The sequence below is a fragment of the Neovison vison genome, chromosome 11 (genome assembly GCF_020171115.1).
Source record: "Neovison vison isolate M4711 chromosome 11, ASM_NN_V1, whole genome shotgun sequence".
NCBI lineage: Eukaryota > Metazoa > Chordata > Mammalia > Carnivora > Mustelidae > Neogale > Neogale vison.
In genome coordinates this window covers 186,219,888-186,291,589 of record NC_058101.1, presented here as the reverse complement: position 1 = coordinate 186,291,589, position 71,702 = coordinate 186,219,888, and the positions used below count along the sequence as shown (strand labels likewise).

At 40.6% G+C, this 71,702-nt stretch overlaps 2 protein-coding genes across 7 annotated transcripts; one reads left to right on the top strand and one right to left on the bottom strand.

Annotated features, from left to right (window-relative positions):
• Nucleotides 1-12,198: 12,198 nt before the first annotated feature.
• Nucleotides 12,199-18,628, bottom strand: TRIML1 (tripartite motif family like 1). The gene is made up of 6 exons (XM_044268227.1): nucleotides 18,203-18,628; nucleotides 17,864-17,959; nucleotides 16,734-16,964; nucleotides 15,254-15,276; nucleotides 14,965-15,062; nucleotides 12,199-12,749 (listed from the first exon to the last, which is right to left on the bottom strand). Exons 1-6 carry the CDS (start codon nucleotides 18,626-18,628, stop codon nucleotides 12,199-12,201), a joined length of 1,425 nt encoding a protein of 474 aa, XP_044124162.1.
• A 19,852-nt stretch (nucleotides 18,629-38,480) lies between these two features.
• TRIML2 (tripartite motif family like 2) lies at nucleotides 38,481-55,530 on the top strand. Of its 6 annotated transcripts, none has more exons than XM_044225443.1 (8): nucleotides 38,481-38,500; nucleotides 43,685-43,918; nucleotides 44,390-44,485; nucleotides 46,270-46,461; nucleotides 47,985-48,125; nucleotides 50,383-50,405; nucleotides 50,590-50,690; nucleotides 54,845-55,530. In XM_044225443.1, exons 2-8 carry the CDS (start codon nucleotides 43,730-43,732, stop codon nucleotides 55,432-55,434), a joined length of 1,332 nt encoding a protein of 443 aa, XP_044081378.1. In that variant the 5' UTR covers nucleotides 38,481-38,500; nucleotides 43,685-43,729; the 3' UTR covers nucleotides 55,435-55,530. The 6 variants fall into 6 exon arrangements, with proteins under 6 accessions (XP_044081378.1, XP_044081380.1, XP_044081377.1 ...); XM_044225445.1 differs by lacking the exon at nucleotides 38,481-38,500 and adding an exon at nucleotides 38,996-39,015; XM_044225442.1 differs by lacking the exon at nucleotides 38,481-38,500 and adding an exon at nucleotides 43,153-43,335.
• The last annotated feature ends 16,172 nt before the right edge of the window (nucleotides 55,531-71,702 follow it).

The following is a 71,702-nucleotide window of genomic DNA, read 5'->3' as shown; positions in this document are numbered from 1 at the left end:
TTGTTTTTTTTTTTCCTAAGATTTTATTTATTTATTTGACAGACACAGATCACAAGTAGGCAGAGAGGCAGGCAGAGAGAGAGGAGGAAGCAGGCCCCCTGCTGAGCAGAGAGCCCGATGTGGGGCTCGATCCCAGGACCCTGAGATCATGACCTGAGCTGAAGACAGAAGCTTTAACCCACCGAGCCACCCAGATGCCCCGGTCTGCTGTTTCTTTAAGCTAAATGCAGAATTTCTTGTAAAGCTCAATACTTGACCCTGTGTTCTTGATCCTCAGTCCTTACTAGAATTAAGTGATGCTATCTTACAATTTCAGGCGTAAATTATGTATATGCCAGGAGTTATTATGTATATGACAATCACTAGAAAAATCTTTCCTCAAGCCTTAGCAAAACTGATTTTTATCCCTAAAAAGTCAAAGGATTCACTCTTCTTTTCTCATATTAATGTATCACATGCTCCTCTGAACTGCAGTGCTCAGCTACACAAACTGGTTCCTTGGGGAACCTGCATGACTTAGTCGGTTAGGCATCTGCCTTCAGCTCAGGCCCTGGGATTAAGTCCCAGATAGGGCTCCCTTCTCAGTGGGGAGTCTGCTTCTTCCTCTGCCCCTCATCACCACCCCCCCCACACACTCAAGCTTTCTCACTTTTCTCAAATAAATACATAAAATCTTTTAAAAAAAAAAAAAAGAAAAGAAAAAAAAACTGGCTCCTTCACCTAGCTAATTTCTACTGAGGAATAACATAACACAATGTTAAAAAATGGGCTCTGGAGTTCGTAGACCTGGTTAGATATCTAGTTCCTCCACTTGACAGATGAGTGGCATTGGCAAATTCTTTAACCTCTTAAAGGCGGTGGAAATACTATGTGTGATTGTTGGCGTATAATAGGTGTTTAACAAATGTAAGGAATTATTTTCATCTGAGTAGGATACATTAGCCAAGAGCTATCTTATTAGAGATAAAATATATATGCACAGAAAATATCTCCAGCAGTTCTTTTTGTCTGACCTCATAAATACACTAAATCAGTTTCAAAACAATGGCTCAGGGTAGCTGAGTGGGCTTATTGATCTAAGCACGATGCTGTGATGATTAACCATGGTTATAGGAAACCAGAGTACAGTCCCCAGAAAGCCAAGCTTTCAGGAAAAGGATAAGAATCTGAACCCAAACACAGAACCAAGATATTCTCCATAAAGTGAAAGGTAAAGATGAGAAGTATATAAAATGGAATCTGATTCCAGGAGCACAGTGTTAAAGTGTTCCTAAGCAGATCTCGTATCCTCCACAGCTTGCTCTTTTTATCTTATTTATTTCTTTATTTACTGGGTGGACAGGAAAGCAAGGTTTATTGAGCCAAGTCAGAGTACAAGGATCCCAAGGAAGGAGGGTATCCCAGGGGGTTGCCCCGGCTTGCTCTTTCTAAAGACTTACACTTAACCTCTTCCCCGTAGGAGATAATGAGAAAAAACCAAATCAGATTATTTGTCCACCTCCTGAAGAGTTAATAAGTATAGTTTTGTACATTTAGTATATGAAGGGTTTTTTGTTTTTTGTTTTTGGTTTTGGTTTTTTGTTTTTTTCCACAACTAAGATAATGGTTAAAAATTGCAGACTTGGAACTAGCCCACCTGAGAAAAAGGAAGGCAAATTTCATGAATGGCCTTGTAATGGATTTGTATTTTAAAAGAGATTCCGGAGATTTTCAAGAGCAGCAAAGAGAGGTAGCAAGAATTTGGAAATAGAGGGACAATTGAGAAAAGGTTGCCCTATGATGATAAATGAATTGAGGGAAGTAAAAAATACATTTAAGGAAAAATAATTCCCAGTGAAGAATTTGTAGACAAGAAGCCTAGAAGCCAAGTCAGTTTTGGAAGGTTTTAGAGGCCACAAAACCAGAAAAGGTGCTCTTTGGAGTTACTTTTGTTAAAAGCCAATATCCTAAGCTTTAGTTCCTGAGGGCAACAATTTAGTCTTGGCTGCTAAATTTCCTAGAGAAAGCAACCTTACTTTGATGGTCTTGGCGGGTCTCAAGATTTCTATCTGCTGTATCAACATGTCCAAAACTGATTTTATCTTTTCCCCTTAACCCTTTTGTGTTAATTTGGGTACTCCAAGAAACAGACACCAAAGGGAATTAAATGCACCAGGATATTATGAAGGCAAATGCTGATGAGGTCAATAGTGTGCAGATAATTGTCCAACCAATAGGTCTCTATAGGGAGAAGACCTGCTGTAATGTTTGTATATTACTTGTTGTAATTACTCCCACTGTGGCCTATTTCAGGCTATCAACATGGTGTCCCTGAGCCCCAAGTTAAGAAGAGATACACACAATCCTCTTGAGCTGGTCCCAGCCCAGTGGAATCCAGTATACCCTTTTATAAGTGAAACAGGCGCTAAGGCTGCACCCCAAAGTGAAGGAGAGAGGGAAAGAATGTTAGATGGGAATTTGGATGACTGCTTAGGCCAGCCAAAGTTTGGCCATCGGAGCAAATTCTGTCTGTCCCAGGAATGAGTCTGTGTTAGTATCCCTTCTGCTCTGGGTCAAGAGAAGCCTGCAGGAAGCAGGGTTCATGCTCAGATGCTCTGATGGATTTCAAAACTCAGCAGCTGGGCCCTTTGTCAATGATACTCCCGTAATTAGAGGTCTTCCACATGCATTCTCACGGCCGCTGTAACTTTCAGACTTCTTCTCCCACTGAAATGTGTTTCCTATTTGAATGCTCTTACCTCATAAAGGCTAACCAAGGAGCAATGAATTTGATAAAAGTTGACTAAAAACATGCCTGGGTGGCTCAGTGGGTTAAGCCACTGCTTTTGGCTCAGGTCATGATCTCAGGGTCCTGGGGTCGAGTCCCACATCGGACTCTCTGCTCAGCGGGGAGCCTGCTTCCTCCTCTCTCTCTCTGCCTGCCTCTCTGCCTACTTGTGGTCTCTCTCTGTCAAATAAATAAATAAAAATCTTAAAAAAAAAAAAAAAAAAAGAAATGTCTCAGTGGCAGAAAGCCACTCGATGGCACATCAATACAGCCTGGGCCAACCAGATCGGGTTTTAGATGACTCTAGTCTAAAAGGCATTTGAGCTCCAGAGCTCCTCCTGTGCTCAGCCAAGGCAGTCTGTCGCTGGGCTTCTATCTCAGCTGGACTTCTCCCTCTCCATATTCCTGCTTCCTTCCCCTCCACTGAGAAGTCCTTGGTCAAACTCAAAGAAGCAGAGAGGAGGATGCCGGTTGCAGCAGCTTGGAGAAAGACAAATGGGGAGTTGCTAATCAGCAAGTATAAATCTTCAGTTATACAGGATGGTTAAATTCTAGAAGTCTGCTATCCAACATCATGCCTATGTGTAACAACCCTATGTCGCACACTTAAAAGTCTATAAGGCATAGATCTCATGTTGTGTTCTTACCATAGTAAAAATAAAAGGAAAAGAGAAAAGAAAGGGAAGAACAGGGAAAAAGGGCTATTTCACAGGATACTTTCTGAAAACCTGTAGTTTAACCACTCGGAAAATATAAATCAGGTTTCAAGGAAGGAATGAAGAAAGGAAGGAATGAGGGAAGGAAGAAGGAAGATTCTTGAACTCCAGAGCATTCCCTAAGCAAATGAAGAATGTGCATGCTAAACTCCTAGTCGGCACCTGCTCCTGCGGATGGGGACCTGACCTGCGATAAGAAGCAGCCACTTTTTAAAAAAAAATACTTTATTTATTTATTTGACAGAGATCACAAGTAGGCAGAGAGGCAGGCAGAGAGAGAGAGAGAGGATGAAGCAGGTCCCCGCGGAGCAGAGAGCCCAATGCGGGCTCAATCTCAGGACCCTGAGATCATGACCTGAGCCGAAGGCAGCGGCTCAACCCACTGAGCCACCCAGGCGCCCAAGAGGCAGCCACTTTTTTAAAGTTTTTACCAAAGTACAATTTACATACAGAAATTAGACTTATAAATTTCCAGCTCAATATATTTTCACAAACTTAACACAAGATGTAATCAGATAAGCAGAGACCATTTCCAGCACCTCAAAAGAGACAACACATTTCACAGTAACGCTTTAAAATGTCTAATAAAATTTTAACTGAGTGTAACAGTTTTTAGATGGATGCAAAGAGAGAAGACAAAAAGGGGCAATCTTACATTATTTCCTAAGATAGTACCCAGAGCTCAAACAAGGGAAAAAGAGATTTAGACTTTAAATGCAAAGCTTAGAGTATTGTATGTAGTATAATATTGTCCTCAATATTTATATGGCTTAAAACTGAGCTGTGAGTGATGCTCATTCATAGAAAAGGGTTAGTTATAAAATAAATAGGATGTATGTAAAAGCAGCATGAGTCCCTCCCGGTGAGCCTCAGGAGGGTCTCTGACTTCTGCAGGGAAGCAGGTATGCGTTGGGGCAATGTCACCAGTGGCCATCTGGCCCCACTCTGTGCCTTCTGCAGCAATTCTTGCTCACCTCTTACCGCCCCAACTGCGGAAAGAGAGTCCAAGAAACCCCTGAGGAGATTCTCTTCTCAAAGCAGATTTACAGAGCCCGTTCTTTGTTTCCCAGAAACTGGAGAGTTGGAAGACGAGAATTGAGGGAAGGGAGAGCGGCAACATGAAGGGGAGGGTACGGTTTGAAATGGAGCAGAGAAGAGAGTCTGAAGAGAAACAAAGCTCCCTCCAGGACTCTCTCTTTACCACACCCCCCTCACCACACATCACACACACATAGTACACACACTACATTCCATACACACCACATACCACAGACACACACATAGCACACTACACACCCACCACACACACACCATACCACATGCCACGGACACATATCACACAACACATATACCACAGAACACACATAACACGTATCCCACACCATATACACCACATTCCACATACCACACACACCCACACACACACCTAACATGCCACATACAACATAACACACACACACACACACACACACACCCGCACGTAACACACCCTGTTCACATTCCTCAACCAGGGGGCAATCTGCCTCTCCTGAGCACCCTGAACATTTGTTTCCTGTCCGGATGGTGAGCAGACAACTCCAACATTCTGTGAAGAGAGGCTCTCCCTCACCAAAATGAAATCAGACTGGTGGAGGAAGAATTTCCCTTTGAACCAAGAACTTGTAGATCCATCATCAGTGTTAAAAACACAACCCAGGGGGCGCCTGGGTGGCTCAGTGGGTGAAAGCCTCTGCCTTCGGCTTGGTCATGATCCAGGACCCTGGGATCAAGCCTGACATAGGGCTCTCTGCTCAGCGGAAAGCCTGCTTCCCTTCCTCTGTCTCTGCCTGCTTCTCTGCCTACTTATGATCTCTAGTTCTCAAATAAATAAATAAAATCTTTAAAAAAATACAAAATAAAAAAATAAAAATAAAAACACAACCCAGAAAGAAAATGCTAGCTCTGAGTATTGTGATTTACAATTCAGAAGAGTATACTATTTGAATCATGAACTGGAACAGTCAGTGAGTTAAATAAAAGGCAATATTTGAAATGCTCAGGAATTTTTAGGAAAACTTCCTAAGGGATAAGGAGGGAGAACTAAAATTAGGAATGCAAAAGGGGGATGCCTGGGGGGCGCAGTTGGTTAAAACGACTGCCTCCGGCTCAGGGCGTGATCCTGGAGTCCCGGGATCGAGTCCCACATCAGGCTCCCAGCTCCATGGGGAGTCTGCTTCGCTCTCTGACCTTCTCCTCGCTCATTCTCTCTCTCACTGTCTCTCTCTCTCAAATAAATTAAAAAAAAAAAAAAAAAAGGAATGCAAAAGGACCAGCAATATGCTTTGAGCTTCCATCAAGAGTAGAAACCAGGACTACAAGGGCAGGATTGTACGTAGGAGAAGAGGCACTATTCTGAACTTCGATATAGGGAATTCAAGGTCAGAACAGTAGGAAATAGAGCCACAGAAGGCAGTATTCAAAAATGCAAACAGATCTCAGCTAATATTGATGCCAAAGCTCAGAAAGGACCTATGAACAATTAACATCTATTTCATAGTTCTACTTTAAATTAGGCAGTGTTCTAAATGCAAGTGTTAAGGCATTTGCTGCAACAGGACTGTGAAGCAGGTAGGCCGTGGACCCCTTGTTGATGGCAAAGGCACTCCCCTCGCCCCAGGCTATACAGTTAGGGCGTGGGTGAACAGAGGAGGTCTGACTTCCTGCCTTTGCCCTTTGGCTTCGCATCCAGTCAACCCAGAGGCAGATACACCATGAAAATAGGTAAACTGTAGCTTCAGGCCTGTTGTAGTCTGACACCCTTTAACACCCTAGGCCTAATACTAGATTTTGTAACTTTGTATCATTTTACCTTAAAAATGACTCCCCTCATTTGTATGTGCTTCAGGCCTCAGCAGAAGTTGGTTCCTTCCTGCCAGCTATCAGTAAGAAAACTGTTAACAGGCCATCCCAGGTCAATGAGTCGTAAATCATGTTCCTGTTATTTATAGGGTCCTACTGTGGGGGAGGGGCAATACTTTCCAAACCTCTCCATGCTATGGCACATATCTAACATGTTTTTATAAAGCTTTGTATGTTCTTAACATGTTTTTTATGATTTTTTTAAACACATATAACATGTTTTAGAAGAAGGAAGATATTCGCAGCTGGTGGTGGCCATTCCAAGTCCCACCCGCAGACTGGCGGGCTCAGTGTCTCAGGACACCTCCAATCTCCTGGAGCGCCATTGAGCGAGGTGAAGCGAGTGAGGAAGGCTGCGTCCCGCTTCCCCAGTGAAGTGCTTTAAGGGCTGGCAGAGCTCTTGATTAGCAAAGTTCTTACCAGGTCTACAGAGACCAAAGAAAAGGGTGTGAGACTGCCAAGGAATGAAAATGAGATTACGACCATAAAGTAGTTTTTATTTTTACTTATTTCCTGGTTATTATATTAATTGACTTTTAATTCCACAGCTAATTAACATGTAGTGTGATCTTAGTTTCGGGTGTACAACATAGGGATGCCACACTTCCGTACAACACCCAGTGCTCATCATCACAAGTGCCCTCCTGAATCCCCATCACATATTTAAACCATCCCCACACCCACCTCCCCTCTGGGGACCATCAGTCTACTGTTTCTTGATTTGTCTCTCTTGTTTCCTCTTTGCTCGTTTGTTTCTTGAATTCCACAAATGAGTTTTCAAAGTCATATGTTGTTTGTCTTCCTCTGACTCACTTTGCTTAGCATTATATTGTCTAGCTCCATTCATGTCCTTGCAAATGGCAAGATTTCACTTTTTTATATGGGTGAACAATATTCCATTATATATATAGACCACTTCTTCTTTATCCACTCATTAACTGGTGGGCATTTGGGCTGCTTCCATAATTTGGCTGTTACAGAAAATACTGCTATAAACATAGGGGCGCATATATCCCTTTGAATTAGTGTTCTTACATCCTTTGGGTAAATCTCTAGCGGTGTGATTGCTGGATCATAGGCAGTCCTATTTTCATAATTTTAATATTTACTTTAAAATTAGGTAATATATGCTCACAAGTGTGAAGGTCAAAAGGATGTCCATAAAAGATAAGAAAACAATGCATAGAGGTTTTCTTTTCCTTCAATTGAATTTTACGTTAAAACTTTTCCCCCTAAAATAGGACACCTATTTGGAAACATTTCAACAATCTTTGTGCCGATGTTTTCTATATTCCACACAAGGTTTCTGTGGCTCTTCTGGACCCTTTCTAATAAATTGCAAAATGGAGTCTCTAAGGGGAAAGGGAAGGCAGGGAAAGGGGACTAAAAAAAATTCATCAGGCACCATGGATTAATTGCTTTTCTGTGTTTTCCCATAATCATCACAACACCTACCTATTTTCCACATTTTTGAGAAGAGAAAATGAAGGCTCAGAGAGTTAAAAGAATTTGTCAAAGTGGAAACAGTTACCTTTCAATGAAGTTTAGTGTTCCAGCTAAGGGCTATTTATTTCAAAGTGGCACTACTGCCCAATTCCTCCCAGGATGGGTTTTTTTTTTTTTAAATAAATGCAATGCTTCTGGCAAGACCATAGGGCAAGGGGAAACATGTTCTCTCACTTGTCTCAAAACTGTGTGTCTGCATCTTCAGTGTGGAAATGCCAGTGAGTAAAAGCTTTCAGACTACCTGCAGTGCCCATAAAACTATTGTAGAGGAATGTATAAGCTGGAAACATGCCCCCAAGATCCACAGGCAGCTTTCTTGCCTGCAGGAGACATATTGGTGAATAATTAGAGATACACGCAGAGGTTTATGTACGTGTGCATTCATCACAGTGTCATTTATAACAGCTACCAATGGAGAACAATCTAAATGTCCCACAGTAGGGGAATGATTCAATAAATTAGGGACACTCATATAATGAAATATTACTGACATTAAAAATCATATTTTCTGAGACAATTACATTTAATGCACAATCCTATATTATTCCCTGATACTGGAAGACTTAAAAAAAAGAAAGAAAGAAAGAAAGAAAACTAACCAGCTACAAAGAACATTAAAGGGCTAATTGGGAAATATTTAATATGGATAATTTACCAAGTAAATATCATTTGTTGAATGTTGAATGTAAAAATAAATGTAAATTAACAAAATGGGTTAATTCTTAGAAAATACATGCTTATATATTTGGGACAAAAAGTCATATTTTGAAGAGATACAAGAAGCTCAAAATATAAAATTAAGATAATTAATTTTCATGTTGCTTAAAATACATATGCATAGAAAATAATAGACACACATTGTAATGTAAGTATTTGTAATCTCTGTGTAGTGAGGCCATTTCCAAGTTTTAAAATTTTATTCTTTGTGCATCTTATCATTCTTGAATTTTCCTACTGGGGCCTACTATTAATCTGTTCCCACACCCTTAGGGTATATGCACAGGGAGAAATTTGAGAGTAGAGAAAGGTTGATTGGGCACATTGCTGACTTCTATCACTAAGAGGGCCTTGTAAAGTAATCCAAAGTAAGATGAGGTGTCAAAGTAAGTACTGGAAGCATAATAGGTCTAAGTTACATTATTGGGGCAAGGGGTAATTAGGGGAGGAGTGTAGATAAAGACCTCATTTGAAGAGTTAATAGAGTTTTATTAGTTAATTAGATTTGGGGGCAAAAGAGGTATATTTTATACTTACTGTTATTTTTTTTTAAATACTTTATTTATTTATTTGACAGACAGAGATCACAAACAGAGAGGAAGGCAGAGAGGGAGGGAGGAAAGCAGGCTCCCTGCTGAGCAGAGAGCCCGATATGGGGCTCGATCCCAGGATCCCGAGACCATGACCCGAGCCGAAGGCAGAGGCTTAACCCACTGAGCCACCCAGGTACTGTTATTTTTTAACTAGGCTCCATACACAGTGTGGCGCCCAACATGGGGATGATCTCATGACCCTGAGATCAAGACCTGAGCTGAGATCAAGAGTCAGTCCCTCGACTGACTGAGCCACATGGGTACCCCATAATATTTTATTTTTAAGTACTCTAGGATAAGCAAAGACATTTTTTTTTTTAATGAAAAAACCAAATTGCAGTCCTGTGTAGGGGACAACTCATGATGTCCTCTGCCCTCAGGAGTTGACATACCCCGTCTCCTCGAGTCAATAGGTAAAGAGGGAAATGGCCAGGATTCTGGATTCCATTTTGTAATGGGCACTACCAGAGGCTACTTGTGACTTGCTATCTCCTGGGGACATCTTCCCCGAAGGAAGGGATAGAAGACAGATTTGGGAGGCAGAGAAGGCGTTAATAGGACAGAAAAGGGATAGCTTAAGTAATAATGGTGGCAGGTCCCATGTGGGACACTATTCGTATTTGAGAAAATGTCTTTGTCAGATGCTCAAAGACAGGGGCAGAAAGAGGCGGCCCTGGAAAAATGCAAGGGGGTGAGTTTGCCCTCAAGGGGGTGCAACTCTCAGTTGTTCATTCCAGCTGCTCTTCCTCCCAACCCCACCACCACATCTGCTTGGCTTAGAGTTTATGTTGCGAAGCCTTGGGTGAAAAATTTCTTGCCACTTTTTCATGGTGGCTTATGCAAACTCAGCAGGGTAAAAATATTATAGATTCAGGGGCACCTGGGTGGTGCAGTGGGTTAAAGCCTCTGCCTTCAGCCCAGGTCATGATCCCAGGATCCTGGGATCAAGCCCCACATCGGACTTTCTGCTCAGCAGGGAGCCTGCTTCCTCCTCTCTCTTGCTTGCCTCTCTGCCTACTTGTGATCTCTATCTGTCAAATAAATAAAATCTTAAAAAAGAAAAAGAGTATAGATTCAGTGGCAGGCCCATACAGACAGTACTCTCCATGGGATGACTTTGCCAGAGGAAAAAAAATAGGCTGGTTTCCTTGATAACATCAACCCCTTTAGGACAAAGGTGGGGGGGAAGAGCTATCACCTCAGTTACACCACACAATTCAATATATGTATGTTTAATTTAATTATAATGCACACTAAGTTACAATGTCTGAACTTCCTATTCATTTATTAAAATTTTTAAAAATTAATGTTTTGAGGTTTTTTTGTAATTGAGAAAGATACAGTCCAAATATATTTGGTGTTTGCTGTTCATGATTTGTTTCTTAGCTTTTTGAGGTGATAAATCAAGAGTAAAATTTAATAAAATAAGATTTTAAAAATGGGGGAACAGCTACAAGTTGTTCCAGGAAAGTGTGATTGGCTCCCCTCTACAGTTCTCCGATTCTAAATATATGTGATGTCGGGGAGGAAATGCAAACAATGAATACAGAGAACAAAAGAGGGCATGATTTGGGACCCGAAGTCTAGTTCAGATCTGCTCCCCTGCCTGTGAGGGCACAAGATGAACATGCATAAGTTTGAAAGAGAAAGCAGATCTAGATTAATGAGAAGAGTGAATACCAATCCTAAAATAAAGCTGGTTAGCTAGCCTCCCCCGCTTACTTACCTCCCTCCCTGCTATTTTCTATGCTCATTAACAGATTCAATTATCAATCTTCCCCAGCTTAGTCTCTCATCTAAAGAACAAAATCTGTGATAAACATTTTTCTTAATAATCTTGCAGTTTTGTGTGGGTTAAATCCCATCAGTTTTCTGGTCTGAGACTGAAAACATGAACAGTGAGTTCTGTGAGTTGGAAGAGGCAGTAAGGGCTACCCTCTGTGATGGGTGCCATTCTGCAAGGGAAGCATGAAGAAAAAGTTAAAACAAACAATCTAACAATCCTACAGAGAAAAAAACAAACAACAAAAAAATCTCTACAGGGACAGAGCCTTAAGAATGGGGCACATAAGGGCAGACCTCCAGCAGAAGGTTATCTGAGAGCAGCCAAAAGAAGATCTGCTCACAAAACTTCTTCACAAACCCTAGCATGTTGGAATGGAGAGTAGACTTGATTTCCCCTTCCAGTGATTAAAAGCCTTCTGCTCCTAGCAAGTAGCAAAAGCACAGAAAATAACCTTATAAAAAATTCAGTGAAGTCATTTGGCACCCACAGCCTTGATACATTTATTGAAAAGAGACTTCGCTCAGTGATCTTTGAACATATTCACAGAAGGTTCCAGCCCCTTATGGGTATGGAGACATGAATAATATGATATCCACGCCTATATTTGCAGCATTCTGAAGACATAAGCCTTCCTGAGTGCAGATATTCCAGGCCTCATGGGATGGGAAGAAAGGCAACTTTTTAGTGGAGGCTGGGTCATGAGACCCTCTCATCAACCCTGAAAAGAAGACCCTTGCTTCTGTTCCTCCCTCCCATCCCAGCCCCAGAGGAGTTAGGATTGCCCCAGCACTCAGAGCTCTGCACGTAGAACAAAGACACATTCAAATAGCAGAGTTCTTCTTTAGAGTCAAATAAATAAATACACTCATAAACATGACATATATTTATAAAACTGGCCTATGACAGTGGGGTCGGGGATAATGAGGGCGAGTTCTATCTCTACAATTTTAGTGACCAGCATATACGTGGGGCAGTCTAAATAATGAATCTGGTTAAAGACGGGATATGATCGGCCTTCTATGGTGTTGAAAGTTGGTTGTCCAATTTGGCTGTTGATTGTGGCTCAAGTAAATGGAAACTCTTTGGTGGGGTGGGGGGTGGGGCTTTCCTTTCAGATCACCTGATGCTAATAGTGCCGTTGCATTAATCATCTTAATTAATAATCATCTGTTGGTTTTAGACCTCATCCTTAGTGAAGGCTCCAGGGTATCTTCCTCAGACATAACTGTTCAGTGAGCAGATGGTAAGAGGGCCTGTGTTCGTCCCCTCATTTGGGAGGCAAGGGGAGAAGATGGGCCTGAGTGCCTCCTGGAAAGAGGCCGGAGGAAAGCTGTAGATAAGGGACTCATCTGTCACATTGTAGAATGCTATATGTCCAGACTCATAGTCTAAGAAAACACCAACCTTATGCACAGGCTCTCTGACATGTTGACCTTTTAAAGGTGATGAGACCCAAAGACTATAATCATCTCCAATTTTTAAGCCTATAAGTGAGAAGAGGTCCCCCGGTGGCTTTGGGAGATTGCCCTTTCTGCTCACTGAGTCCTTGCAGATGCCCACTTCCCACTCAGTCTTGTTGCCCACTTCCACCTCCCAGTAATGTCTCCCACAGGTGAAGATCTGAGCGCCCAGCACCGTTGCTGACTGGTCAAATCGTTCTGGATTGTCCGGTAAGTGCTGTCGGACTCCTCCATGCCTCACACTCTTCAGATCCTCAGACAGGACGAGATAGGCATTGGCTGTGGCTGGATCCAGAGTTATATCTGCTGCAAGAGGAGAAGAGAGTGAATGCTCCCTTCCATTCTTGAAAACGACTTCCTATACATATGGAATTTAAATTAAATTCTTTTTTTTTTAAGATTTTATTTATTTATTTGACAGAGAGAGATCACAAGTAGGCAGAGAGGCAGGCAGAGAGAGAGGAGGAAGCAGACTCCCTGCTGAGCAGAGAGCCCGATGCGGGGCTCGATCCCAGGACCCTGAGATCATGACCTGAGCCGAAGGCAGCGGCTTAACCCACTGAGCCACCCAGGCGCCCCTTAAATTAAATTCTTAGTTTCCAATCCTACTTTTAAAATATGTATGATTGAGGTGAGTGTGGCAAAAGAGTTTTGTTTTGCTCACAGCAGAATCTCTGAACCCTTCTCGCACGATTTCATGAACACCAAGGGTAAATTCCTCAAAAGACACAGATGTGGGGTACCTGGGTGTCTCAGTCGGTTAAGCCACTGCCTTCGGCTCAGGTCATGATCTCAGGGTCCTGGGATCAAGCCCTGCATCTGGCTCTCTGCTCGGTGGGGGGCCTGCTTCCCCCTCTCTCTCTGCCTGCTTCTCTGCCTACTTGTGATCTCTCTCTCTCTCTCTCTCTCTCTCTCTCTGTGTCAAATAAATAAATAAATAAATAAATAAATATCTTTAAAAAAAAAAAGACACAGATGTAAGTCGTGGGGATGGTGACGTTTAGCTTGTCTGAGAAGGAAGAGAGGGGTCTCTGATATAATGGAGTGGAAGTTGTTCTGTTCAGAGCACGGGTTTAAAACTCAGAGCTATTTATCCACACGGGGCACACTCTGTCATTTGTAGTCACTTGAGCCAAGGTTGGCTGTGGTTCTCCACCTGCGGTGGGGAGACATGGAGACAGGGGCACTTCTCCTCTGAACATCTGCTTACCTGCCAAGCATTTTCTGTACCGTATCTCACTTAATCATGCCATTTCCTCCCCCTCCCATCTTTATAAAAGTGGAAACTGAAGCTCACAGAGGTTAGGAAACTTGACCAAGATTACAAGATCACTGAGTGTTTGCACAGCAGTTTCCAGTCGGCAGGTTTCATTATGTCAGGCTTCAACGCAGGCTCCCCTGAGTTAGTGTGACCCTCCCCCGCCACGACCGGTCAGTAAGTACATCGTGAACCAGTGAGAGACTCCCCTCTCCTGTCTTCTGAGAGGAGGTCACAGAAGAGGCCTCCAACCATCACTGACCCCAAGACAAGACTAAGTGCCCCTACCACATAATTTCATACTCTTACTTATAGATCAAATCCTAATCATCACTCATTATTTGGGATGAACATCTGTCTCCTCAGTTCCACTGGAAGTTCTATAAAAGCAAAGGCAAGCTTGTTACTCATCACTGTGAGAAAACTTAGAACTGAAGAGCATCGTGTGGGGCATATAGTACACACTTATCAAATTTCTACCGATTCCAAAGTCCATCAGACCTTCCCCTGAAGGCCAGATTGTCTTACCTCTAAAGGTAAAAGTTGAAAACTAAGGCTAACCTTTCTTGGTCTTAGCCAGTCTAAATATCTAGAGCATTCTAAAAGAATAATTTGAGGGACACCTGGCTGGCATAGTCAGTTAAGCATCTGACTCTTGTTTTAGGCTCAGGTCATGATCTCAAGGGTCTTGAGATCAAGCCCCGAGTCTGACTCTGCACTGGGCCTAGAGGCAGCTTGAGATTCTCTCTCTTTCTCTGCCCCTCTCCACCTCACTTCTGTCTCTCTGTATCTCTCTCTCAAATAAATAAACCTTTAAAAAAATTTTTTTGTTAAATAAAAGGATTGTTTGAATGTGGCCTCATGAGAACTTTCAAGTTTAAGTAGCTTTTATGCTGACAAGAACAGAGGTAGAAATGCAGAAACCCCTGAGGTGTGTGTGTATAGGCAAGGGGAAGAAATGGACAAAACAGAACCATAAAAACAAACAAAGGAAGTGCCAGGGCTTCTTAGACAGAAAACAAAGGCAGATGAGACATCAATCGAGTGTGCTTCTGTCTGCTCCAGAACAGAGAGGGTCTGTGGCCCCAGCCCTTCCTGATGATTCCTGCTGACTCAGGGTGCCTTTGTGAGAGAGCCTGGCACGCAGATGGTGAACAGTCTATGTCAGAGGAAGCTGCCTTAAAGCTCGATTTTGCATTCCTTAGTACACCCTGAAGTTAACTCCGCAAATCCCTGGAGGTTTGGCAAATCAGACTGACTTACTGCTGAATTTTTTTAGCATCTCCCTCATTCCAGTGATGCGGCAGAGAGTCAGTTCCGTGGTGGTGGCCTCTGGACACTGAAGCAAGAGTGGCTCAGTCCTGCAAGAGGACAGAGACCATCACTCTCTGTCCCCTGCACGGACCGTGTGACCTGCTCCAACATGAGGGTCCCGCTCGTTTTGCCCCAACAGCTGGACACTGTCATCCCCCCTCTCCCAACCTGATCTGCACAGCAGTGCAGCCCTATAACTCATACCCACAGGTCCACTGGACATGGAATGCACACCTACCTTTCCAGGGTGCCTTTCACATCCTAAGGGAATAAAAGAAAGAGGGTTAGTATCTGTGCACTTCAATCTCTAGCAAAGCCAGAATCCAGAGTCAGAATCTAATCCTTGGTAATCTCACAGAAGCCACTTTCCATGGCTTTAGAACACCCTGAGTGGGCGAGCATGTGGTAGGAAAACATCCCCAGCTTCTTCCCGGGCTGGGGGGCAGGGGTCTCCTACGAACAGGGGATGGTTCTCACATGATCACATCACAAGACTACTTTGTCCTTTTTTTTCCTCATAGCATCACTTTGTCAAGAGAACCTGATGCTGACGTAGGAACCCGGGGGAGTCTCTGTTGCCTCAGAGAGTCAAAGATGGGCAAAAACAAGGGGCCCTCTGAGCGCTGAGGCAAAGCCTGTGTGCAGGTGGAGTGGGTTGCTGGAAAATCACCAGCAAGTCTAGGAAGGAGACAGCTGCAGCCAGGTCCCACAGCTCGTGTTTAAAGAGGCCCCGGAGAATAAAGCAGGAGTCCAGGAAGGCCACCAAGCAAAGATGAAGAATCCGGGCTCCATACCGAATACCTCATTTCGATCACCAATTAGCTATCTGACGGGCAAATTTCCTAACTGCCATGGGTCTGAATTATTGAAGGAGGGCCGCTATAAACCCACATCGTAGACAACAATCACCTGTAGTGCATATAACAATAATTAACTTCATCAGGTCTTTGTGACGAGGGAATTTAATGTGCCAGCAGCACCTAGGAAATGTTCATTAAACTTAAAATAATGGATGAAGCTGAAGTTGCAGACAAGCAAGCAGAGCAGAAATGGGACTCTTCATCAGGCTTGGTTTAGGTAGGTATTCCACTGTTTTGTTTTTGTTTTCTTTTCTCTTTCTCTTCAAGACTTTATTTACACTATAGAATATTAATTCTCTGGGTGCCTGGCTTGCTAAGTCATTAAGTGACTGCCTTCAGTTCAGGTCATGATCCTAGGGTCTAGGGCTCAAGCCCCACATCGGGCTCCCTGCTCAGCAGGAAGCCTGCTTCTCCCTCTCCCCCAGCTTGTGTTCCCTCTCTTGCTATCTCTCCCCTCTCTGTGTCAAATAAATAAATAAATCTTAAAAAAAAAAAAAATTAATTCTCAAGGAAAACTGTTTGGGGGCCAGAACTTAGTTTCCCGGGTAAATAAAGAAAACCTTATTTTACATGGCTTGAAAATTTATGGGTTACTACACACTGTTGTTGTTATTCCATTGATTTTTTTTCCCAACATTCTTACCTCAAAAGATTCTTTTTTTTTTTTTTTAAAGATTTTATTTATTTATTTGACAGAGAGAGATCACAAGTAGGCAGAGAGGCAGGCAGAGAGAGAGGAGGAAGCAGGCTCCCCACTGAGCAGAGAGCCCGATGTGGGGCTCGATCCCAGGACCCTGAGATCATGACCTGAGTCGAAGGCAGAGGCTTAACGCACTGAGCCACCCAGGTGCCCCTTACCTCAAAAGATTCTATAATGGAGTTCAGACATGTGGATTCTATCTGTTCAATCATTTTGCTCAGGCTTCTTGTTTGTTGGGTCAGCTTGATCTCGTTGTCCCTTAGTTTCTTCATGTTCTCTCTTTCCTCCTTTTCCAGTAACTGGAGCTGTAGCTGCTCCTCCTCCTTCAAAAACTGGTGCATTTTTGCATATTCTGACACAACAACCTGTTTACAGGCCTTTGTCTCTTCCTGCCGTCAACACACACACACACAGGAAATGATATAATAAAGTTAGCAGCAGAAATGCCTATGTAGATTTTCAATCCTTACAAAGTCCTAGAGTTCTGTGACAAGTTTTGAAGCCTGACACACAACATATATTAAGTATTAAGTAATTAAGTACCACATAAGTATTAAGTAATGGGGTAGATAACATGATATTTTGGTACAAAATACACCATAGTAAACAAAACCAAATCTTCTATTCCCAGAAGGCTGTCATTCTAGTGGATATTTACTAAATATCCAATGAAAGTAGACATTGGATCACATCCTAGAAATAGAGATGCACATCACAAACACTCCCATTTAAGAACTCAGTGTATTGGGAGAATCAGATACACATATTTTTTAAGTATTTAACTAAACAGTTAGGTCTTTGTTAAACACCTCAACTTCAAATCTGTGACAAAGTCAAGCATTTGTTCAGGTGTATTAATCCAAACTATTATTTGGCCTTTATTTCCCTTTGTCTTTTTTTTTTTTTTTTTTTAATTTGCACTCTCTTTTTTCCCAAAAGCGTTTGAGATATTCCTTTTCTACGGATTTTCGTCCTATGTTGTCTATAACTTATAATTTTAAGTAATTATAATCAGAGCCATAATAGAGGTAGACATCAAGTTGTATGGGTGGACCAAGAAGGAAAAAAATAAATAAATAAGCAGGCCTGGGGATGGGGGAATTGTTTGAACTGAGTATTGGGATTCCCAGGTGGACAAGCAGAAGCAGACAGCCCAAACTAAGGACACTGCATACTGTAGGACTGTGATTAGAAAATTGTGTCTTGTTCCCCTCGTATTTCACTAAGTACCCCTCCAGTCTCCCTCATAGAATCACCTACAAGACCCAAAAGTAAGACAGATACTGACCTTGCACAGTATTACTCTCTCCTTCTCATGGGTTAATACAACCTGTGTTTCCTTTCTCTTTTTATGCAAAAGATTTAGGATTTCCTGGAGTTTCTCCTGCAATAGAAACAAATTCTCTGTGGCAAATGAGCAGAGCACCAGCTTGTGAAGAAACCTCAAAGACCAGTGAACACAAGATGAGCGGGATCTAACACAAAGGGTGAGGCAGGATCCACACCAAGTTTGTGGTCTGGTGCCTGGAGACCAGCACACGTAATCGTCACCAATAGAGAATATTATGGGAATAAATGATGGAACAGGATTTGTATTCTGAGATGTATACTGAGCAGCCAATCTTACTTTGTGACGCTCTTCAGCCTCACTCAAGGGATGCGATCTGTTTATTCCATGACACTGAGTTGAGAAAATGTTTACACCCTGCCCATCCTCAGAGAACACCTTAGTGCCTGCCAGCATTCTCCCATTGATGTCTTGTTCACCCTCACTCTGCAGCACTTGGGATCGGAGCTGCTTGCCGATGCCAGCCAACCTCCCCAAACGCTCATTGGGCTGGAAGTGTGGGCTCTCCAAGGACCTCCAGCATTCAGGACAGGATAAAGGAGTGTTGTGTTCCTCCCAGCTCCTCAGGAGACACACTAGACAAAAACTGTGCCCACACTCAGTAGTCACGGGGCTGGTGAAATAGTCCAAGCAGATGAAACAGGTCAGTTCTTCCCTCAGATTCTCCATCAGATCTGCTGTAGACATTTTCTCCAATAAGGACATCAAGGCAAGGGCACGCCTCTATTCCAGCATTAGAAAAGTCCTCCCTGGCGTTCTACTGTTTTGAATAACAGGTGGGTGATCAGTTGTTACGCTGTTGATACAAGAAACTCTTACTCTCTTCTGTGCCTGATTTCACCAGTTGGCACATACTGCCCCAACACAAAGCCAATTATGACTTAATGTGGAACCCTTGTACACTGGGTTCATAATCAACCCCAAATTTTCAAGGAATATTTCACTGTGCAAGCTTTATGCTGGATACTGAGGGTACTTGCTTTGAACAAAGTTCTGCTTTCAAGAGTGGGCTACAGTGTGTGTTTAAATATATAGCACCAGGAAAACATCTAGGTACATTGATTTTAGGCTGGAAGGTTAGGTAATTTGGTGTAAGCCAGTACAGAGATTTAAGTTACGATGAACTCTAATAATATCTAAGTTGGAAATATGGTCCAAATCTTTTAGAAAACTCCACTAATAGAATCTAGTTGAGCAACTGAAGGCAGAAAATTGTAACATATATTCCTCCTCTCATTAGGCCCTTTTTATGTGCTTGACCAAAGCCTAAAATCTTTTTGCTCCTTAATCAGGTACTGTGTGCTTTTATTTAATTTTATTCAACCCAACAAAATGAGAATGAATCCATTGAAATATTCCCTGACTTTAAATGTACAGAGGATTACCAGAATTATATTTATTGCTCTGTCCTACAGACCATGATACTCACCTCTCCACCACCATAAGCAGCATGTAAAACATCATTCTTGTTGGGAGTTACTTCTGAGTCCACAACACTGTGGAGTCGATGGAAAAAAAAAAAAATTGTACTATAGTGTAAATATAATTTTGTTCACTTATTTTCACTCTTTGAAACTAGGCCTTCTTAAAGCCCCTATCAATTCTTACTGAAAAGAAATCCAATGCTCAGATATTTTTAGACCTAGGGGAAAAAATGTATAGTGTAGAGATTGTATACAATGACCACTGAGATTATGAGTGCCTTAACCTACACATTTGCATTGCCATATGGATCTGAGGCAATACTTGTCATGGCCTACCTCTGCTCACTCTCTGCCAGAAAGTGCAAAACTCAAAAGCTCTTCCTTGAAGTCTAGCCCATTTCACCGTCCCACTAAGTTCCTCATACTTTGTTTCTGTTCTTAGCCTGTCACACCCCAGCACCGACAACCACCCATGGGTCTCCATCACTCGTACTTTTTTGTTGATTTCTTTTTGACTTTCATGGGTCCCACTGATTCTTCTTTCCCTCTTATCTCCAACAGGATGTTGGGTGTTTTCATATCTTGAACTTTTGTAAAAAGATGTTTTCTGGACTGAAATGTTTTTTCTCCATGTTCCTTCCTCTTAGTCAAAACTCATCTTTCTGAAGTTATTAATCCCCATGTTTTAATCATATGTCCTTTGTGTAACATTTATAAATTACTGAGATGAGAATTTACAAAAACCAACAACAGCAGCAAAATGCAGCAAAGTTATACTAATTTAGATAGAAAGAGAGATAGCCCCAGTTTGAGGTCATTAAGCCTCTACTCCTTAGATTTCTTCTAGCCTAGTGACTGAGGTACAGCTTCACAATGTTGTTTGGGAGTTAGTCTTAAGTAAGGGTCTTGCAACAAACAAACAAACAAAACCAAAAAACCTGTAACAACACTAACCACCTTCACTGGAAAAAAGGATTTATGAACTACCACCTACATTCAGTGTGTTATTCCCCTACAAACCTAGAAGGAGACTTTGACACTGGCCAGGATTAGAATACAATAGAAATATGGGGCATCACAGATCCTATATTCTAATTTGGAATGAGGAAACTGGGATGTTCTAAGTTCAAGTCACACTGATCTGTTCCACCCCATGTCCCTCTGTCAAGCAAACTCTTTTCATAAACTCCTTAACACAATGAACGTATCTTACTCATCAGTAACCAGAAGAATTCTTTATATATAGCAAGGGCTCAAATTCTTTGTAAATAAGTTGTAAATGAAAAAAATATAGGAACCATATTCTTATAGAATCACAGCCTTTTATCTAGCTGGAAACCAAGAATTATATAGTCCAACTACATTCTATAGATAGAGAAGAAAACTGAGATAAATTGAGTTGGTCCCCTGACTACTTGCTTACTACATGAATCAAGTCAGGACTAGGAAACTGGGCTTCCTACCTCCCAGTCATTCTCTTTTGTCCATGTACTACTTTGCCTCTCACTTGCTGACTTGGGAATGGTTGAAATGTTCCAGGTCTTTCAATAAAATGAACATTGCTCAAATGTTTCAGAAGGAAACTGGACAGCTGTTGTGATGGTGTGATGTTGCAACTGGTATCTCGAATCGCTGGCTACACTTATTACTGGTGATACAGACTTCTTTCCCCTCTCTCACAACACACTGACTGAGCTTAATTCATAGATAAAGAAATTTATACATAACTCATAGAAAAAGAGTGGGCCAGCCATCCCAAAATACATTATACCAATCTTCAGGACACTGCACTGCCAGACATGATTTCTGAGATCAACAACGTAGAGCTTCTTCTCTGACCTGTCTCCTGCAGAGAAAGGTGACAGTAGGAATACCTTAAGGGGTCCACAGTCACAACTGCCATCCACATGTTATTAGGGCTGGAGCACATGGAAAAGATGAATCTTAACAAATAGTGAGAGCGTCTTTATTGGTGAAGGCAGTGGGCTAGATGGGGACTTATTTGAAAAACATATTGCTTGAAAGTCTGGTTTAAAAAACATGTCTGTCATTTCATATCAGTATGGAAAAGATAGATTATCCAACAACTGGTTTGGGACAAGTGGGGGTAGTCATCTGGAAAAAAAAAATAGACAAAGTTGGATCTCTACCTAACAACTTATACCAATGTGTATTCCAGATGTGTGTATGTGTGTGTGCATATGTGTATGTGTGTATTTTCCCCACTCTAGTCATGAATTTATACTCCTATTATTTCCCTCTGTATTATATTTTTTTTACCTTATTTATATTATTTTATTTTTGAATGTGTTTTTGTTCTAGAGTACCCCACATCTATTTAGCAAATGAGGAGAATATTTGTTAAATATGTGGTCAATTATTGTGTCCAAAAAATGAAGCACATCATAAGAGGAGATAATTGGTAACATAGAAATTTTAAAATAGACTACTTAGAAAAGACTTTTTAAAGCATGCGTCAGAGCTTAGACACCACTAAAGATTAATAAATCTAAATAGAAATTAAATACTTTTATACAGCAAAGTAAATAAAATAACTTTATTTTTTTCATTACATTCTGGGAAAGAGAATTTGGAACACATGCATAAAATACCTAATCACAAATTACAAAAAAGGGCTTACATAATACTTAAAAATAATAGATCTTCTTTAAAAAATATAGCTTTTCTTACTATTAAATGGCCATTTTAGAAATGACAGATCAGTATATACACACTGATATGATATGATATCATTATATGATATTAACAGGAGTATACATTTTTACTCCCACAAATAGTTTAAGCATAAATAATAAAAAATAGGTTATATATGTATTTTTTTCCTACAAAAATGAGATCATGCTATAGATTTTGAAAATGCATCTGTGTACATGAAGGCATAGAAAGAGTATGGATTCTGGGGTGCCTGGGTGTCTCAGTCAGGTAAGCATATGACTTGATTTCAGCTCAGGTTATGATCTCAGAGTGGTGAGATCGACTGCTTAAGATTCTCTCTCTCTCTCTCTTCCTCTCCCCCACTGCTTGCACCTAAACACACTCTCCCTCTCAAAACACAAAAAACAAAACAAAAAAAAAAAGAAGAAGAAGAAGAAGAAAGAAAGAAGGAGGGAAGGAAGAAAAGATTTCATGAATATGACTCCAAAAGCACAGGCAACAAGAACAATAATAGACAAATGGGACTACGTCAAACTAACGACCTCCTGCACTACATAGGAAACAACAGAGTGAAAAGGCAACAATTGGAATAGAAGAAAATATTTGCAAACCATGTATCAGAATGGATTAATTTCCAAAATACATAAGGAAGTTCTATAAATCAATAACCCCCCCCCCAAAAAAACCCAGTTGCCCAATACAAAATATGGGCTAAAGACTTGAATAGACATTTTTCTAAAAAACATACACAAAAGACCAATAGGTATTTGGAAAGATGCTCGATGTCACTAATCATCAGGGAACCATAAATCAAAACCACAATGAGTTATCACCTCACATTTGTCAGGATGGCCACTATACATTAAGAAAAGAAGAAAGAAAGAGGACAAACATTGGTAAGGATGTGGGAAAATTGGTACTGTTGTGCGCTGTTGGTGGGAACACAAAACGATGTGGCTGCCATAGAGAATAAGATGGAGTTGTCTCAAAAATTAATAATAGAACTGTCACAGGAGCCAGCAATCCTGCTTCTGGGTATTCATCCGAAAGAAAACTGAAGTTCTGGAAGAGGTGTTGGCACTCCAGTGTTCACTGCAGACTTATTCACAAAAGCTAAGATGTGGGAACAACCTAAATTCCCATTTATATATGAAAGGACCAAGAAACTGTGCATATATACACAGGGAATATTATTCAGCCTTTGGAAAGAAGAAAATTCTGTGGTAAGTGACAACATTGGATGACTGTGAGGACAGCATACTACGTGAAATAAGGCAGTCACGAAAGGACAAATCCTGGAAGTTCCACTGACATGAAGTATGTTATTTTAAAATAGACTCAGGGGCGCCTGGCTGGCTTAGTCAGTGGAGCGTGCGACTCTTGACCTCGGGGTTCTAAGTTTGAGCACCACATTGGGTGTAGAGATTACTTAAAAAAAATTTTTTTAATCTTAAAAAAAATAAAAATAGAAAAACAGACTCAGAATCAGAAAGGAAAATGATGGTTGCCAGAGGCCAGGAGAAGACAGAAATGGGGAGATGTTAATCAAGGGGCATAAAGTCTCAGTTAGGCAAAGTAAAGAAATTCCAGAGATGTCTTGAACAGCAGTGTGCCTATCATTAACAGTATTATACTGCACACTTAAATTTTTGTAAAGAAGGTAGATCTCATGTTAAGGGTTCTTACCGCAATAAAATAACATTTAAAAGGAAAGAAAACATTTGGAAAGATATATACTGCTACAGTGGAATTGGAGAATTGGAAGGCATCACTTTTACTTCTTTATTTTATAAAATTTTGTATAAAAATATAGTTTCTCTCTCTCTCTTTCTAACTTCTTAATGTGTTTTCAACATTTTGGCAGTAAAGAAATTTTGGGGAATAGGGCAGGAGCAAAGAAACATGAGGTGTGACTTGCAGTAAACCAATTAATGAGGTGATTTTCTTCAGGTTGAAGGATAAAAATATCTCAGAGGATTGGTTTCAGCTGTGATATAATAAAATGTTGGTAGTGGGTTTATGATTTCAACATAGTTTTTATGTAACTACTAGATATTGAACCTCAGCAAGTGATATAAATATGACTAAAAGTTATTTCTCTTCTTTGGGAGAAGGAGATATATGTGCAAAAAAAAATCTTGCAAAGCATTTAAAGGGGTGTGCTTGAAGCACACATGGAGTATTTAAATTTATTAAAATTTTGGCATTTTTAGTGCTGGGACAATCAGGGAAAACTTCTTGGGAGAAACTGCATTTGACTTAAACTAAGGGCTTACGTACATTTCATACAAAAGGACAGCTATTATTTAGAAATGAGAAAAATTTTGGTAAATTTGAAGAATAAAAGACGCTTTGACAGTGGGTCAAAATATAATAACAAAAAGTCTCTATTGTAACGTTCTTTTTGTCTCAGAAATAGTTTTTAAAAACCAATTCAGCTTGGAAATAGTCACCTCTCTGATTCTTTACAGGTAGCAGGTTGGTCTGACCGGTGATACCCGGAGGCCCGCTCATCAGGGAAGGAGCCCTGGTGCTGTAACTTCAGGATTCAGGATTCAGGATTCCTGTGAAAAGCTGCAACCCAGCCATCACGCCTGCTGACAGACGCAGGTGGGGAGTCCGCTTCCAGACTTTTGACCACAGACAAGAATTTCAGGGGAGGTGTTTTTGTTTGTTTGTTTTTCTCTAGAGTAGACCCTTTCTTGTTCCTCCCTTTGCTTTATGAAAAGTTAACTGTTGGAAATGTACTTGCTCCCGGCTTCATGCTGGGCGGTTTATGTCCTTTGTCTCTTAAAAAGATGAAAAGAGAAGCCAAAGAAACTGTAGGAGTTGGGATAGGAACAGAAAACTTTTTAAAAGTCGTTCAAACACATATTGTCAATTAAGAATAAAAAGACAGTAGTCTAAAATGAAGATGGACAGCTAAGAGACTCTTAACGTCTTTCTCCTTTTTAATGAGGATTATGGGGCTTGAGATTATTACAGATAATTTGAGCTACTAGGCGACTAAGATTACCATCCATAAAGGATAAGACTAGATTTTTCTTAAAAACAAAAACAAAGCAAAACAACAACTTAAGGGGCACCTCGGTGGGTGGCTCAGTCGGTTAAGCCACCTGCCTTAGGCTCAGGTCATGATGCCAGAGTCCTGGGATGGAGTCCCACTTCAGTTGGGGAGCCTGCTTCTGCCTCTGCCTCTCTCTCTCTGTCTCTCATTAATAAATAAAATCTTAAAAAATAAAAAAACAAATACAAATAAAAAAAACTTAAGAGTGCAAAGGTAACTTGTTTTTGTCCTACTCCTATCATAGGACACCCTTTTTGTCTGTCACTTAATTCTGCAGATGTTATGAAACATCTTCACGTAGCTGGTGGTGTACTATACCCAGTAGATTACATAAATATGAACAATCATCCCCATTAAACTAGTATTTTATAGGTAGGAAACTGATGCTTATGTCTATACATGTAGGTCACCATCCTTTTAATGGGGAAGTCTACTTGTCTCTTAAGAAAATCTTAACGTTTGTTTATAAATTCTTAATCTCTCATCATAAACCAGTATTTTTATGGGGGGGGGGAACCCATGAGACTGACTAATACAAATAGAGTGTGCTGGCTCTGTGCCAGGCACCATTCTCAATCCTTTAATATATTTACTCATTTAATCCTCCCGCAGCCCTATGACGTGGGTATTCTAGCACCGTTTACAGGTGAGAAAACAAACTGGTTACGAACCTTGCCCTAGATCCACAGAGGTGGCCTGACTGCAGAGTCCATGCTAGTACCCACAGAGCAAGGCTTCCATTGTGCCACAAATATTAAACTCCAAGTGTTTACAGCCGTGACCAAACACTGGTTTGCTGATTGTGCAAGGCTCCAGTCAAGCTGGCACTAAAGGTGGCTGGCTGAGACTCTCCAGCCTCTCCCATCTATCTAATGGTAATGGACTCCAGAGGCAGCCAGGGGGCGCTCCTCACAAGTTTATATGTTGTTTGCAACCCCAGGTGTTAGGGTCAGAGAGGGCGCTCCCTTTGAGGTATGTTAAGTTTATAATGACAGAACTTCTTATTTTATGTCACTGTTCAAAGTTATTACGGTATTGACTATATTCCCCATGATGGACGGAGACATAGCTTTTTAAAAGAGCTAGTGGGATCTCTTGAAAGAAACAAAATTGGTGCTGCCTTCACCATCCTAGTCCTTTCTTGGCCTTTGAGGCCCAAACTAAAAAAAATATTTGTGGGGCTAGAGTGCCAATATAGTTGGAGAGAATTTTAAAGAATGTGGGTCCTAGCCATAGGAGCTCATGAGCCAAAGCAACTCATGCCATTTACAAGACACTGTGTGTCACTGGGGAAAACTACTTGGTGTGTAAGAACTAAAAGCTGAAGGCCTGTGACCTTGGGGGTGGGTGGGGAGGCAGGCAGTATTGCTGTGATCCTGGTTGAAAGGCTAAGGAAAACTAAAGAAAGATTTTTAGGGGTATCGGGGATGGTACACTCCCTAAAAGACTGAAGTCTTTGCCGGCAGGGCAACTGGGGCACAAAGCCTATTTTGTGGTCTCAGGCTGGGCTAAGATTTACATTTCACATATACTTCCTTCTGAGTGCCGCATCATGCTTTCTTTAAATCCTTCTAGTCTTAGAGTTGTAGTTCTCAAGCTTAGTTGCAAATGGAATCACCTGAAAACACCTGAAGCCCATGGTCTCTTTCCAGAGATTCTGACTGAATTCCTAGTGCCCTGATTGGAATGGAGGACTTGGGCTCAGCATCACCACAACTTGTTAGACATGTCAGCTCTTGGGCCCCAACTCAGACCCACTGAATGAGAATTTTGGGGGGCGAAGTCCAGCAATCTGTGCCTTAAGCAGATGCCCACGTGATTCTGATGTTTGGATTCTAAAGTTTGGAAGCCACAAAGGTGTCACCATAGCTACAGCTCTCCGGGTAATTCTGTGCAACGAGGTTTGAGAACCACAACTTCAGCAAAACTACGCCGCACACATGAGGTTCCAGAGCAGCTGCAGGTGAGTCCCCAGCATGGAAGTAGGGCGTGAAGAGCATCTGAGAGAAGTCAGGAGCAGGGCCTTTAAAGTCCCAGACAACTTCTCAACGGGGTAAGAATGGCGTTTAAAAACACAGCCGTGGGTGCCTGGGTGGCTCAGTGGGTTAAGCCTCTGCCTTGGGTTCAGGTCATGATCTCAGGGTCATGAGATCAAGCCCTGCATCCGGGCTCTCTGCTCGGCAGGGAGCCTGCTTCTTCCTCTCTCTCTCTCTCTCTCTGCCTGCCTCTCTGCCTACTTGTGATCTCTCTCTGTCAAATAAATAAATAAAATCTTTTTAAAAATTTTTAAAAAATGAAAACACAGCCGTGAGTGGCAAGAGAGGATGAAGGAATGTGATTGTGAGCCAGTGCCAAAGACAAATCCCTGCTCCTGCCAAAGAGTGGATTGGAATGAATGATTTTTTTTTCCCCTTCTTAATCTTTCTCTGCCTCCACTGAAAAGGACAGTGGCCACCTCCAGCTGACCAGGCTTCCTGAAAGAGCTGACTTGTTCTAGCTGCTTATGCTCTTTGAACCATTTGCAACTGAATGTGGACACAGGTCTTGCTATGAGTGTCTCTTAAGAAACTGGAAGGAAAGCTTCCACTGCACCTACCTCAAGGTCAAGGATATGTACAAGGTGAGAGATTGGAGGTGTACCCCACAGGTAGGGATAATGGCTGAGATAACAAAATTTTCTGGAAATAGACTTAAAAACTCATATGTGAGAGAAACTGAAGAGGGTCTGTGTAATAGATCTGATGCTCCTTCGTGAGATTTGTTTTCTCTCTTGGGAACAAGAGTCTCACTGTGTTTACCACTGAGAAGGAGATGGGAATCTTTGAGGTAAGATTGTCTTGTCTTTCAGTCTCAATCTTACTACTTTGGGTTTTTAATGTGATATGCATTTAAATTATTTTCCTATCCCTGAGCTGTCAATCATGGAGTTTTGGGAGCCCCAAAAGATGCTTTTTGACTAGGAGTCATTTTCACCCTGTAAGTCCTGCCTAAGTGTGCTATAACTTATATTTGTATAGTTCTAGCATAGCAACCTCTGAGAGGAGTGAAGAGTGAAATTTTCTTTTCAGAATGAGGTCTGAGATATCCTGACAAGAGAGCATGTCCCTTGGAAGAGAGCAATGAGCAGGTAAGTGTACCTAGACTCTGCTGAATCAGAATGCGCACATAATCAAGGAGGCATCTTCAGTGAGCCCAAGGCTGCAGCTCCGTCTTTTGGCTATAGTTCTGCCTTTACCAGAGCATCCAAACACCAGTCAACTCCAGTGCGAGGACCTGAATGGTACTAAAGGCTGGCCTCGATGCAGTGATCATTGATGACAGGTGAAATTCCAAGTCCAACTACCTATCAGACATCCCTGGAATTAGAGTAGGTCCAGAAATTGACCATGGGGCTAGAAATTCCATGCTCTATAATGCAAAATAAAAGAGTTGTTGCAGAAAATCACATTGGTTTAAACAGGACTGGTTCAAACCAGCATATTGCAGTTTTGCTCCAAGTAAAATCCGCTGAAGGTTAAGTATGTGGACATAGACAAATGCAGGAATCACTACTGTGATAACCTGTCCACTGACATGATGGCCATTGACTTCATACACTCCCTGCCTCAGTTTAACCAGATACTAACTTGGAGATGCTTACTGGGTTTGTTCCTGTGTGCATTTTGTCCTTGCCTCCCCACCTCCTTCAGCCTCAACCCTTCCCAAAACCTGTCAAATAATTTTACTCCATGAAAAAACTGTTGAGATTTTTTTGTTGTTGTTCATCATGTATTTTAATCTACTCCATGACTTTTTTTTTTTTTTTGAAGACTGTTAATGTTTTTATAAGCATCTGGTTCAAGTTGCGCCGGGATTGAGTGTCCTGTTCCAACACTTATAAAAGCACTATTAGTGTATGATTTGGTGGAGTGAGGGGTTTTGTGTGTGTGTGTGTGTGTTTAGGAAAATATGTTACATAACAAATGCCTATATATAGAAAATAGATCAAGCTGGATTTAAATGAAAAGGACACTTGAGTCCAGGAAGACAGTCATATAAAAATCTATCAAATGATAGGTGCTTGTTAAGAGCAGGAAGGTGTATCTTAGGCTTAGGAGTAGGAAGCTGGAGGGGCTATCAGGTCACTAACATGGTAAACTTGAGAGTGCTGCCAGGGCCTCTAACAAGATCCCGGTAAGTATGCCTGTGTATATATCTATTTTGCCACTTGAAGCAGGCTGCAAAGGAACTGCTAAAAATAAATAAAAATGCACCTAGGATGGGATTTATCAGTTATGGTGTGATCTCTGGTTCCTAAGTGACCCTGATGGAACCCTCTGGCTATCTGTAGCCTCCACACTCATACCCAACTGAAGTTCCCAGTCCAGCGTAACTTCACTTAATGAAGAAGCTAAATATTCCTTAGTGCATTAGCACCTTTTTAACTTATGTAAGAACTATAACCAGATTCCTTTTTTTTTTTAAAGATTTTATTTATTTATTAGAGAGAGGGAGAGAGAGCAAGCACAGGCAGACAAAATGGCAGGCAAAGGGAGAGGGAGAAGCAGGCCCCCTGCCAAGCAAGGAGCCCGATGTGGGACTCGATCCCAGGACGCTGGGATCATGACCTGAGCCGAAGGCAGCTGCTTAACCAACTGAGCCACCCAGGCGTCCCTATAACCAAATTCTTAAGATTTTTGTACTGAACATGTGAAATCTACTCCATGTTCTTCCTAATATGCAGGACAATGTAGCGACATAATTCCAATTACAACCTACAACTGAATCATTAGATTTGGGTTCTATGTAGATCTTAGAGATCTAAATATATGCAAAGAACTGTAATATTTACCGACTTCAGGTTCATTATTTCTATAAGCTTAAGTTACCACAAGAATGTCATGCCTAGGGAGGGTTTCAGTCAAACCTCTGAAGTAGTCAAAGATACTGATTAGATTCAATTGATAACTACAGCCTGACTACCTGAAATGGTTTAGCCCTACAAATGGAACCAAACACAAGGCCTTTTGTGTGGTAAAGTTTGCTAGAATTATATAACAAGACTCAACTAAAATGCAGACATTCTTGAGTTTGCAAATTTGGTGTTTTTAAGACCAAACAGTCTAAATTCCTTGGAGGCACACTTTGCCCCCAGCTTGTGTTCTATAGGAAAGCCCATGTGTGGAAAACCCATAGGCAACACCATGTGAAAGTCTAATAAAAGGTTTTGGAAGGTGGAGACCAAACACATCTAGATGATAGGGGGAAAAAACAAAGAATGTGTTTGTTCTGTATTTAATAATAGCTTTCCCTACAAACCACCAATCACTTTAAAGAAGATATCAAGCTTTTGCTTGACTGTTTGCCCAATAAGAAGCACCTTAAAAATGAGTCCAAGAGATGAATGAAAGCTACCTGAGCAGGATATGGGGAATCCTGGCTTTCCTAGCCCTCCCTTATTTCTTACCTTCTTTTTTTTTTTTTTTTTTAAGATTGTATTTATTTATTTGACAGAGAGAGATCACAAGTAGGCAGAGAGGCAGGCAGAGAGAGAGGAGGAAGCAGGCTCCCTGCTGAGCAGAGAGCCTGATGCGGGACTCGATCCCAGGACCCTGAGATCATGACCTGAGCCGAAGGCAGCGGCTTAACCCACTGAGCCACCCAGGTGCCCTATTTCTTCCCTTCTTAGTGTCAGCTCCCTTGAGGCAGTATCTCCAGACCTCCTTAGGTAACCAAATTCCTCTTCTCCTCTAGAAGCCTTCTATTCCTTTGTACCTCTCCTTCATGGTCTTTGTGTTGCAGTTTATTATTTTTTTAAATTGTCTATCTTTTGCATTAGATTGCAATTTCCTTGTGTCAGTGTTTTTTTAAACTCTTGTGCATGACACATTGGAAGAAAGGCTTTTAATATGAGTGCTTCATGAACTGTGTGTCTCAGATTAACTTCGCCACAGGAGGCACCTGGGTGGCTCAGTGGGTTAAAGTCTCTGCCTTGGGCTCAGGTCATGATCCCAGGGTCCTGGGATGGAGCTCCACATTGGGCTCTCAGCTCAGCAGGGAGCCTGCTTCCTCCTCTCTCTCTGCCTGCCTCTCTGCCTACTTATGCTCTCTGTCTGTCAAATAAATAAATAAAATCTTTAAAAAAAAACAAACCAAAAAAAAAAAAACTTTGCCAGGAGAAGGTACTCAGAGTCATTATTTTTTAATTGTGGTAATGATTCAATAAACTGATAGCAACATACAGGCTAGACAAATTAACCTACGAAGGTAAGAAAATGTTTGTGTTTTTATACCATTGTGTTGTAACAGTTAGTCAGATTTTTTAAAATGGCTGGATGAAAAGTTTAACTTTCATCTGTATGTTACATTTCTTTGTAAGACTCCCTTTGAAGGATTTTACTTCTTAAACTAGACAACTATAGCTAAGAATAGGTACTTGTTACTAGTTTTAAGACTGAAACATGCCACTAACTTTAACCAGGATGGAATTTCACAGTTCACTGACAATCTAACAACAAACCTTTTTATAAATGGGTGAGAAGTTAAAGCTGTTGCAAAAAGTTGTAAGATTCTTCATATCTATAGGAGACTTCTCTATAAGAGAGTTCTACAGAATCTGGTCAGAAAGCTGCTGAAACCAACAGCAATTCACTCATTTTTTTTTTTTTTTAAAGATTTTATTTGTTTATTTGACAGACAGAGATCACAAGCAGACAGAGAGGCAGGCAGAGAGAGAGAGAGGGAAGCAGGCTTCCTGCTGAGCAGAGAGCCCGATGCGGGACTCTATCCCAGGACCCTGGGATCATGACCCGAGCCGAAGGCAGGCAATTCACTCATTTTACTGAATATGTTAAGACATTCAGGTAACTCAGGTGAATAAGTAAAGTAGGGCAAGTCCTTAGAAAATAAGAAATTATGTCCAACCTTTTGATTTAGGGAGAAGGAAGTGTCTTCCCCCTCTACGGGAAGTATAAATTATACTGGTCATGAAAAAAAAAGTCCCAACTCAGAAATTCTTTTTCCAAGTTAAAGTCTGTGTCAAAGCTATCTCAGGCTCATATTTGAGGCTCTCATTGTGATCTAACAAAATCTTGTTAAAACAGAATTCTTAATGTGTTCTCCATATCCAACATAAGCTGCAGAAGTTGCCTGGAAAATCCATTTCTAACCCTATTTCTCTTCTTGGGCACCAGGTGGCAGTTCACCAGTGTCTGTACCAGTCTTAGACTGCTGTGTAACAAATTACCACAAATTAAGCAGTATGAAAACCTCCACTTACAAGCTCATTATTCTGTAGGTCAGAAATCCGGCATGTCATGGCTGGGTTTTCTGCTCACGATCTCACCAGGCTGAAATTATGGTGTTGACAGGGATGTGCTCTCCACTAAAGTTTAAGATGTTGTTCCAAATGCATTTAGATTGTAGGCAGAATTCAGTTCTTTGCTGTAACAGGACTGAGGACCCATTTTCTTATCAGGTGAGGATGGCTCCCAGTTCCTAGAGGCCATTCCTTGATCAGGGCCCGGTGTGCCCCACCCATCACCTAAGCCCCACATCCCTCCTGTAGAATCTTTCTTTCCACCAAGAGCCCAGCCCTCTTTAGGGGCTTACTTGACTAATTCAGGCCCATTTGGGGGCCTGCCTACCAGTGTCCATTTTGTATTTTGTTTCAGGCAGGATTTATCGAGGGAGTCCAGTGAGAGAAGGGAATAAGGAAGCACAGTAACTCCATCCTTGTTCACAGACACCATTTTAAGATCATTAACTTTTCCAAGGTGGTTTTGAGTCTTGACCGCAAAGATGGTTAGAACAGATGGGGATTTTCAGGTGAGGTTCAGCAATGGTGAAATTGAGCTAACTTAACAAGAACATAGACAGTTCTATTATTTTACTACGTCTCCAAGTTTGGAGCAATCAGTAAAGTCCAAGGCTTATCCACATAGGACTAAGAGCAAATGGAACTGTACCTGACACACAGAGCCTAGATATAAATACTGTTTTCTTTTCCTACCCTCTTTTGCTAGGGACTGCCAGTTTTGAGAGAAATCGTTTGGGTTTGGGGCTTTCCAATATATTCTGTCTTTTTTTGTTGTTCTTAAATGCAAGTGGTTTAGAAAGCACAGATAGGGGGCGCCTGGGTGGCTCAGTGGGTTAAGCCTCTGCCTTTGGCTCAGATCATGATCCCAGGGTCCCAGAATCGAGCCCCACATTGGGCTCTCTGCTCAGCAGGGAGCCTGCTTCCTCCTCTCTGCCTGCCTCTCTGCCAACTTGTGATCTCTGTCAAATGAATAAATAAATAAAATCTTAAAAAAAATTAAAAAATTAAAGAAAACACCACAGTCTGAGTTCTTCATCACTTTTCCTTGCCTGAACTCCTTCCTAGCATCCCACCCAGGCAAGGACAAATATTAAAGTCCTGTATCACACCCCTCGAGATAACTGTAAGATACAGTCTTTCATACCAGAGGAAAATAATTCTTCATACTAGCCCCCAAAATGCTGGCATAAATGGCACATTGCACATATAATTTCTTATAGTTCTTAGAGAGGTCTTATTTCTTATAGTTCTCTACAGAGGTCTTTCCTTCCTAGGTTCTACCTTCTCTCCTTAGTTTCATCTCCTATCCCCCAGCACCTCCTCTAAAAGAAAACAAAGATAACCAGAAAGATCACTCTTAGTCCCACAACAAGCCATTTGTGTTGGGTCTTTCAGAGCTAATTCTGGGACAAGCAGTGTTATTAAAGGAACCCTCAGGTATTGATGAAGGATAGTGGGAGGCTGACAGGCTGGGACAAAGGACCACCCCACCCCCAAGAGGAAACCACCTTTGAAAGGATTTTACACCACCAGGGAAGGAGCCCTCCACCCTTTCCCCTGTGATAGATAGATGACAAAAACCTGATTGGATGACAGGCTCTTGGAGGGTTAATCAGATTAAAACAGCCCCAAGAGCCCATAAAAACCCCTAGATTTAGAAACTTTGTGGCAACCCTCTACAGTCCCTTTCCTCTTCAGCAGGGTTGAATTGTGGCTCCATAAACTTCGTTATCACTCAATAAACTTTGCTTTGTTTCTCACCACTCTTCATCAGGTTTACCTCTTGGTTCTTCAAAGCAGCATAACCAAGAACCATGGGCACTAAAGGAGGAAAAAACTAATGGCAGGTTAAACAAGATAGAAGAGTACCAGTAAAAAACGAATGGCAGGTTAAATAAGAGAAGTTCTCTTACTCAATCTGCTATCTGGAAAGGCACAGTATATCTAAGGACCTAGACTTCTCTTTTTATTTCTCTTAATATGTATAGCTTTCCCCCCATAGAATATTTGACCCAAGAGAACTGCTAGAGCTCCTGCTATTACATTCACATTGCAACCTGTTCTGGTCAAGTCTATAAGGTTGGGTTTTGCTCATAGCCAGTAATTTGAGCAATCTTTATACATTTGATGTTAATCTTTTAGCACAAGTGTATTTTCAGGTCCTGCAAGATGTCCTAGTTGCTCAGATGACTTCAAGGTATGCAGCAGACTTTTTGAGTCCTTGTTTTCTGTGAAGGGATAAGGATGCATCACTTAAAGTGATCGTGCGCAAGCACATTTTAATATCTTGGTGATGGAGATAATGATTGAAAATATTTCCTTCCTAAGTAGGGACATGATAGAGACCAGTGATCTTGAAATTCTAAGATAAACATCTGATTAATAAAACAGTATGTGCTTCAGTATAAATTACTCTCAAAGGGGCATAAAAATGCTCTATTTTTCATTTCCCGGTAACTCCTCTGTGCCTTCTCTGCCACCTCAGTTGCACACTCCCTTTTCAGGAAGGCAATGCTCTTGACTCAGGAAGTAAAGTATTACTGCAGAGAGAAATTTCTCGTTACCCCCTTGCTCCTGTGTTTCATACAACTTCTCGTAATGCTCCCATGTAAACAAAAGATGGTCATAATGATTCTCATTTTGCAGATGATGTTCAATATTCAGTTGCTTGCTGAAGGTCATGGCAGTTAGCTGGGAGAGCTAGAACCAAAATCCACTTTAGGCTAACTTCATCAGTTAGAGAAAGTCTTCTCAGTGTGTGATCTTGGGCAAAAACCTGACCTTCATTTGCTCAGGGTCCTAACTGACCCCAGCTACAGTGAGCCCCTCTGCTTTGTTGAAGATTCTCTGGTTAAAAGAGAGGACCGATCCCAATGTTGGACTAGACGAAGTAAAGGTGACCTCTTCCTCTTACCTAGAAGGATTAGCTTCCTTTGAAAGAGTAAAAAAAAAAAAAAAAAAAAAAAAACCTGATGGGTTTAGATAAGCCCTGATTTGCAAGGGAAAGGCAACAGTCCTATCATAGCAGTCTCAAGGAATGTTTATTCTTAAATAATGCTTCAAGGAAATAGCTGGACAGGAACTTCTGGACCTCTTGGGGGTTGTGGGGAGCAGGCCAATGAGTGCTAAGCCATGGCTGCTTATAGAACCACCTTGGAAAAGAAACCAGAGTGCAGCTAGCCCTTCCTGAAGAATAAACACAAGGTGGCTGACCAAGAGCCACATCTCCACTACTTTCTGAAATGGGATGAGGGTGCTCTAATGCAGCAGAATGAGCCCAGAAAATATCTTGTTTGGCACCAGCCATATTTGTCCTCCTCAGAAGCTGAGCATATGATACCTTGGGATCTGTGGTGAGGGGACCCATGGCTAACAAATGTGATAGGACTAAGCATGAAATAAGCTACAAGGACCATGACCCAATCATTTTGTTCTCTGACAATGTAGAAAAAAAAATTTTTTTTTTAAGATTTTATTTATTTGACAGATGGAGATCACAAGTAGGCAGAGAAGCAGGCAGAGAGGAGGAAGCAGGCTCCCCGCTGAGCAGGGAGCCCGATGTGGGGCTTGATCCGAAGACCCTGGGATAATGACCAGAGCCGAAGGCAGAGAGGCCTTAACCCACTGAGCCACCCAGGCGCCCCGAAAAAAAATTTTAATCAAGGGCATGCCTATGTAAAAAGTTAACACTTTAAATGATCTGTGTTCTTTATAATGTTGCTCTTGGCCTATTAAAGAATCTTGTGATAAACTGTAATGCAAACCTGAAGTATTTTCTCTTGTAACAGGAAATGTGCCTGAATAATGCTTAATAAAGGTAATGAAGTATCATGAAATTTGGCATCACAATCTTGTGACTCAAAACCTAGATCTGGGGGGCGCCTGGGTGGCTCAGTGGGTTAGGCCACTGCCTTCGGCTCAGGTCATGATCTCGGAGTCCTGAGATGGAGTGCTGCATCGGGCTCTCTGCTCAGCAGGGAGCCTGCTTCCCCCTTCTCTCTCTCTGCCTGCCTCTCTGCCTGTTTGTGATTTCCCTCTCTGTCTAATAAATAAAATCTTTAAAAAAACAAAAAAAAAACAAAAAAAAAACCTAGATCTGTAATCTTCTGTTACTGAGTACTTTGGGTCAATTACTTAACCTCTAAATCATCAGCTTTATCAGCTATAAAATGTATTCTGATACCACCTGTCTCATAGGACTGTGATATATAAACAGAAAAATTTCTTAGCACACTATGTAACACAACTACTAGAATTATTTTAAGTTAAAATATTTAATCTTCTAGAATTGGTAATTTACTAGTTGCTTAAAATCTAAGATAGGCTTTAAGAGGCTACTGTAGTAGACATGAGAATTTTACTTGATGTTTTATCTTTTGATGTGAAGATTATGAAGGGTTCCTTGTCAAAATGAAATCTTATTAACTATGAAGCTTGGATCATGAGAATAAATGACAGAGTAACTGATAAGATCTTCACAAGTTGGGGGCATCAAGGCTTAGGGAAAGAGGATTGGGTAGAAAAAAAAAATGAGTAGAAAAGGAGACTGTTCCAGCTGAGGAAGAAAGGGGCAAGCAAAAATGAGCGCAGTCTCTCAGAAGGGGCCTGGGGGATCTGGGTTTAGAAGAGGAGTTAAGCGTTGAGATAAAGGAAAAAGATGTACTTAAAATTCCATGGGGTGGGGCCAGGTTTTGGAAAATCAGATTACATAGATAGATAGCAAGTGTGGAATTTCTCATTGTCTTGCTTGCAGTTAAAAAAAAAAAAATCACTGTAGTTTGATTAGCAGGGGATTGAGGGATGTAGTGAAAAATGTTAGAGGCAGAATTGTGAAACTTGGGAAGTTGTGCGTGTTTTCTCTACACTGAGGCCAAGGATGAACTATGGGATTGTCCTCGGACTTCCTATCTGTGACACATTCCTCAAGCTGTTATTCCTACTCTTGATTTTTCTACCCACAACTAATGCCATGATCACTTCAGTGAACGTTGAAAACTTAACAGTGAACTCAGGTATTATTCTCTGATGATTTAAGATTAAGTGGTATGGCCTAGTTCTGAGGGAGACTTTCCCACCCCTAGGGCCTCAAGAGCCCGGCATCTCAGGACCTCGCAGTCCCATAGATGGGCGGCCTCAGCGCTGGGCGTGAGGGGCCGGGGGTAGGGGGGTGCAGCATTCAGTCCCACAGCGTTTCTGCTGCCTCTGGACTCCAGTGTTCACGGTTAGTGGTCAGGTTCTAGCCCCTGGTGTTTGTGTAACTGGGGTCGCCGGACACCTCTACTCAGTGTAGTTGCTTCATGTGGATTAATTTACGGAAGCGTAAATCTATGTGTGTTCTGAGTATTTCGATGATAATGTTACTGGAACAGAAATTTCTTAATCCAGAAGGTAGTATTTATACTGCATCATCATTTCCTTGTAGTGAATTGCTTCAAGTTAACACTTGTTTAGATTTTTTTACACTACAGCATTTATGCAGTAGTTTACAGAATTCATGGAATTATTTTTACCAGTCCAGAAATTAATTAAAACTTCGAATTTAAAAAAAAAATGGTATGGCTAAGGAGAAAACACAGTGCAATTCTGGGGTAAGGGCTTGTAGAAGGATTTCTTCCTGTAAATGAATGAATGAATGAATGAACAAACTAATTAATTTAAAAGGATATATATTTATTATATATACTATATATATAACTATATATAATATATATAGTTAATTTTAATTAATAAATTACACACAAAAAATTAAGGGGGTACTTTGTTTAAAACCTTGGAGATAGAACAAAATAGTGACCCACCCGAAGAGATTAAACCAAGATCACTGGCTATACTGCACCTTTTAGAAGCTCATTAAAATATAAAAAGACTCCACCCAGCTCTATCAAATCTGAGGGGGGTGGAGCCCAGAAGTCTGATTCCATAAACTGAAATGATTCTAATGCTTGCTGAAGTTTGATAACCACTATCCTAGATTTATTATATGGATAGAATTTGAAACATCACAGGTTTGCCACCTGAGGATGGGAGTGGAAGACCAGGGAGCAACTGAACAGATAAAGGCCCTTCGGTTACTGCTCTTCTTTCCCTGAAGGGAAATACCCAGGATTACAAAGGTGAGATTTCTCTGAAGACCTTTTCCGTAGTCATGGTTTTCTTTAAATAGCTAGACTTGATCTTAATGTTTATGGAAGATTTAATGTATATTATGGAATGTAACCATAAAAAAATTGAGAAAGCCAAGTCAGAGAAAAAAAATGAAATTAAGAAAAATGAAATAAGTGTTGGTAAGTTTAGCACATAGTCAACATTCTAGGAAGACACACTATTCTCCAACTTTCCTTTCTCTTGTTTTCTGTAAAAATACCTAATCTCTCTTTTCACTGTCCTCTTATTTCCTTTTAACTTTGTGCTGATTTAAAACATTTCTTTAAAAAAAATATTTATTGAGCATCTAGTATGTCAGGTGCAGATACATCTGAGAAAATCTAGTTTCTTGTGGATAGAGAGTGGCCAACAAATATATTCGTTCATACTTTATATTAGATACAAAGAGAATGAGAGGAGTGAATGGTGGGAGAGTATTTCCAAAAGGGCCTCTTTGAAGGGACATTTGAACTGAGAACTGAAGGTAAGAAAAAAGGAACGAGAATTACAAAAATATGAGAGAAAGTCATTGCCAAGTTGAAGAGCACAGATGGATTTATCATCATAACTGGAACGGACAGTGGTTCAGTAAATCTCAGAGGTGAGATTATATGCATGCAGGAAGACCACGGAGAACTTGGTTAGCCATTTGGGTTATATCCTAAGTGTACTGGAAAGTTGTTAGAAACCTTGATTTAGGTTTAAAATAGTACTCTGGTCGAACTGAGGATATGGAGGTGTGAGTAGGGGCAGGGCTGAACATAAACTAGTTGAGATGTTCTAAATGACCGAATTTTAGGGTGAGCTGGGGAAAGGAAGGCATTGGTTGAAATCCTGGATAGTGTTTTAGAATTGCTAATTTGGGGTGCTTATTAGACCTTCAATTGCAAATGAGTTGGAAGTATTGTATGGAGGTAGAAGATTAAATTGGATAGTGGTACTTAAGTTTTTGGATATATAATTATTTGGGGAGACACTGAAACTAGAGTAAGGGGTTAGAATTGAGCCTTGAAGCACCCCAAAACTTAGAGGCTCTAGAGGATGTGAGCTCAAAAAAGATTGCTGAGAAGCAGACCAGTAAAGTAGGAGGGAGATCAGATCTATGATCTTGATAGCAGAAGAAAGAAAACATTCCAAGGGGATGGTCTTGGTCAACTTGGTTAACTGCTGCTGAGAAATCAAGTAAGATAAAGCCAGGAATGGTTGCTGGATTGTGAATGTGTTCAGTTGGCAACTGATCAGTCTTTTCAGTTGAGTGGTCTGGGCCATGTTCAGGGAAGCAAAACAAAGGAAACTACAAGGAGGTTCAAGAATCCAAGCAGCAAAACAGAAATTGGAGCAAATTCAAAATGGATGGCAAGGAGAGAGAAAATATTTGCAATTTGTGTATTAACAAGGGAATGCGCTTTTCACTGTATAAATAGCTCTTAAAATGAAGGAAAGAAGACCACAAAAATCAAGTAAAAGAAAACGGGTAAAAGTCTAAAACATAGTTCACAGAAAAAGAAATAGCCCTTTAGCATATGAAAATAAAATGTAGGGGCATCTGGGTGGGATGGGCAGTTAAGCAGACAATACTTGATTTTGTCTCAGGTCAAGACCTCAGGTGCGCACAGAGGTCAAGCCCTATGTTGGAAGCACGCAGTCGGCCTGCTGCTCACACTCATGCACACACTCTCTCTAAAATCAATAAATCTTCTATAAAGTGTAAACTGAAAATGTTGGGCTGGCAGGAAGGGCTACTAAAGATGGCGAAATGTTCCCGCCACAGAACCTGAGCTCGGACAGGAGAACAAAGGCCCAAGCAGGAATCTGAGACCCCCGCCCCGGGCTCCTGTGGACCAATGGGATCCCGATGAGCAGGCGAGATATCCAAATAAGGGAAACTTCCAAAAGACCCCTGAGCTTCCTTCAAGACCCCTTAAAAGCCCCCTCCTCCCTGCCTTGGGCGCGACTTCCGCCACTCTGCTTTCCAGAGTCGCGGAACCTCGCCCGAGGGTGCCCACCTCCTCCCGGTGCAACTTTCTCGGCTCCCCTTCTCCTGAGCCCTGAAACTTCGCTGGAGAGCGTTTTTAATAAATCTTGCACCCACTTTGCCTGGTGTTGTGTTTATCTCGCCGGAAAAAACTTTACAGAAAATATATAAAGATACCATTTCTCACCTACCAAGTGGGCAAAAAATTTGACACCCTTTCTCATGTTGATTGGAATGCAAAATTGTACAACCTTATGATTGGAATCCAGCAAAATGTACCAAAATTATGGGTATATTTTTACTAGGAATCCCATTTCTAAGGAATATGCCTTCTCTGAACTTTGGCCTCTTGACTACTCTGCACTCAAATTACTGATGAAGAGCCCAGAAAGCATTTTGTGTGTCCTATCTGTAGTCCCTGTATTACAAGTTAAAACTTAGGTTTTTTTTTTTTTTTTAAAGATTATTTATTTATTTATTTGACAGAGAGAGAGAGAGATCACAAGTAGGAAGAGAGGCAGTCAGAGAGAGGGGGGGGAAGCAGGCTCCCTGCTGAGCAGAGAGCCCGATGCGCGGCTCGATCCCAGAACACTGAGATCATGACCTGAGCTGAAGGCAGCGGCCTAATCCACTGAGCCACCCAGGCGCCCCTTAAAACTTAGTTTTAAAAAAAGTGTCAACTTACTAAAAGTAAACCTAACATTTTTATGAGGAATCCTCTGACCAGTTACAGGAAAGAGGGGCATGGTTTTACAATTTTGCAAATCTCTTTAATTTCTGGTTCATTCAATAGCTAGTACCTATTACATCTGCCCCAGCATTCCATCTATTGCAGTGCTGTTTTACTTGAAATGTATAAAGAACATCTGTCCTCATACGAGTACATTGTTGGAAAAGGAGAGCACATTCTAATAGCTTTTTTTCAGATAATTGTGACTTTTCTTCCTGAAATCACCAGTAATGTTTTCTGTTTTAAAATATTGGTCTGTCTTACTTTGCATCCACTTTTTACCCTTGCATAATCTCATAATATCACGTATTGGTCTTTCAGAAAATATTGGTTCGCTGAGTTTTCAGACTTTCCACATGTTGATGTATTTCAATATACAATATCCAAGTCACATTTGTTAATATCACCACCAATTTTGTCAGAAAAGAAGCTGTCAAAGTCTTGAGGAGCTGTCGGGCTTACAATAGTGGATACAAGTTTTCCAAAGCCAGAATTTTATCATTGACAACTAAGACACTCAGTTGGTTTCCTTGAAATGACAGGGTCACTCTGTTAGTGTTTGAGAAAATATCTTCCAATTTGCTACATCTGAATAACCACATTTGTCTCATTTCTTCTTTCAACAAAAAAAAGTGCTGTGAAAAAGTGTGGCTAGTATAGCTTGTAACAGTTACAGAAAGTGTTTTTCTTGAAACAACCACTGTATTCCTATATGCAGCATAAGTGCTTTATACATAATTTTAATTTTGTCATCCAGAATAGTAATTAAGTCCTGTATCAAAAGTTGAATTAAGAAATTAAGAATACTCGAGTAAAAAAAAAAAATTAACTGGGAGAATGCAACTATGTAGAAATTGAAAAATACAGTACAGGGGTGCCTTTGTGGCTCAGTCAGCTAAGCATCTGCCTTCAGCTTAGGTAAGGTTGTGGGATCAATGCTGCCTATTGCTTCCTGCTCAGCGGGGAGTCTGCTTCTCCATCTGCCCCTCTCCCCAACTCATGATTGTGTGCTGGCTCCCTCTCTGAAATAAAAAAAATTTTTTTTCAAAAAGGAAAAAAGAAAAACACAATACATGACAACAGTTGGCACTACTTCCTTGATTAATGGAAAGATGGCAACAGTTTTATCTGTGATTAGTGCACATGTCAACATGGTAAAAAGGCAAATCAAGTCTTGAGAACCACACTTTGAAAACGGCTGCTTTATTTATATTTATCCTAACAAATAACGAAGTTATCTCATATATACAGTTAATCAACTTCAGAATTATAAAAATGTTTTGCAGATCTTAAACATAATGAAAGGGCAGGAGGTCTAGTTAATCACCAGGCTTCAGTGGTAGTGAGAGCATGGGGGGCGGGTAGGGGAGAAGGTAGTAAACGCACAGATTAGGGGGTTTTTAGGTCTGTCAGGTTGATTTGTTTCAAGGGACATTGTCCAAAGAGGTGGTTAATGAGATGAAATGGGAACAAATGTAAATAGGATAGAGGAATTTTTTTTAAAGATATCAGTACTTTGTACTACGGTGTGCCCACCATAACAATGGCTGGAGATGGAGTTAGAAAGGAATTAAGGCAAGGCAGTTCCTCATTAGGGAAAAGTTTCCCAAATTCAGTGGTTAACCCCTTTTGAAATAATAAAATGTTTCTAGAAAAGACATAGAATTGTTGCTTGAGGGAATCAGAATTGTCTGGAAATGGGGATGCTGGAGGTAATGCCTTGTTCTGTTTCCTGAATTCAAAAAAAAAATCCCTTTAGTATTTTTGGAAAGTTGTTATTTTGGGGGTTGCCTTTATATGTTTTTAACCGGTGTCTTTATTGGCCAGCTCTCAGGCGACACATGTGTTGGGCTTTGCACATGACACCTGAGGTGCCTCGCTTTCAGGCGCAAGCGGACTTAGAAGAGCCTGAAAATGGGAGCCTCCTTAAAGTTGGCACCCATGTGCCGCTCCCTCTTAAGGAGGCACTGGAAGCAGCCAGCACATTATGGTTTGCGCAGTTCCTGGGAGAGGGAGCGCTTCCTTAAATGCCTAAAACCAGGCTTTTGCCTCTAGTCCCGGATGTTCCTCCAATGCTTATTAATGCGCCTTGCTTTTCCGTAAGTACTTTTTCTTTTATCTTTTGCTGCCTTTTTTTTTTTTTAAACACCTTACCGGAAAACGATGTGAGAACATGTATAACTAATTCTCAGCCAATAGCTGTAAATCCTCAGAAAACACGAGAGCCCCTCCAGTCTGAGGACTTGGTCTAACTCCTGGTGTCTTCTCCCCGAAGCGTGTGGCGGAGGAAGACCTGCTGGTTTGAGGCGCTCGGAAGGCGCGGACCTGCTCTGAGGCTTGGTTGGCGCGGACCTGCTCTGAGGCTTGGTTGTGGGTTGCACAGGGACCGTGAGGTCGGCAAGTGTGAGTGCCGCGATTCACCGTGACTCTCTTCGGTTCCGAGCGCAGGGGAATTTTCCACGGTAGGAGCCGTCGCCCAGGACACCTGCAGGGATGTCCAGGAAGCTCAGCTCCCAGTTACAGCAACAAATCCCAGAAGATGCCTCCTGTGGGGAACACCAACAGCCACTGCAGCTGTTCTGTGAGGACGACCAAATGCTGCTTTGTGGCCAGTGCTTCCACTCCGAGGGGCACGAGAGTCACGTGGTGTTCGGAGTCCAAGAGGCTGCTGGCCGTTACAGGGTGAGCCTCCTGCAGATCCCAGAACACTCAGGCACTGGCTGCCTCCTCTTCCTAACTTGTTTGGAGGACAGATTCCCTGACCCGCCAAGACCATTCCCTCAGGCTCTGCTTATCAAAGAGTACTAGGGACGCCTGGGTGGCTCAGTTGGTTGGACGACTGCCTTCGGCTCAGGGCGTGATCCTGGAGTCCCGGGATCGAGTCCCACATCGGGCTCCCAGCTCCATGGGGAGTCTGCTTCGCTCTCTGACCTTCTCCTCGCTCATGCTCTCTCTCACTGTCTCTCTCTCTCAAATAAAATAAATAAAAAATCTTATAAAAAAAAAAAAAGAGTACTAGATAAGTACCCTACTTAGACAAACTTGAGAGGAAGCCAACATGGGGCTATTGGCCTTTTCCATAGTCTCCGATTAAAAAGCTAACTGTTGTAAAGTAATTACTCGAGCTAGAATCCTTGATCTGTTTCTCTGCAGGAGTTATTCCAGGAGATATTGAACACATTGAAGGAGAAACTTGAAGTAGCTAAAAGCATATTGGCTGATGAGCAGGAAAGAATGGTGATGATTCAGGTCAGTGCTTATCTGCAGTCTGAGCAGGCAATTACCTATAATGTTGGATAGCAAAAAGCATGAAGTCAGAAGATAAATAACAAAGCGGGAAAAATATTTGAAATCCATAGGTATGAAAAGTGTTAATTTCTTTACGAATAAAGGGTTCTTAAAAGTCAACAAGCAGAAGGCTAGAAATTCAATGGAAAAATGATTGAAGGAGTTTTCACAGAACAGAAAATGCAACTATCTTTTGAGCATTTAAAAAGATCCTGAACTTTGTTTATGATAAGAGAAGTACAGATTAACTCTTAAATTTGTGAAACATCATTTGCGAGCCTTATTGACAGGCAAAGAAGATTGATAACACAATTTATACCAAGCCAGGGGAGAATGAATATCTCCTCTACTGTTGGTAGCCATATAAATCCTGAAACAATTTAAAAAGGCAGTTTGAGAATTACGTCTGAAATGAGGGCTTGTCCTCTGTTAGGCCCACATTTCCCTTCTGATTTCACATCTTTTCTTCGTATTTAACTGTGTTCTGTGCCAAGCATCCCAGATTCTGGGTCTTCTTCCTTTCAGTTTTTAAAGAGAATAAATGGCCACTTGAGGATGGTAGAGGAGGAGAATTGACTGGCTCTCCAAGAATTTTTCAACTGATCCCCATTTTTTCAGCCTTAAACACCATGCATTCAACAGATATTGGGGCCCCGCTTTTGACAGAGACTATACTAGGTGTTGGGGATTTAGCAGCAAGAGAGGGGGGAAAAAGTTAGCCCTTCTGCAACTGAAGGAAGGTGAACAAAGCAAGTAAAATGAATGTTAAGTGGTAAATGCTATGCAGTCTTAAAAAAAAAAAAAAAAAAGGAAAGCATAATGGGGTGTACTTCGAAATAAAGTGACCTTGTTCAGAAAGTGGCGTTTGAAAAAACTCAAGCTGGTGAGGAAGGCAGTGGAAGTGGAAGCTGGTAGGTGAGGTCAGAAGATAAGGGGGCCAAATCATACAGGGCTGCTGACTTTGAATGAAATAGGGAATCGGTGGAAAGTTTTGAACAGGGGTAGCTTGATTGAATTTCAGTTTTCACAGAAGCACTCTGGCTGCTGAGGTTAAGATTAGACTGTAGGAAGGTGAGAGCAGAGGTGGGGACACCCACCGGGGGACTGTTAAGGTCATGAGCAGTGGTCAGGTTCTGGATAAATCTCAATTCCATGAAGTCTCATGAGATGAAATAAAATTAAGCTGTCTACTCCCGATGTACATCTCTAGCTCAGTCTTCCAGGTGATAGACTTTCATGTTCATCTTCCTAGTGAGCTTCGCTCTTTGGATGTCTGAGTGACTATTTAGAATCAGGATGTCAAAACCTGAGCTGCTGATACAGTCTCCACCTCCATCTATCTCTTTCTTGTTTCCCTTTTTCTGTTCCAGTTGCTTTCTCTAAAAACCTTGGGAGTCACCCTTTCATTCCTGTTTCCTCATTGTCCCTATCCAAAGCTTCTGCAAAAGCCATTTGCCCCACCTTTCAGTTTTCCTCATTTCCTCTTTGTCATGTTGATCTTAGATTTCTCAGTTTTCTAAGTCAATTAACATTTTTTTACCTGCATTTCACGTTTTAAGATTATGGTGATGTGTTAGTTGATCTTGGCTCAAAACTTCCTTTGTCCTTTGTATTTATGCCTTTTATTTCTTTCCCTGTACTTCAAATTTTCTTGTCTTTATATCAGAGTTAGGTCTGGAAACTGACCATAAATATGTATTGTGGTGTTTAACCTGAAGTCTGTCATACCTTTATCTGTCTTGAAGGGAGAAGAACAGGATTTTAAAGACATGATTGAGTCTGAATATAGGATAAGGTTCCAGTTGATGGTTGAAGAGAAGACGAATTTCCAGAGGCTTCAAGAGGGTGTGTCCAACTCCAACTTGAGGGAAGAAGGTCTGAATCAACTGATGGAGGTCGCCACAGAGCTGAAGGAGAAATCCCAGGAAACGCTACAGGTGAGAGGTGGAAAACAACATGCTCACAGTGTTTGGGAACTGAGAGAAGGGAGAGCCAAGCATTATGCCAATTCTAAAAATGAGACATTCAGTGACAACCATGAACGTATTAAAAGAATATATATATATTCACCCAGCAGTTCTATTTCTGATCATTCTCTTATAATATACTTACATGCCTATAAAAAGATATAAGAATAGGGAATGCTGTAAATATTCCAGTATAAAGCCATGGTTTAGAGGTAGTCTTTGAAGCCAGATTGATGAGGTTCCTATCTGGCTTCTGCTATTTACTAATCTGTAAGTGGCTAATTTAACCTGTACACATTGTTCAACCTGTGACTCCGTTTCCTTCACTATTAAAATGGGGATAATGCCCCTACTTTATAATACTACTGTGAGGATTGACTGTGATAATCTACATAAAGCTCTTTAAACAGTGTTTGTAAATATTACAACTATTAGGCATTATTATTAACACTGTAATGTTTATGATAACAGGAGATTAAATACAACCTATATCCATCAATAGAGGACTCTCAAAATAAGTTGTATTATATACTTACAGTGGGATGCTCTTCAGCGTTTAGAAAAGATAACACAGCTTTATGTGGACAGATAAGAAATGCTCTCAAAGAGCATATTATTTTTTAAGAAAAAAAGCTGTGGGGCGCCTGTGTGGCTCAGTGGGTTAAAGCCTCTGCCTTCGGCTCAGGTCATGATCTCTGGGTCCTAGGATCGAGTCCCGCATTGGGCTCTCTGCTTTGCAGGGAGCCTGCTTCCTTCTCTCTCTGCCTGCCTCTCTGCCTACTTGTGATCTCTGTCAAGTAAATAAATAAATAATCTTTAAAAAAAAAAAAAAAAGGCTGTGACATCATTAGCAGTAGGGTATAATATGCATCATTTGTGTTAAGAAAAAAAATAACAGCATCTTTGCAAGGATTAAAATCAGTGGCTTGTTTATTTCTTATTAATTGATTAAATTATTAGAATCAAATCTTAATGAAGGAAATGGATACTTGCTGAACAAAATGGCAAAATAATATGATTGGTTTTACGGTCGGGTTGTTTTCTGAATAAGTGGACTACATGCACACCTTCCACATCAATATAAATACATCCTGTCAAAGAATCAAATTTCAATTGAGATGTCTTCCTTAACACAAAGGAGTATTGGGCCTTATCTAATTATATGTATTTCTTTCTTTCTTTTTTTTTTTTTTTAAAGATTTTATTTATTTATTTGACAGAGATCACAAGTAGGCAGAGAGGCAGGCAGAGAGAGAGAGAGAGGGAAGCAGGCTCCCTGCTGAGCAGAGAGCCCGATGTGGGATCGATCCCAGGACCCTGAGATCATGACCTGAGCCGAAGGCAGCGGCTTAACCCACTGAGCCATCCAGGCGCCCCCTAATTATATGTATTTCTGAAATGGCAGGCAGTGAATTGGGTTTAAGGGTTGGTTAAATTAGTGAATAAAAGAAGTTAACCACTTGTTAAATAGTAATAAGGAAATGCTTCTGCAGAGACTGAGCGATTTGGGGAAAGAGAACATGAATAAGCTGAAGGAGAGTGAAGTCGGGGTTTCTGAGCATATATGCAGCCTCCAAAGGATCATTGCAGAGCTAGAGAAGAAGTGTGGGGAATACAACTTAGCGTTCCTCCAGGTAAGATTTCAGAAATGATCGTCATTACAGTATTTGAGAAGGGAGAGGTGGACAGTACTCACTAGGGGTCAGTTGTAGAATATTCGATGGTTTTCAAACATGCATGAGGGTGGTATAGGCTATTTTTCAGTCACCAAAAACATTATGAGTTGTCTAAAATCCTGGCCTAGTGAAAGCTACTTCATGATGGGAATTCTCACCTTGAAGCTATCAATAATTTGAATTGAGAGGTCCCTCGGTAGGGTAAATAATGATTAGTCAAATTATGACATATCAATAGAGTAGAATATTCTGCAACCAGAAAAAAAAAAGTGAAACAATTCCATAGTGGTAAAAGTTATTTTCAGGATATTTAGTTAAAGTGAAAACATGTAGAACTGCCTTTTGTTTGGTTTTAGTGAATATGTATCTATGTATAGACATATGCTCATTAACATTCACAGACTGCCTTTGGCAAAAGAAACACAAAGAACACGAACATTGAGCGGTAACCTTGGAAAAACAAGGGTGAGATTTATTTGTATAATATTGCATATTTTAAACCTTGTGCCATGCATTACCTTTCAACAAGTAAATTATTGTCTTTTTAAGACTCTATCCATATCCTTCTGCCACCTGGCTTACGTTTGCAAAGTGGGTGCTCTTATTTGGGAAGCCCCTACACTTAAACTATTAGGTTCTAGGGCGCCTGGGTGGCTCAGTGGGTTAAGCCGCTGCCTTCGGCTCAGGTCATGATCTCAGGGTCCTGGGATCGAGTCCCGCATCGGGCTCTCTGCTCAGCAGGGAGCCTGCTTCCCTCTCTCTCTCTCTCTCTGCCTGCTTCTCCGACTACTTGTGATTTCTCTCTGTCAAATAAATAAATAAAATCTTTAAAAAAAAAAAAAAAACTATTAGGTTCTATTCTAGGGCCAAACCTACTTCAGGACGGGTAAGGTAGGTGTGACTCAGTTACGCTCAGCTTCTGACCTAGCTCCATCCACTGTCCTCAGTTCATTAGCATGTTCCTTCACCTACTCAACTCTTGTTACCCAGTGTATGAAAAGAAAGTAAGTGGGCAGAGTTCGAGTGATGACTGTTCAGGATAAGATAGCTGAGGTAAGGTATGGAAAATACGGCCTTTGAGAAATGCAAATCAAAACCACAGCTGTTAGGTAGATCTCTCAGCTGTTAGAATGGCTATCATCAGTAAGAGATGATGTGTGCTGGTGAAGATGTGGCAAAAAGGGAGGGAAAACAATATGGAGGTTTTTTTAATTTTCAAAAAATTAAAAATTGATTTACTGTATGATCCAGCGATTCCACTTCTGGGCATATACTTAGAGGATAATGAAAACGGGATTTCAAAGGGACACACACACTCCCATGTTTAGAAATAACCCAAATGCCCGTTAACAGATGAATGAATGAAAAAAATGTAGTACCTTTATATAATGGGATTATATTACATTTATGTAATGTAGTACATTTATATAATGGAATATCAGGAGAAAGGAAAATATCCTTCCATCTGGACAACATGGATAGACCTTGAGCACATGATGCCTTTAAGCAAGATAAGGGAGAAAGACAACTATTGCATGATGTCACTTATATGTGGAATCTAAAAAAATTTAAATGTGTTTAAAAAAACAGAAGTTAAATGTTGGTTATTGGGGGAGTGGGGTAGGGGTGGAGGGGCATTGATAAGAGTGATGGTGTTTCAAGGTACAAACTTGTAATGAATAGTAATAAACCATAGAGATCTAATGCATGGTATAATGAATATGTAAAACAATACAGTGATATAATTGTATGATATCATAAATATTGCTATATTGGCAATCATTACATTATACAAGGGTATCAAAATAACACACTATACACCTTAAACTTACTGTTACATGTTAAATGTATTTAATAAAAGAAAAAATATACCCAGAATAAATCTAAATCTTGCCAAGACATCATCTGATTGAGCAGGTTCCAGATTCCATATAAAATAACTATACAGTACCCAACTGTAATAAAACTAAGAAGACAAAAAACACGAACATTTCCCTTGGGAATGTAACAATAATTTCAAGCATTTTTCTGACTTTTACTAATCAGTGTTAAAATCTGATCTCTGAGATTTAGTACCACAAAGCTGGGGAAATTAACATACAAATCAAGTTTCATCATTAGAACATAATTTTCAGGGGCACAGCTCAGAAGAGGCATGGCTCAAATACCAGAAGTGTGGCTCAGATAGTAACCTTATCTCTTTTTCACCCTGTAGAATGCGAAATATTCTGTGGAAAGGTAAGTTTTCATTTTGGAAAGGAATGGAAGCATTGGGGTGGGATTCAGGGTCTGAAACGTGAGCACAGGAGAGTAGAGATACTGGGGTAAGTAAGGATCATGAGGTCATGTAATGACATCCATTCTCTGATTGGTGGGGGCCTTGGGTCTGCACATATAGCTGAGATTGTCCTTTCTTTAATAGGAGCGAATCAATACTGCTTGAGTGTCTGGAGCCTGCCCATATCACAGACCTGAGTCTGTGCCAAGTAATAGGAATGAGCAGGATGCTCAACACTCTCCAAAGTAAGTTGATACACATCTGTGATAACAGGGCACTTGATTTTTGTATCTGAGAATCAAGTGAACATCCTACCATAAATAAAAGTCGATTCCAGAGAGCTTAAGGATTTAAAATGACTGGAGAGTTTAATATACTATATACGTTGGATAACTACCAAGAAAATAATTGTATGATCTTATGTTGAAAGGCTCTCTTTTGCATATCTTTTCCCACTTTTCCAAGCCTGAAACAGGATTGCAAGCAGAGTCTGATAGGAAAAAAAAAAAAAAAATTCTAGGGAAAAAACTGTTGGGGTGCCTGGATGGCTCAGTCAGATAAGCATCTTGATTTTGACTCAGGTCATGATCTCAGGATCCTCAGTATGAGCTCTGCTTGAGATTCTCTCCCTCCCTCACCCTTTGTCCCCTCAGGTTCCTACTTTCTCTCTCTTTCTCTTTCTCTTTCTGTGTCTCCAATAAGTCTTTAAAAAAAGAAAGAAAAAATGTCAAGAAGTATAATGAAAGATTTATAATGAAAGGCATAGTTCTGCCTTTTCTGGAATGTCCTGTCAGTGGATCCGTACAGTGTGTGGCCTTTTGTGTCTGGCTTTTTTCACTTAGCGTAAAGCATTTGAGGCACATCCAGGTTGGTTGTGTATCAGTAGTTTATTCCTCTTTGTTGTTGTGGGATACTCCATTTTATGAAGATACCACCATTTATTCTCTTGCAATTCCAAGGCCACTTGAGTTGTTTCCAAATCTATGCTATAAATACTTGCTTACAGAGTTTTACGCGGCCGTGACTTCATTTCTCTTCATTGTGCATCTAGGAGAGGGATTGTAAAATTTGTTTTCCAAACTTACTGTGTCATTTTGCATTCCCACTGGTGATGTATGAGATTCAGTTACTCCACATCCTCACTAGCATTTCGTATTGTCATTTTTTTTTACTTACTTAAGGCAGACCTGGGATCCCTGAGTGGCTCATTGGGTTAAGCGTCTGTCTTAGACTTGGGCCATGATCTCCAGAGTCTTGGGATTGAGCCCCACATCAGACTCCCTCATCAGGGGGGAGTCTTCTTATCCTTCTCCCTCTCCCCCTGCTCATGTTTTCTCTCTCTCAAGTTAAAAAAAAGATTAAACAAAAAACTTAAAAGAAAATTATATTTTAAAAAGTAACTTACTTAAAAAAATAAATAAAGCAGACCTAGTAGGTACGTAGTTGTGTTTCACTTTAAATTTAATTTGTGTTTCTGAAATAACTAGCGATTTTGAGCATATTTTCATGTGTTTATTTGCACTTGATTGTATCTCTTTGAAGTATATCTATATATAGATATACTTTTCACTATTTTTTGAAATTGTGTTGTGTATTATTTAGTGCTGTGATTTCTTTATATATTATTCCAATTACCAGTCCTTTGTCAGATGTTTTGCAAATATTTCTCTCACTCTGTGATTTATATTTTCTTTTTTATTGTTTTAATCCTCATATTGTCATCAGGCAGTGTTATATTAGTTTCAGGTGTACAGTATAGTGATTCAGCAGTTCTTTTCATTACTCAGTGCTGATCATAAGTGTACTCTTAATCCCCTTCACCTGTTTCACCCATCCCCCACCACCTTCCCTCCGGAAACCATCAGTTTGTTCTGTGTAATTAACAGTCTTTTTTTTGTTTGTTTGTCTCTTTTTTTCCTTTGTTTGTTTCTTAAATTCTGCGTATGAGTGGAATTATGTGGTTATTTGTCTTTCTCTGACTGGCTTATTTCATTCAACACTATGTATTTCCAACCGCGTTGTTTAAAATGGCAAGATTTGATTCTTTTGTTTGGCTGAATAGTATTCCATTGTGTGTGTGTCTGTGTGTGTATATATATATATATACCAGTTTATCCATTCATCAGTCAGTGGACACTTGGGCTGCTTCCATAGCTTGACTGTTAACGAACAGTGGGATGCATGTAGCCCTTGGAATTAGTGCTTTTGTATTTTGGGGGTAAATACCCGTAGTACAATTAGATTGTAAGGTTATTCTATTTTTAAGTTTCTGAGGAGCTACCATACTTCCACAGTGGCTGTACTAGTTTGCATTTCCACCAACAGTGTATTAGGGTTCCTTTTTCTCCACATCTTCGCTAACACCTATTGTTTCTTGTGTTGTTGATTTCAGCCATTCTGACAGGTATGAGATTGTATCTCATTATAGTTAGATTTACATTTCCCTGATGATGAGTGTTGAACATCTTTTCATGTGTCTGTTGATCATCTGTATATCTAATTTTGAGAATGTCTGCCCATGTCTTTTGCCCCTTTTTTAGTTTTATTTTTTTGTTTTTCAGGTGTTGGGTTGTATCAATTCTTTATATATTTTGGATGCTAACCCTTTATTGTATATGTCATTTGTAAGTATCTTCTCCCATTCAGTAGGTTGTCTTTTAGTTTTGCTGATTGTTTCTTTCACTGTGCAGAAGTTTTTTATTCTTATATAGGCCCAGTAGATTATTTTTGTTTTTTTTGCCCTAGCCTCAGGAGACCTATCTAGAAAATGTTGCTATGGCCTATGTCAGAGAAATTGCCACCTGTGTTCTCTTCTAGGATTTTTGTGGTTTCAGTTCTCACATTTAAGTCTTTGATCCATTTTGAGTTTATTTTTTCATATAATGAAAGAAAGTGGTCCCATTCCATTCTTTTACATGTAGCTGTCCAATTTTGTTTTTCCATTGCATATTCTTTCCTGCTTTGTTGAAGATCTATTGACCATATAGTTGTGGGTTTATTTCTGGGTTTTCTGTCTGTTTTTGTGAAGTAATATACTGGTTTTGGGTTTTTGTTGTTTTTTTTTTTTTTAAGATTTTATTTATGTATTTGAGAGAGAGAGAGCACAGGAAGAAAGAGAAGTAGACTCCCTGCTGAGCAGGGAACCCGACGTGGGACTCAATCCCAGAACCCTGGGATCAACACCCAAGCCAAAGGCAGATGCCTAACCAACTGAGCTACCTAGGCACCCCCATACTGTTTTGATTACTACAGCTTTTTTATATAATTTGAAGTCCGGAATTATCCTTCCAGTTTTTTGGCAGCAAAACTTTCTGCTGAATTAGACATTAAAGTAAGATACAAGGAGCTATTCCAGGCTTTTTGGTTTATGATTTAGCAACTGAAGAAGTAAGTATGCTATTAACTGAAGTAGAACTGAAAAGGGGTAGTTTTGAAGTTCCATTTTGGACATAGTATGTGTGAAATGCTTCCTTTATTTCTAACTGGTATTTGGCAGCTTCTTTACGAAGTAAGCCGTGAACCTATAGAAGGTATTGAAAATTAAGGCTAGGTGAAGTCACCTAGGGAGAAAGGAGTACAAGCTATAAAAAGGAAGATCCAGTCCTATGCCCTGAGAAATCACAATATTTAACAGTTGAGGAGAAAGAGATAAGAAACAGTTTGAGATACGAAGTAAAGTGTCACTTTCATTCAAGTATAAGAAATCACATTGAGCTCTCTTGTTCACAGCTTGATTTTTTTCTGGAGGATTCCCACAGGCTTTCCCCTCTGTTAATATGTTCTTTTGATTTACTCAGCATTAAGAGCCTGCTGGCAACAGTTTCTAGGCATCTGTGTCACACTGTGGTGATATTTAAGGGGAGAGCAGTTCAGTCACAGGGAAAACCCAGGAATCACGGGGAATCACAGCCAGTCACTAGGAAAAGCCTGCTCTATTAGGAGATTCTGATGATTCTTTAGGGGAATGAAGCCTGGAGTTCCAGGTTTGGAGATCTTTAGGGGAGCAGAGTTGGCTGGGGGGAGCAGAGTTGGCTCCCAGCTGATATGTGACTAAAATTGGATACCATTTTTACAGTCTGCCAAAATTCCTTTCTGGTCTGACAGGTTCTTCTAAACCTCCGAGTAGTCTTCTAACTAACTTCTAAACTCCGATAGTCTTCTTCCTCCTCAGATTGCATCTCCTTCCAGTATCATGCTGACCTTCTCTTCTGTGATGTCTAGTTCTTGAAACAAAGCTCAGAGGTCACCTTTCCTGAACTTCTGGATTGCCTCTTCCCATATCTATGCCTGCAACTTGTACCCATTCACTGACAAGCCTCCTCTTGTTAGAAATCCTCCAAGTCTGGTGGTGGCATGGATGACTCTAACCAAATTTAAATGAATTTCTTTCTCCCTGCAGGAGCTGTCACTTTGGATCCTAAAACAGCTCATCCCTTTCTGGTCTTATCTGAGGATCTGAGAAGTGTGAGTCTCAGAAATGTCCAGCAGGACATTCCTGGCAGCCCAGGGAGATTCATCTTTGGTGCCACTGTGTTGGGTGTGGAGGGTTTCACCTCAGGGAGGCACTACTGGGAGGTAGATGTGGAAAAGGCAACCAGGTGGCAGTTGGGGATATCCGAAGACCCTGCCAGCAGCAATTGTGACCTACCTGCTGCTTCCAGACATAAATTCTTACTCACAGGTTCTGTGATGGGAACCGATTATACGTTCTGGGTCTTTCCCCCTCTGAAAAGGGTCTTCTTGAGAGGAGAGAAAATGCATAAAGTTGGAGTCTTCCTAGACCGTGAATATGGGCAGATAGCCTTCTATGATGTGACAAATAGATCCCTCATTTATAATTTCTCTTCTCTCACCTTCTGCGGAGCTGTCAGGCCCATATTTTCTCTTTGTATCCCAAGTGGAGGCCCAAGTTCAGACTCGCTAAGCATTTGCTTTCCTCATGTTTCTTCTTGTGATGTTAATGTTAGTCCACAGTCTTCCTCTCCATGAAATCTAAAACCACAAGGGGCCAGAAAGTAAAGAGCTTGACTTTGTAAAAGAATCCATATAAAGTAATCCAATAAAAGTTTCTAACACTTGATTGAATTGGAATCCAGTTTATTACCCCAGAGTTTTCGCATTCATGTGGCTTTCAACACGTATTTAGTGAAAAAGGTTATGTTGAAACTGAGTGATGAATGATGATAATGGAAGGACCCTACACTAATTAGAACAATAAATGCATATGCAGCATAAAATTGGGAACTTAGAAAAGTAATATAGTCTGGAATCTCTAAGACTAAGTTAAGGACTCTAGTGTAATTTCTGAAAATGCAATTAGATATAATCAAGACTTTAGATTTGAGGATATCATCATAACGACATATGAAATGAAGACATCCTAAGACTGATCCTATTACTGACAGTGTCAAGACTTCCTGATATCATTCTAAACAGAGAACTTAATTTCCCTGGATATTTTATCTGGGTGGGGAGGTGGTGTTGTAGAAAATGTGAATATTTAAAAAATTTTTTTTCAAGTATTTCTACTACTTTCTTGCAAGGAAAATTAGGTTTCTTAAAAGAAGCCTGATAATTCAATGCTTTGGAACATAGAAATAAAACTGTAATGTTGTCTTGTATTTTCTGCCTTCGATGATCCCCTGGAAAGGTTTTCATGCAGCCTTGCTCAGGGGTGGTTCTGCAATGCTGAGATGATGATGACAGAATATTCATAAAGGGACTTTTACGTGAACGGTTTATCATACTGTATTTCCCTTCATATTTTTAACAACCTAGAAGTACATATTAATCTTACTCCTCATGTAGAAACTGGGACTCAGGTGATTCAATTTTCCTAAAGTCACAGTAAGTAACCAGGATAATTTGGATCATCCTATAAAAAAGCAAGCTCTGACTCAAATCCTGTTGCTTATGCAGTAGGTTCCTTTACATGACTAGGTAGGTCAGTGGTCTAATTTTATTCAGATTTCCTCAAAATGCAAGCTAATTTCTATAGGAAGTGGCGGGAACATTTGTATTTGTTTCTGTAGATATTGTGGGGGCTGTTTCTTCAGGAAGGATAGAGTAAGGGGGAAGAAAAGCAAAATACTGCAAAATGGCTTCAGTCTTTTGGGGATCTGAGAAGGTATAAAGTCTTATTTACCTATTTTGGAGGACATATATTTTTTTTTTTTTAATATTTATTTGAGAGAGACCGAGCACAAGCGGGGGAGGAAAAAAGGAGGAGGGTCAAGCAGACTTCTGAGAATGGAGCCAGAAGCAAGGCTCAATCCCACGGTCATAGGATCATGACATGAGCTGAAATCAAAGAGTCAGATGCTCAACCAACTGAACCACCCAGGTACCCCTGGGGCAGATTTTTTTTAAATTGACTGTTTGCAATTCTCAGAATTTGCTTTTACTACATCATATGGATAATTTGTGTGTGTGTAAAGATGTAAGCTCAGAAAAAAATCATTTGCACAAATCACAAAAAGTCTTGGGGGAAAATAGTCCGCATCTGAGAAGTGGAGGGTTAAGTTAGGTGAGTGAGTTGTAAGTGAAACAATTATTTGAGACACAGATTAAGAATTTGGAGCAGTGGCTCTCAAGCCTCTCTCCAGTTTCCTGAGGGAAATGATACATTATGTAAGAATATGAGAATTTAATGTCTATGTGATTCTTAAACTCCATCCACATCTTGGGTTAGATTTCTCCTGCTTTTGCAGCTTAACTATTAAGAATTATTTCCAAAACTTAGACTCCAAGAGAGTGCAGTATGTCCTTGCAGTGCCAGTCTGGGATGAGGGGCACCTAGGTGGCTCAGTTGGTTGGGCATCTGCCTCCTCTCAGGTCATGATCTCAGGATCCTGCCATCAAGCCCCGTGTCCAGCTCCCTGCTCAGGGGAGAGTGTGCTTCTCCCTCCACCCCTTCCCCATGCTTGTGTATGTGCTTTCTTTCTCAAATAAAACCTTTAAAAAAAAATTCACGCGAAGTGGTTTAGTTGGCTAGGGTAGTCAGTCATACTGAAGTAGCACAAAATGGGTAGCTTAAACAACAGAAATGTAGTGTCTCCAAGTTCTGGCTAGAAATCTAAAATCCTGGTGTTGGCAGGGTTGATTGCTTCTGAAGACTGTCCCTTGTCGCTTTCCTAGCTTCTGGGGGTTTGCTGACAGTCTTTGGTGTTCTTGGCTTATTCATATTGATACCATCCCCTTCTCTGTCTTTATCTTCACTTGGCATTCTCCCTGTGGCTCTCTCTCTCACAGACTTTTTTTTTTTTAATTTTTTTTTTTAAGATTATTTATTTATTTATTTATTTGACAGAGAGAGATCACAAGTAGGCAGATAGGCAGGCAGAGAGAGAGAGGAGGAAGCAGGCTCCCCGCTGAGCAGAGAGCCCGATGTGGGACTTGTTCCCAAGACCCCGAGATCATGACCTGAGCCGAAGGCAGCGGCTTAACCCACTGAGCCACCCAGGTGCCCCCCCCCTTTTTTTTTTAATAAAGGAATCATTTATATTGGATTAGGGGCCCACCCTACAGTATGGCCCCATTTTAAGGACCATATTTATACACGAGGTCATTTCCTAGCTACAGGAAGTTAGGGCATCTTTTTTTTTTTTTTTTTTTTCATTTATTTATTTGACAGAGATATGACATGTAGGCAGAGAGGCAGGCAGAGAGAGAGGGGGGAAAGCAGGCTCCCCGCTGAGCAGAGAGCCCAATGCGGGGCTCGATCCCAGGACCCTGACAACATGACCTGAGTCGAAGGCAGAGGCTCAACTCACTGAGCAACCCAGGCACCCTGGAAGTTAGCACATCTGGTATTATGTATATGTTACAGGGAGTAGGGACAATGACAGTTCAATTCATAGCAAGTTATAGAAATTACTTTTCATGTACAGTAGCAGGTTTGCAAATTTGGTTTATCTTAAAAATCACTTGAGTTTTTAAAAAATCTGAATATCTAAGTCACCCCTCACGACACATACCATTTACATTCAAATTTTGGTTGGAACCCTGGCATCATTTTTCCAGACCTCTCTGGGTGTTTATAATGTGCAGCCAAGATTAAGAAAATTAGGAGAGGCAAGAAACAAAACATCTGGTTTGGTCAGTGGCTATAGCCTTTTGTGTGGCTCACAGTTAGAAGTCTTAAGTGTAAAGACATGGTGATAATTCCGGGAAGGTGGACTCTTTGGTTTGCAGATGAGAGTTTTTTTGGCCTCTAGTGATGAGCAGGCATGTGTGGTTCAGGTGACTGGGACTGCCAATCAGACTGATGTTTTAGGAAAACTGCTGGTCAGGTAAGGTAAAATAGAAGTTGCTTTAAGAAACTATGTCTCTGATATCTGGGCTAAGTAAGCTAAAGGATATCTTGGGTCATCAGGAGCCACCAGTGGTGTGAAATGCCTAGATTCATCCCACCACACTGAGGAGATACTGCTACCCTTAAAGCATTTTGCATATGGTTAAGTTTTTCACCTGGGATACATTTAAGTTATTTAAGTATTTAAGTTATTCCAATTTTATACTGCACTTACAACTTGGAAATAGTGCTCTACAAATATGTAGCAAAGTCAAGCTGTGAGGCTCTTTATAGATGAACTACTGATAGCTTTCTGGGTGAAGAATTAAGGGAAGGCTCACAGCAGCTACCAGTCTAGACCTACTCCTGCCTTCAGTTGAGAGGCAGGGCAGGTTGCTTGAAATAATCTGTCTGTGGCTAAAAGAAGGAAAGGTAAGTGACCTCACTGCAGTTAATTTTCTTGATCTTGTATAAAGCAAGAAAAGGAAAAAGAGAAGATAAAGAATTAATGGGAAATCATTTGAGGTTCTGATTCCTTGGCTTTCCTGATACAGCGTGATAAACATCATCCATCAGTGGTACATGGAAGTTTAAAAGCAAATAGACAGGGAATGTGAAAAGATGGAGAAGGTTACATTTTAGTTGTGTCTTGACAAATTGGAAAGTAGAGGAGAGAATGGAAAATTTGCCCTGAGAAGAACCTAGTGTAAAACTGGAAATTTATACCCACAGGAGAAGAGGAATTCTCTGAAGCAATAGATGAATGTGGTAGGATGACAAAAATGATAGTAAATTTAAATACTCCATATTAAGATAATTTAAGTTGATAATATGCTGTCTGCAAGGTAAGTTTCCAAATAACTTTATATGTATCATCTTGTTCTTTGAACTTGTTCTTTTAACTCTCTTAGAGTCAGAAATATGCTAAAAATCCCCAAATACTAATAGAAACTCTTAAATAACAGGCAGCTTAATCTCTTCACCCACAGATTGTATTTCCCAAAAGGTATTCAGTCAGATAACTGGGATTGACCGGAAGGGAAGGTGGGGGAATCAAAGCCTGATAAGATGTAAAGTGAAATTCACATTTCTCAAAAGCAGTTGATGGAGAGGTGAAAGTATTTTGTGAAAATAATTCTACATTATGTATTTGAATAGTAAAATTTTTAACAAATTATTAGAACTTAGGTGAATTTTTTTTCTAAATGAGCATTTCAATGAGCTTTGTGTTTATTCTAATGGATATTCTCCAGTCAACTAAAGATACTCCTCATGTGTTTCTTAATACATACAGAACTATGTGGTCATTCTAGATAATTCAGAGATACTAATGGATATTCCTGTGAAGAAGGGGATGGATCTGAGGTCCGAAGGGTACCCGTTGCAGTCTCCTCAACTCTTGTTCTTTGGCCTGTGAAATTTCTGAAGCTAAAAGCTATTCCTATGTTTGGTGTTGAAATTCAGAACTTCAGAGATGAGGAACCTTAAGTGTGAATTTTCTCTGAGAATATACTATCCTTTTCGCTATTGTGGAGTTAGATGGCTTGTTTTGAAGGAAAAGGCAGAGATATACTTTCCCGGTCGAGTATTTTGAGGAACTGGAGACAGATTGTGACATGCCTCACCTCTTTAGGACCAAAGCTTCTTTAAAACCTGATGAAAAATATGTGTGAATATTCATCAAGAATATCTTTCCCACCCTCAGAGCCCACTAGGTTCCCAAATGTGTCAACATCTTAGGCCTCCCGTGCTTCGTGAAGTTTTGTTTCAAATTACTCTGGAGTCTCACTGACGACTTTATTTCCGCTCCCATTCTATATTGAGTCCATCAGCAAGTGCTATTAACTCTGTCTTCCATATATATCCCAATTCAGACTTTTCTGTTTTTAAACTATTTCGCCTCTTAGAACACTAGTCCAAACTTGTCTTTCACCCATACAACTGTGGTGGCCTTTCTGAAGCGTTCCTTCCACTCTTGTCTTCCTCAGTCTGCATTCTATAAAGGCTACAGCTACTCATAAAAATGGATCATTATAGGTTAAGATTTTGTACTAACTAGAAATCCAAGAGCCCTTTCCCTGTTAGTTCATATTAGTTGCCCTGGGAAACTCCCCTGTGGCTTTCACATGAGTATCAAAATCCAAGGCATTCAGAAGAGTCCTGTTTGGCTAATGGTTTCTCAGTTTTGAAGCATTTGCCGTTCCTCTCTTTGGTTACTTTTCCCTAAATTAGAGTTTCTACACAAGGTTTAAAATTATTCTGTCATTTTAAAAACTAGGTCCAGGAGAAGATAATGCATATCATTAGGTATCAAAAGTATATATACATATATGTGTAGATAACAGACATATATAAGACCACTAGCTAGTTGAGAACATGATGAGATTTATTCCCCTAGTGGAAGATTAGTGGCTTATTTTTGACAATAGAGCTATACTTTCATAGCTTATTGCTTAAATGATGCATTTTCCCTTTGGAAAAGATATCTTATTTACCTCCGTCTCACCTTAAACACTATGAATGTTCACAGTAGCTATTCATTAAATACTGGGGAAAAGATACCGGATTTACCTCTGTCTCACCTTAAACACTCTGTTCACAGTAGCTATTCATTAAATATTGGTGAATGGCTGCCTTGTTAAAAATAAATGGCCTTTTGGGGCTCCTGGGTGGCTCAGTCAGTTAAGCATTGGCTTTTGGCTCAGGTCATGATCCCAGCATCCTGGAATAGAGCCCTGGGTTGGGCTCCCTGTCAACAGGGAATCTGCTGCTTCCTCCACCCTGCCACCACCCCCCATTCTTGCACCCTCACTGTCTGTCTCCCTCTCAAATAAATGAATAAAACCTTAAAAAATAGAAGGCCTTGTAATGTGTTGGCTGATAGTGAGCTTACTGAAAAGAGGGAAAATCAGTTAAAGCTTGCATAGTGAACATTGAAACCTAGGTTCCTAAATGGCTTCTGGAATGTTGTCAGATAGGTTTATCCCTTGCTCTGAGGAAGACTGGAAAACTAAGAGGGAAGACCTTGTATTTGGTGTTTCACATAGCTTCTCAGTCACCTTTTACGTGCCCTACTCAGATAAAAATTAACAACAAGGGGGCCTGGGTGGTTCAGTCAGTTAATTTCCTGACTTGATATCTGCTCAGGTCACAATCGGGCTGTGGGATTGGGCCTTGAATGGAGCTCCATGTAGAGTCCACTTGGGATTCTTTCTCTCCCTCTGCCCCTTCCCCCACTCCTGCTTGCTGGCTTGCTCTCTCTCTCTCAAATATTTTTGAAAAACAGCAACAAATAGGGGCACCTGGGTGGCTCAGTGGGTTAAAGCCTCTGCCTTTGACTCAGGTCATGATCCCAGGGTTCTGGGATCGAGCCCCACATCGGGCTCTCTGCTCCTTGGGGAGCCTGCTTCCTCCTCTCTCTCTGCCTGCCTCTCTGACTACTTGTGATCTCTGCCTGTCAAAGAAATAAATAAAATCTTAAAAAAAAAAAAAGCAACAAATAATCAAATAATTTAAGAAAACTCTGGAATGTGATAGACAAAGACCAACAGAAAGAAGTAGAATTTGGAGGAAAACCTCAAAACCATTCATTTTCTCAGAGAAATGAAAAGATATTCTAGAAATACTATGTACAAATAAAACAACAACAACAACAAAAACTTAACAACATAAAAAACAGCAGTAATGAAATTGAGTAAAACCATTGGAAGAAAATGGAAATGTCCTAGAGAGGAAAACAAAAAGATGAAAAATAGTTGAAAAAGATAAATCTAATCCAGGGAGTTTACCAAGTGACCAATGGGAATTACAAAGAGAACTGAGAAAGTGGAGGGGTGGAAAATTTCAAACCATTTTAAATTGATGGATTTTTACATTGAAAGGGTCCCTCATGCGCCAGTATGATGAATGAAAACATCCACATCAAGGTAGAACATTCTAGGGCTATCTCTGAATATCAGGATAAAGAGAAGAGTCTTAACAACTTCCATGGGGTAGAGAGGATAGGTCGCACATAACAAAATCCAATTTCGGAAGGGCTTTGGACTTTGCAATATTGATAACTAGAAAGTTGATAATAGAAATTAAAGGACTCATGCCTTTCCCAGTTTGGGGGAGAAATGCTTCCAACTTACATTCCATATCTAGCCAAATTATCAATTTTGTTTAGACTGTCTTTGCTTGCAATGCCATAATAGAATGTGCTCCATTATAATGAGGGAGTATACCAAGAAAAAAAAAAATCTCAGAAGTGGTAAGTGGAACACAGGAAAGAGGTAAGGGAATTACCAAAATCATGGTGAAAGACAAAAATCCTGAAGATAGCAGTAGATTGCCCAAATTAGAACAAAAGACTCATGGAAGTGGAAAAAATAAATAGAATTGATTTTGAGAGATATCTATCAAGAGCTTGATAGCTCCATAGGAAAATTAAAGGAATGATTTAGTGATTGGTACTTTGAAAAATAAGGAAAGAAAACATACCAAAAAAATGATTTAATGGTTAACTCCATAGAAAACAAAGTTGGTAAAAGAAGAGTATTTATATTTGCTCAGCTGAAGGATATGTCTTGCGTCATAAAGTTCAGTGAAATGTGATTTCAATCAAATGTTGGCATCACTTTATTGCAATGATGGGGGAAGTGAAATTTATCTTGGGGGGGGAGATAATAAAAATTCTGAGTTCTTATGGTAGGGAGCTACTGATAATGCCTAAAAAGGAAACATTAAGAAATCTAAATTCCGTAAGTATTGAGTTGAGTATGTCTATGTAGCAGGAATGGAGGGAGGTCAAAGACTTGGACATACAGTTTTCATTTTGATTTTTCTTCATTATAACCCTCTTGGCACTTCTCGATTTTATGAACTAAGATATTTACTTGAAAAAAGTAAAAGCACTGGAGAGTAAATGGTATCATTTCATTTAAAATGACCACACAATCTCAGCGTTTACCTTGACTATCAGATTATTTCCATGAGAGAATTAAAGTATTCTAACTGTGGTGCTATCAAGATCTTTGGAGCTCATGAGAAAATTACATAATTCTGAAGAAAAGCAAAACATGCACACCTCAATTTCACCAATTTAAAGAGAGAAAGGAGAAAAAAAGGCAATGAGAGATAAGGCAGTGGGAGCTCAGACAAGCTTCAATGCTGGCAAAGAAAGTGAAACTTGGGTAAAGATAAACTATCCACTGTTGCTGAATCGCTGAAGTTGGCACTTTAAAGAAACTTGATAAAATGAAAGTCTAATACAGAAAATTATTCTTGTAAAACATAGCTGGAGGAAAAAAAAAAAAACCACCACATGAGACGTTCCAGCTGGGATTTGGTACAGAGCCCAGTGTTTAGCTACTGGTTATTTTGTGAGTGATTTTGGTCTCCACCAATACTGCTGTGTTTCCTTAAACTTGGGTCTAACAAAAAACTTGTGCTTTTCAGGCTACTGGTTTCCAAGTTTGACAGCTGTGAACAAGTAGTAAGCACCAGTTTGAATCCTGGATGGATGGGAATTGTTTTAAATATTTAAAATTAATAAATGTTTACTCTTAATTAATATGTGACAAATTGATACTCCTTAATATTATTTATATTACGTTAATACCAACAATTAACAGGTCATAAATTAATCAGCTGACAATTGTGGAAATGCTAGGATCTTCCAGGCACTCAGAATAATAAGGAGATTGGGAACAATAAATCTAGGGGTTGACTGGCTTTTCTTGTCCCCTCGGGATAATGAGGTGTTCTGACACTTTCTGTACCAGGTAGATCCCAATGTTTGCAAAATTTCTAGAAGTGGAAATGTTATGAACAAATCATGTCTGTGTTTTTGAATGATAATTAAGCATTGCATAGAAAGTGTCTATGATTCAGCTTGAAACTGTACTTTGGGGATCTGTCCTGAGACTGGAAGCAACTGGAAGATACACCAAGCTGTCTGCTCTTGCTCTGCGTGGCTGCCTTCCTCCAGTGAAGTTTCTCTGCTACTGATGAAAATAATTGGGGAATGTCATGTGACCTTACTAGGGGTTCCTGCCTCTCTTTCTTTCTTTCTTTTTTTAAGATTTTTATTTATTTGACAGAGAGAGAGATCACAGTAGGCAGGCAGAGAGAGAGAGGGGGGAACAGGCTGTCTGCTGAGCAGAGAGCCTGATGTCAGGCTTGATCCCAGGATCCTGAGATCATGACCTGAGCCGAAGGCAAAGGCTTAACCCACTGAGCCACCCAGGCATCCCCCTGCCTCTGTTTCTGTGCATGCTCTTCCTGCCGGTGTGTCTCTCACTGGAAATGCTCTCCCTCTGCCCTAACCACGTTGAGTAACGGGCAGCACGGAACCCTCTACAGCCCTCATAAACAGGGTAGTGAATCCCAGACTGATTTGACAGCCTCACCATCCGAAGATTGGTCCATGTCCTCTTCACCCTTGGCCATACTCCATCCATTCTCCCGTCCCTCCCTTTCTCAACATGTTGCCTTTTGTCCTGAGAGGGGCTGTCTTTAACCACAGGCACTGGTTGTAGCTCTGGGAATTCCTCCAAATAAGAGCATCCAGAGCTGGGCAGGGAGGGAGCATATGTGTTTTTGAGAATCTTTAAGATAAATTGGGAAGTGAGTGAAGAATATAGCGTGTCAAGGGCCTGTGTCAGGTAATTTCTAAGGTGGGTTTTGCAAGGCAGAGAGCTGATAGAGTTGGAGCCTAGTTTGCAACACCACAACACAGATCACAGTGAGGCTAAGGGCTTAAGTGTTGCTGAGCATGCTGTTGGTCTTGCTAATCCAGTCATTTTAGGTGGTTCATAGTCTTATCTTTCAGGAGTAAATTGCCTAAAGTCAGTTGCACAATTACCTTTGGTCTTAATGTTTAACATAGGGGTGGGGCGTTATGTTGATTTCAGTTCTCATTTCGTACGCACAATTTTTCATAGTTTCCAGAACGCTGCCCTTACCTTAACTGGGTCATGTATAGAATTAAATAAAACAACTTAGTGTGTTTCTCCGTGTATCTCTTGAGTGTGTGGAAAGATAAAGTATCATAAAAACTAGATCACATTAGAGATGCACCCCCCCCTTCTTTTTTTCTTTCTCTGTGTTACTCAGGGAGTTGGAAAGCATTATTCAGCCTCTTCCAGTTCCTGTTTGTCCCCATTTTGTCAGTAGACTTCTTTAATCTGAATGCTGATAATTCTTCTGTGTGAGTCCCCCTTTCTCGTTACTGTGTTAGAGCCTGCTAGAGCTGATTGTGACATTCTCAGGAACTGTGCCAGCCAGCTGACATGACATTCAAAGCCTGAATTCGGTCACAATGAATGCCCCTCACCCCCACCCCCCGCCATGCTGCCATCAGAGCTGCTCCCCTCAGCTGGTTGGTAAGCATTAACCGGCCCAGCACTACCTATAGGTGCCACTCTTTAACCACATATTTGATTTTAAAATAACTATAGGGGCGCCTGGGTGGCTCAGTTGGTTGAGCGACTGCCTTTGATTCAGGTCATGATCCTGGAATCCCGGGATCGAGTCCCGCATCAGGCCCCCAGTCCCATGAGGAGTCTGCTTCTCCCTCTGACCTTCTCCCCTCTCATGCTCTCTCTCACTCTCTATCAAATAAATAAAATCTTAAAAAAACAAAAAAAAAACTTTAAAATAACTATAATTAATTTTTCAGGGAAAAAATCGAAGAATTGTTTAACCTTAATATTTATTTGCTATGAAGAACAGCATTTCCTGTAGGCCCTCTAAGGTTATGAGGGGGGAAAGTTACGAAAAACATAAAGGTGTTTCACTTTTCATGCATTTGGAAACCGAGCTTAATTAGGTTTTGGTATTCTTTGACTCTTTGACCCATCTATCTTGTAAGTGTTCCTCTTTCTGATTGGCTGTATTGTTTTCAAGATTTCATGGGCCTTTGAGCAAGCTGACTGTCATGTGAAATAAGCTGATGAACTCCTACAGGTGGCTCATCTTCTCGAGTTGGTTATTAAAAACTTCATCTGGGGGCACCTGTGTGGCTCATTGGTTCAGTATCCAACTTGATTTCAGCCCAGGTCATGATCTCAGGGTCCAGGAATGGAGCCCCTGAGCAAGTCTGAGCTCAATGGGGATTCTGCTTTGGGATTCTCTCTCTCTCCCTCTGTCCCTCCCCCTACTCGCTCGAGCACACTCTCTCTAATATAAATAAATAAATCTTCTTTAAAAAATTTCATCTGAAATTTTCCAGTTCTTTAAATGAGAATGCATGTGAGAAACGCTATCCTCCTCTGAGCACCTTCTACCTTGTATGTCTGCACACCCTTTTCCCAAGCCACCTTGCCACCTGTCCTGCAGTTTATCTCTCAAAATATTTGAAAAGTACCTGAAAAAAAAATGGCCTGGTAGCTAGTAGGAGCTCAGTATTGTTATGCAGTTGTTATGCAATTGGAAAATTATCAAATATATCAGGCACTTTCTTAGTTTCCTAGGACTATCTGCTGTAACAGGTTGTTATAAACTGATTGGCTTAAAACAATAGAAGTATATTCTCTGTCAGGAAGTTCTGGAGGCCAGAAGTCTAAGATTAAGGTGGTTTGGGTGCTGTATTCCTGCTGAAGGCTCTAGGAAGGAATCTTCCTGTGCTTATTCAACTTGGGATGGCTCCAAGTGTTCTCATCTTCTGCTTGCATCATTCCAATCTCCGCCCCCACCTTCAGCTGGCCTTCTCCTACTTCTCTGTATGTCTCTTATAAGGACACTTGTTAGTGGATTTCCTGCCCACAGGATAACCCATGATGATCTCATTTTGGGGTCTTTAACTTGATTATACTGGCAAAGACCCTTTTACCACATAAGGTCATCGCCACAGGGTTATAGAGTTAGACCATGAATATATCCCTGTTTGAGGGCCACCATTCAACCCACTTATATGACCTAGACCTAGAAAAATGATTAGAACATTCACTGAGCTGACCAGGAGTTCACAGTATACAACCACAGAACTCAACGGCTCTGATCTTGAAGAATCACATAAAGGGTATTAGCAGAACACAGAGAAGGAATGCTTTATCTCATTATAGTTGCTGTGAAGATGGGTTGCTGAAAAGTCCTAGAGGCAGGTGCCCTCTATGCAGAAATTTAAAGATGATACTGAGTTTTCTAGGGCAATGCGTGGCTTGGAGAAGGCCATTTAGGCAAAACAAATCACACAATAAGGTCAAGAAGACAAGACACTGGTTTGAGTAGGAAAATCACAGTATTGCTGTGGTATAAAATTGCACGTTAGTAGATGGTGAGTAAAGGTGAAACAGGAAGTGATCAGGGCCTCCTAAACATTAATGTACAATGAAATCTAAGCTTCTTGCTAAAAAAGTGGACTCTGATGAAGCAGATATGAAACGGGCCAGTAATTCTGCATTTCCGAAAGTTCTAGGTAATGCTGGTGCTACTTAGCTACAGAGCACCCTGCGTACCACAGATTTAGATTAGTGAATTGAACTACAGGTATAAAGAAGAATGAAGCAGGGCAGTGCTAACTAGGGTGAACTAGAGGCATTCCATTCCACAAAAATATTGGCCGGTTAGAAGTAAAGGGTCCATTGCTGCCAGATCTTCCAAGAGAAATACAAATCAGTATTTCTATTTGAAGTCAAATAGAATTCTAACAACAAAAAAAAATGTTTGTCTACTAGTTTTTGACCCCTAGGAAGAACTTTGGATTCTTTTAGGAATCCTTACATCTGGGAAACTGAGATAGGGAGACCCTGAGGGCACTGAGACCTATTATTAACTCTTGGAACACCCAACAAAAGGGGCAGAATTAGCAAGTATCCTAAAGCCAATTACAGTTAATGAAAAGAATGACTTCGGTCTGAGGAGACCGAATGACCTTTGGACATTGCCTAGGATCAAAAAAGAGGAATCAAAAGAACCCTCCTGATTTTATCATATACCTGTAGAAAAATGGGGTTTTAGTATTACCAGTGTTGGAGGGGGGAGTGGTTTTCTCAAGGTTTACATGATTTGGCTTTGGAAGGTTCTTGAAAAATGGTTTTTCCTCTATATGATAATCACTGAAGAAAGCACCAGAGAAGGGTATAAGTATAAATCCTTACAAAATCAAGAGCAGATGTACCCAATTTTAATTTGCATCCAAGCATTCTTTTCAATGATAGAATGCGTGTCTGACCAAGAAAGCCCAGCATCACTCTTACTTTGAAGGAGGAACTGTTCCGGAGCAGTCAAAGCTATGTTGTTGGCGTAATCAGGCACCACTCTTTTCCATGTCCTATTTCCATTCTCAGGAATGGGGAGCTAGTGAATTGATACCAAAGGCTGCAGAAGAATATTGGGTTGGATTGCCGGCTTGGCCCCAAGTCTGCTGCCTCCTCTTCACTAGATATGAATCCTTGAAGGAATTACGTAACCTCTCTTGTACCTCAATTTCCTCATCTATAAAACAGGGAATAATAATAAAGATCTCACTGGGTTGTTAGAAAGTATTAAATGAGTCAATAACTCTAAAGCTCTTTTTGTTTGGTATATAGCAATCCCAGAAAGAATAAAGATCCCTTGATTGGTTCTCCTTTGATGCCAGGGACAGAGAAACCCACGTGGTCCCTGACTTGATGGACAGTGACTGCTGACTGAGTATTAACAGCCCAGTATTGACTGGGCAGTTTTGTAGGGTGCAAGCCATAGAGAGGACGTGTATTTCATTTTCTGGAGATTAAAGATATTCTGGATAACCTTAGGAAGGATTATGAGGACCAGAGACTGACCAATAAGAGAAAGAGTTTCTCCCTCAGAGAAAGGTATGTGTCTTGTTTCATCTTTTTCTCTGATGCACAGGTTTACACAGAAAAACTATAGCCGTAAGTTGCATCTTCATATAATTGGCTGCATCATATAGAAGGATGGTCTTCTTATTGAATATGAGTTCCTAGAATGTCAGTCTGCATCCCCAAAAATATCCCATTGCCTGGCAGCTGGGAGGCATTCAGTAAAAATGCCCTGGAGTAAAGATTTATCTAGAGTTTCTGCAAACCCCTTTGATTTAAGGTTTATCTCTATTTTCTCAGAATATAACATTACTTTTACAAATATTATCAATGATAAAGGAAGTTTTAGGCCTCTTTCCATTTGATTTGTATATTAGTATCTGTGGATATCTTAAGAATATCTTCACTTTCAGATGAACCATGAGAGACTATGGACTCTGAAAAACAATCTGAGGGGTTTGCAGTGGCTGGGGGGTGGGAGGTTGGGATACCAGGTGGTGGGTATTATAGAGGGCACAGCTTGCATGGAGCACTGGGTGTGGTGAAAAAATAATGAATACTGTTTTTCTGAAAATAAATAAATTGGAAAAAAAAAAGAAAAAAAAAAGAATATCTTCACTTTCAGGAAGGAGTGAAAAAGTATACAATGTTTTTGAAATTAAGACATTGGGAATAGTACCTGTTCTTGGCGAAAGAAAAGATTATAGCATAAACAATGTAATAAGAGAAAATACCATCGACCACAGATCTCACTGAGAAAATATGGCCCATAGAAAATGATGTAAAATTTCAGAAACCTTTCCAAATTATAAAGTTACACCAATTTCTAAAGATATTTTTAAGTGGATCTCTATGGTGATTATATACACATATATAACAGTGTAAGCTAGGCTAAAAGATTCTCCTAGATTATTTAATATTCCTTATTTGGAAATACCCAAACTAGAATCAAATGGCACAAATAATACAAATATCCTCTAGGAGAGACTGGGCTTCAACTATTTAAAATGGGAAAGTGGGGAGGGTCTTAAAGATGATGACAAATGATGCACATGATCTCTGAAAATACAAGGAAGAGCAGTTTGAACAGTCTTAAAAAAATACTTTCTCTTGTTAAGGTGGTGTGGCAGACAGTCTGTAAAGGGGCCTCCTGACCCCACTGCCTGGTATTCATGTGTGTGTTAATCCACCCCTGTGGAGTATAGGCAAGACCCGGATTTGCTTCTAACCCATAGAATACAGCAAAGGTGACAAGATACTGCATCTGTCATTATGTGATGTAAGATTCTAACATTTGTCTTTTGGAGAGGCTTTCTCCCTTGCTGACTTTGATGAAGCAAGTGGACTTTGGGGTGGTCATTATGGCAAGGAACGGTGGGAAGCCTCTGGCCAACAATCAGCACGAAATGGAGTCTCTCAGTCCAAGACACATCCAGGAAGTAAATACTTCTAACAATCTCAAGAGTTTGAAAGTGAGTCTTTTTCCAGTAAAGCGTTCAAAAGATAGGGGTGCCTGGGTGACTCAGTTGGTTAAGTGACTGCTTTCAGCTCGGGTCATGATCCTTGAGTCCCAGGATCAAGTGCCAGGGAGTCTGCTTCTCCCTCTTACCCTCCCCCTTCTCATTCTCTCTCTCAAGTAAATAAATAAAATCTTTAAAAAAAAAAAAAAAAGGCTTTCAAAAGATAACAGCCCTTGACATCTTGATTATAGCATGGCAGGGCCCTGAGGTGAGCCATTCCCAACGCCTTATCTGCGAGTTGACAAATGTTTTGAGGTAGGAAATTTATAGTAATATTGTTATACAGCGAGAAATAGTTAATGTAGGGTATATGTTGTTATGATAGTTCTTAAAGACCAGAATGATACCAATGTGTTAAAAAACATGTAGGTAAGGCACGGTAGTGTCTTTTATATAACAGCACGACCCCTGCAACCAAAGGCTCAGATAAGGCCCACTCAATCACACCCCAGTCCTCCACTCTTAGGCTGGGACTGCAGAACTTTCTATATTAAGTTTTGACTGTTAGGAAATCCTTCCTAGCCAAATTTTTCTTTCCTTTTTAACTCAACTTTTTATAACAAACAAAAAATCCTATAGAAAAAAATGAAAAGAGTATCCGTGAACATTGATATAACTTTGCATTTTGCTGCATTGGGTTTATCACCTCTCTCTACTCACAAACACACGGAGTCTCTCGTTTTGATGTGACAAAAT

What these genes read in the sequence shown, in the direction of transcription:
- TRIML1 (XM_044268227.1), bottom strand. Translation starts at nt 18,628, where the DNA reads ATGTCCTTATTGGAGAAAATGTCTACAGCAGATCTGATGGAGAATCTG. An exon ending in CCATTATAGAATCTTTTGAG is followed by an intron (nt 15,277 to 16,733) that starts GTAAGGGGCACC and finishes TTATTCCCTTAG; the next exon opens with GATGTGAAAGGCACCCTGGA. An exon ending in GATGCTAAAAAAATTCAGCA is followed by an intron (nt 12,750 to 14,964) that starts GTAAGTCAGTCT and finishes CTCCTCTTGCAG; the next exon opens with CAGATATAACTCTGGATCCA.
- TRIML2 (XM_044225443.1), top strand. Translation starts at nt 43,730, where the DNA reads ATGTCCAGGAAGCTCAGCTCCCAGTTACAGCAACAAATCCCAGAAGAT. An exon ending in AGGCTGCTGGCCGTTACAGG is followed by an intron (nt 43,919 to 44,389) that starts GTGAGCCTCCTG and finishes GTTTCTCTGCAG; the next exon opens with GAGTTATTCCAGGAGATATT. An exon ending in AAAGAATGGTGATGATTCAG is followed by an intron (nt 44,486 to 46,269) that starts GTCAGTGCTTAT and finishes TCTGTCTTGAAG; the next exon opens with GGAGAAGAACAGGATTTTAA.